We start from the raw sequence: 52,016 nt of genomic DNA, 5'->3' as shown, positions 1-52,016 counted from the left end.
TAACGCCTCATAAATCCTGAATTAAGTTTTCAGAAAAACGTACAGCTTTACAAATAATGAAAATTATACAACAGGTCGTTTCGAGGAAGCAATCCGATTGGTTGAAACAGCCTTCTAGCCGTGGTTCAAACGAGCACCACTCCACACCTAATCAAAACAAAGAATTCAGCTGCTCTGTTCTCCCAGAGAGCAACACTAGCTAGTTTCTTGGGACATTTGTGGTCGTAGTAACTACATCTGTCATTAAAAAAATATGTTTATTCAGAAACTTTTAGTTTTAAGGGTAACTGTTGTATCGTGCATTAATGACGTTAAACCACCCCCTCGTGTAATATTGCTTAATTATGTTGCTATGCTGTACATAACTACCCAAAAAGGGGTTCCCGGATTGAAAGGTATACAGTAGTTACGTTTAGGGGTTCCAGGTCTAAATGGGTCAGGGGCAACTACACCCTTTTGGCGTCTGTGATTTAATGCAGATGTACTGGACCTCAGAACATTTTAAGACTCAACATTAGATATATAACATTCTTACACACCAGACATTTCAGCCAAAACCATGTTTAATATTTGATATGAAATATAAAATGATGTGCAAGGAAGGAGTACAGTTTAAACAGAGGAGAACACGTCATACATTGCACATTCAAGTATACTGTACAGTTCATAATGGAGGAAATCAGACACCAACCGTAATCATTTGGCTTCGTATATAGCTCTATATTCTGTTAGTTATTGCCATAGAGTGTTTGTTCAGCAACAGGGGCAATTTAATGAGTAATCTGATTATAAAGCTTGAGCGCTTTTGCGCACGCACGTGCGTGACACACACACACACACACACACACACACACACACACACACACACACACACACACACACACACACACACACACACACACACACACACACACACACACACACACACACACACACACACACACACACACACACACACACCTTAAACAACCTTTAAATGATTGACCTCAGGTTAGTTTCAGTTTTAGACTTCCATATCTGACCGTTTTTGTACTGGTCAAAAAGCCTATTCAGGCAAATAACCGATGGATGCAGAATTAAGTGATGTTTAGCACACTGATCCTTTCAGTAAACTTCACATTTAGACTGCTTAATTAAATGTTGTTTTTTTTTGCGGCTTCCACCTTTATTTTATAGAGGGACAGACAGTAGGGGGAGAGAGATTGGGGAGTGACATGCAGTAAAGGCCGCCGGGATCGGGAGTCGAGCCTGCGGCACGCTGCCAGGCTGGGGCTGCCGGCCAAGGTGCCTGGACCGCTGAGCCACAGCCCAGGCCTAGATTGCTTAATTGAAGAATATATTAATCCTTTGTTATGATCCCGCAACAGTTTGCATTTATACAACCGTCATCCTGTCATATCTCAACTGAGTACAAATCCAATCAAAAGATGTGTTTAGAAGTGTCTAAAAATACAACTATCATGTGTAAAAAAATAACATCTGAGATATTTGCAGATGTAAACAGTTTTACAAAGAATTATATTATTACTTATTGTTTTCAATACAGCTTTATTTGCTAAATGGCCATCTTTCACATCTCTTCGGAGAAGACGTTTTCCACCTGCTCTGAAATCATTCTAAGAATTAAAGATGACTGGAAGAGGTGCTCTGAAGCTGTTGAAACCAGACAAACGTAATAAAGCTTCTTTACAACTCAGTAACTCTGCCACATTTAGAACCAGACAAACATAATAAAGCATGTTTCTTTTCAACTCAAAAACTCTAATGCCACATTTAAGCAAAAATGTCATTGTATTTTTAATCTAATGACAATAAATATATATCATGTCTTTTGTGCACTGCTGCTAAGATGCTTACTTGTACAATGCTCATGCCTGGTCGAATATAATAAGACCATAGCACCTCGTCTGTCGGATGGAAACCCCATATATTCATCACTTTTCAGGATTGACAAGCTCGAAACGTGTCAATTTGCGCCGCATTTCGAGCTTGTTGGATCTTGATACTTTTGTATGACGCTGTATGAGGTCTGATTTAACAGTTAAGGCCCTGACAGATCAACAACCACACACGTAAAACATCGACACTCGAGCCAGTGGCGTGTGTCAAGTTATGCCACATGATCAGGGCCACATGATATGAGCAGGGCCTGGCTGGAAACAAGTTCTTGAGCTTAGCCCAGATACCCTGGGTAAATATAGATTTCATTTCATTTCATTTCATTTCATCACATCGAAGGTGGGAGAATCTGAAGCGTCAAAAATCCTCTCTATATATTCGGTTGCACCGCAATTATTAATGACTTGAACTGCACTATACCGATCCGGATGAATAACACACACATACTGTACACGTAGGCTGAGACTGTTGTATGTTACGTTGTTATTGGCCTCGGGACCGCAGGCGTTTTGTTTTCAAAGGAGAAAAAAAAGCCTGGGTGAGCCCAGCAGGAAAGGTGGCATATAGTAAGAGAAATCTATGAAAATCTGGGAACTAAATCGTTACCAAGAAATTTCTTCACCAATGTGTTTCTAAAGGTGTCTAATAGCATGTACTAAAAGTTTGAAATTCAACTCCCGTGGGAAAATTGAGTTATTAGCATAATATGTGACCATACCCATAACATCCTATATATGGCAAAAAAGTCCAAATTTCATCATTCTTTAAGTAGCATGTGACATATGAAACTATAGGGTTTTCATGATTCTGAATCCATTCCAAGCATTAGTTTAGCACAAAAAACACTCCTTGGGAGGAAACGGCCACACAAACGTGATGAGGTCAGCACATTTGGTCAACTGGATATGGCCTAATTTAGCCCAAGGAGTGTTTTTTGTGCAAAACTAATGCTTGGAATGGATTCAGAATCATGACATCACCCTAGTTTCATATGTCACATGCTACTTAAAGAATGATGAAATTTGGACTTTTTTGCCTTATATAGGATGTTATGGGTATGGTCACATATTATGCTAATAACTCAATTTTCCCACGGGAGTTGAATTTCAAACTTTTAGTACATGTTATTAGACACCTTTAGAAACACATTGGTGAAGAAATTTCTTGGTAACGATATAGTTCCCAGATTGGTCAAATACCTGATAAAATGCCCTTACTAATAGGAGTTGGAGTGAACCTTGTATTTCGCTAACCAATAACAGCGCAGAGGGGCGACACTCCGAATTTGGTGACGGCAATGTTCTCCGCTGCGTTCTACTGGGGAGGGGAGGTGGAGGAGGTGGGGAGCGGGGGGAGTGGAGGCCGGCTTATAGGTTGGTGAACAAATAGGAAGTCGGCGTCGGTTTCCAGCGCTAGTTTGTCCCGCCCCTCTATGCCCAGAAAAGCATAGTTCTCTTTCAGGCTACGTTGTTATGTATCTCTGTCCTTCCTTCCATTCACTCTCTGTCTTTCTCTCTCCCTGTTCCACCACTGCACTGGCAAAGCTGAGCTCTTGAACTTGAACTTTTAACAGGGGTACTATTCTCCTCATCTCCTCATGTTTACCGTTTGAAGCACTGCCGTCACCAGTTCTTCCTTTGCATGTGTTCACATGCAATGTATTATGTGCAGACCTTGGTCTATTCCATTGCCTCTCAAAAGAGCCAAGGGTCAGACTTTACAAACAAACTGCAATAAAAGTATGAACATGTCAATCTATTGATGATATTGTGTTTTGGTGGTCATTGCAGTCAACACTCGAGAAAACTGAACAGAGCTCTGAAAGACAGGTTGTGGCGCGTCCATTTATGCCTCCGGTATGACTGTTGTAAACAAACAACATGGTGATGGGCCTTGACAAGCTTTCAGTGTCTAAGGGCACTCAGGGGACTGTGTTGAGAAATCACTGTTTTAAATCACTGTTTCTCAAGATGGGGTCCGGGGCCCACCAAATGGACCCTTAACCGGTCTGGAACTCAATGTAACTGAGGGTGTACAGAATATAATGGAGACTCTCCTACCTGATTTTTGGCTTAGTAATGCGACAAAAACGAAACAATCTCCACAAATTCACGGCTTCATGGGGTGTGCAATTGATAGAAAATAAGTCATTTTTGAGTGAACTAATTCTAAAAGTGTAAATCGGGGTCCTAGAGATAAAAATGTGTATCAAATGGGGGTCCGTGGCCCAATGTATATGTTGCTGTCTGGCAGTAGCTTTTGATAACTTGTAGCTTGATACGTTTTGAGCTTGTAAATCTGCTGCTTTTGCTATTTTCTATCTACAGTATTATTTGAATGCTGAAAAGTAACAGTTTTGGACTCGGGTGGAGGTTTCCACCCGACAGACGATATCAGACTTGAAGGCCTTGAAATTAAAAAGGTTGAGAATCAGCGTTTTAAATTCCCATGAGCTGAGTGAACCTCTACATTGACGGAACAGAGAAGTCGTTCCCTTGTGAACCTCGACTTAAAACAGTAACTTATTTGTGTATCTCTATACTGATTTATCACTGCTGACCGCCATGATGTAAACAATTATATTACGAAAAACAATGCCAGTGTAATACTAGCCACCATCCCATTATACATTTCAAGTAATTGGCAGACTGGCAGCGATAAGCCAAGCATGCGACACGAAAGGATATATCACACAAAAGGTTGAGATTAGTTTTTGGTTTACTCCTGCAGCGTGCTCTTGGAGATGAAGCGGAGGCCCTCCTCTTTCAGCCTCTTCAGAGCTGGTCCATAAATGTCCTTCGTCATCGGAACCACCAAGCCCTTCTTAGTGATTTCCCCTGCACAAGTGTGAATAGAAGAGTTTTGTTACAAACTAAAGATTAGAAGAAAAAAGATTTATTGGTCGTTCAGACCTTCATCAGGATGCCTGATACCTTCATCAGGCCTTCATCAGGTGATGAAGGCCTGATGAAGGTCCTTTTTTCTCTTTTTCTCTCTACATCTACAAACTAAAACACCTTATTTTTAAAATAGTGAAAATAGCCGATCTACAAGCTCATCGCAACGTGTTATGAGCACCTATCTGATTTACATATCATTGCTGTCAGGCAGAAACCTCTTATCATCACCATATTCTAACTTTAAAAAAGAAATTCACAACACTACAGTGTCACTGTCACACAAAAGTATCAAAATTAGCAGGTACACAAGCACAAAACGCAGCGCAAATAAACCATTTTTGAGCTTGTATATTTGCTACTTTTGCTATTTTTGACAATATAGTGCTTTGTGTTCGTTGATGGAGTGAATTTTTGGGTAGATTCTTTATACCACGTTGATGAATTGATTGATAATGATAATGATAAAGCATTTATATATTATATAGCACATTTCTAGACAAAGTCACAGTGCTTTACATCAAAGCAAAGAATGGAAACAATCCCCCAGGTCATTTTGGTGTGTTCTCCTTATATCCTTAATGTCTTACTGTACCAGGTGCCATGTACATTTATTGACATGATAAAGTACTCAATCCATGGAATCAACACATGCACGTGGCATTCTTCTCATTCCCCCGAGTGAGCACTGACCATCAAGCACCATGCGTGCAGCAATGGCTGCCGGGTATCCGACGGTCTTGGCCATGGCAGAGTATCCGTCGGGGTCTCCGTAGACCACCATGCTGATGTGTTTGGTCTCCAGCTCGCCGGTCGGGTGACGAAGGCCCACGTCGTTCCGCATCACGATCAGGTCTCTCTCACCTTTATCTGAACGAGGTGTCGGAGGACATGAAAGGCAAGGGGATGAATGGGGTCACATGCATTAAAAAAAACAAAAAAGGTGCAAAATATTGAAATCAAATTGAAAAAGATTTGATCAACATTTAATTCAAATACGACTTTGATAGATACAACATGTAATAGACTAAATGTTATTTTCATATATTGAAGTTTAATACATACACTATTACTAATAGTGTATGTATTAAACTTCAATATATGAAAATAACATTGAATAGAGGAAGGGAGCGCTGCCGTGGTCCTTTGTTTGTTGATCTGAATACAGGTGCTCGTTGGCGAGGTTTAATCATGAAGATGAAGAAGAGGATCCAAGGCACTGCGTTCCAGTGAAGTGAAAAAGCCTTTATTGTATGTTAACCCAGGGGGGTCCAGGAGGGAAAATAACAAATATCGGAGTTGGAACCTGAGACCTTGACCAGCCCCATTTACCCGCTGAGAGCGGTTCATGAGGTGGAGCCGCTGCCCCCGCCGGCAGGGGGATTGGGGCTTAAGAGGTATGGCAAAGACAAGTAAGACGCGCAAACGCGGGAAGCGAACGCAGCTCGTAAATTGCAATAACAACAATTAGAATAAATTACGTACTTTTTAAGGTTTTTTTTAAGTTAAGTTTTTTTAAATTAAATGTTTTCTCAAGTTATTTTTTTAGTGTGTGTATGTGTGCGTGCGTGCGTGTTTCTTTTTTAGGTTTTTTTTTTAAAAGTTTTTTCTTTAAGTTTTTTTTTAAGTTAATTTTTTTTAAGTTAATTTTTTTGTGTGTGTGCGTTTTTCCTTTCGAAGTTTTTTTTTTAAGTTAAGTCTTTTTTTAAGTTACGTTTTTTTTTAAGTTAAGTTTTTTGTGTGTGTGCGTTTTTCCTTTTTAAGTTTTTTTTTTAAGTTAAGTTTTTTTTTAAGTTAAGTTTTTTGTGTGCGTTTTTCCTTTGTAAGTTTTTTTTTTAAGTTAAGTTTTTTTTTAAGTTAAGTTTTTTGTGTGTGCGTTTTTCCTTTTTAATTTTTTTTTTAAGTTAAGTTTTTTTTTAAGTTAAGTTTTTTTTTAAGTTAAGTTTTTTGTGTGTGTGTGCGTGCGTGCGTGCGTGCGTGCGTGCGTGCGTGTGTGTGTGTGCGTGCGTGCATGTGTGTGTGTGTTTTTGTGTGTGATACAGCTGCGCCCTCTGGTGGTGGGCGGGTGGTGTTACAGCGTGACACACACACACACAGACACACACACACACACACACACACAGACGTGATCTGCTGGGTCTCATAGTAAATGCTCACTGCGTTCGCAATCATTACACAAAAGGGAGGGCCAACGCGTTTCGGCAATCAGCCTTCGTCAGGGTCCCATGAAAATATGAAAATAGCATTTAACTTTAATGAACAGGCAAACGACGACAATATACCGGTACTTGTTTGAAACAAGTACTCATATGTCCAAAACTGTTACTTTTCAGGATTCAAATAAAAACAAAAATCACACCCGTGTGAACCGAGTGGTGCAACTCCCCCCCCCCCCCCCCCCTCTCTCACTCTGTCTCTCATTAGCAGGCAGCAGTGCAGCAATATCTTTCTCTGTTTCTGGCACAACAGCGCCACTCTTGGTACTGATTGGTACTCGTGCTCATAGTGGTCACATAGGTGAACATGCACATAGGTGAACATGCACATAGGTGAACGTCACGGACATTGCTGTTTGTTGGAGTGGTTGCACCACTCAAAAACAGCAAAAGTAGCAGATCGTTCGACAGTACTTTTGTGTGACGCCGTAGTATGAACGCGTTAATTTACAAAAACAAAACACAAAAAGTTTGAATATGGAGATCAGAGGTTTCCTCCCGACATTATACATACATTAGATATACAGTGCATTACAGCAGTGGTTCCTAAACCACTTGTAACCCGTTTTTAACCCCCCAAAAGTAGTGAAAATAGCAGATCTAAAAGGTAACAATGTGCCTGTATGTGCTGTGTTGTGTGCTTGTAGATCTCCTATTTTCACTAGATACTAATTTATGGAATTTCTTCGATTTTTCTTTTTTTTATTCATGAAATTATCTTTGATTTGGTTTTTAATTCATCAAAAGCTTTTATTTTTTGGCAATGTTTTTTGAAAATGTTTTGAAATAATAATAATTAAAAGCTAAATATTAGGAAACAAAAAATAAGGGGACCCACAAATGGGTCCCGACCTAGTGTTTGGGAAATGATGCATTAAAGTATACTGCAACACCGACATATCGGACATTGTTCAACAGACTGTGTAAAACGTACCAAAGGAGAGCCTGGCTTCCAGGTGTTTTGCCAGAGCAGCGAGGATGGTCTCTGCGTGTGGTACAGTTTCATCTCCCAACATCCCAAGCCTGACAGAAACAAGTACAAACCAAGAAGGTCAATTTTCCTTCCAAAAGTACAGAAACCTTCACAAATCTTAAAAAAAAATATATATATATATATATATATTCAAAATAAATCTTTATCATCATCACCGCTGAGTTGACAGCACCTCAACACATCCTTGGGTATTTCTAAAGAGATGGGCAGTTGCCTTTAATCACTGTTTTATGACAGGTTGAATAGACGAACAATGACTTATTGAAATTAGGTTCAAATCGTGCGCCTTTTTTTTTAACGTGGGGAAAATGGAACGTCTCCATTTGCTTTCACAGCTTCGGTAATTCAACATTTCAAGGCCGGCAGCAAATGCTGCCTTCCTTTTCAATGCTGACAGCTCAAAAAGAATCATTCGACAGAGCCTTGACCTAGAAGACACTTTTTTAAAACCAAAATTTGATTGAAAAATGAACGCGTACTTCAGATATGCCATTTCACACATATTCATAATCACATTTAAAGTGTAAACACAAAGCACACTCCATCCATCCATCCTTGACAGTGGTTCTCAACCAGTGGTCCGTGGACCACCAGTGGTCCTTGAAGGGGTTCCAGGTGGTCCCCCAGCTAAATTATGGAGATTTGGTAACCAAATAGACCCTTAGATCTTTAACTCTTGAGAGTGTAACTCGTCATTTTACGCTCTCAAGTTAAATTATTGTTAAACATCTGCATTCATTTACAAGAAATCTACACAATCAGATGTGGAATAATTGATATTTTGTTCAACGTTTGCCTGTTGTCTCTCCTATGGTAAAACATCAATACAGCATGGCATTGTGGACAAAATCGTATCCAGCGACACCAAATTATTCTTGTGTCTGAGAGACTAAATCTCATCAACTGGTGGTATGTGGCTCAAATGTAGTATAAATAATAGACCTTTACATGAACATGGTTGAAAAACTACTGATCTAGGAGAAAAGTATTGTTTAGATCCATCATCCCGTTGGCCAGCGTCGTTACCCGTTCGTATCACCAGCTGCGCTCACTGTCTTTGCTTTATAGTTTCGTAAAAGTAGTGTTGAATGGTTTGACTTCATGACGTTCAGCTAGCATCCCACGGCTGAGAGGTCGGCTGAGAGGCAAAAAGTGGTTGGCAGCCAATGAGAATGATAGCTTGCTATTACGGGCACTACGGCAGCCAATGAGAGAGATAGCTTGCTAGTCCATAAAGGTAAATCGTATGATTGTCACCATACTGTCATTTGGAGACCGCACGCAGGCACACACACACACACACACACACACACACACACACACACACACACACACACACACACACACACACACACACACACACACACACACACACACACACACACACACACACACACACACACACACACACACACACACACACACACACACACACACACACACACACACACACACACAGTGTTGTTAACCCATTGAGATTAAATTTATATTAAGATCCCCAGAATAGTGGTTAAATGCTCCAGAGCATCTTGGGTGCGCACAAGGAAAGGTGATACGGAGACTTTACCATCTCAGGGTGTCCATCCTGAAGTCGTCTCTTCCAATGTGTTCATAGACGGCTTCCTCAAAGGCCTCGGTGGAGGTGGACGTGGACACACCCATCTGCTTGCACAGCAGGCCTTTCTGTAGCATAGGGAGGAGCACAGTGGGGGTCAGTGGATTATGGCAGTAGTTCTCGTGCCAAGGACATCCCAGATAAAGTGTTTTGTGCCATGGACCCCCAGAAGGTAAGATTTATGTAAAGATATTTTCATTGGAGCCGTACAGCACTCCAATGCACAGCTTTGTGTGTACAGTATGTCCCTTGTTTGTTCTAAATTTGAGTGGTGCCTGATCGTGGTCGCTCCCTCTAGTGTTGTGGCTGTGGGTGTCTGCTGTAGCACTCTTTGGACAATTAGCTAGTCATGTATGAGCGTATTGAAGGCACTGCCCCTTTGACTACCTTAAATACCAATCCCAGTGATGTTTGCTTAACCTGTCTTGGTTCTACCCTGAGTCTTCCAAAACTAGCAAAGTGTGTTTTGAGGTCTGAAGCTTTTATTTAGTGACACTAGGTGCGTTTCCATAAAGCCGTTTTTTGCGCATTAAGGCTCTTGCGCAAAATCTCCTGGATGGAAACACATCAAAGTGCGAATAAGTCTCCATTTTTCGCAAAAACACTTTTTCGCTTGGAGGTTGCGGATTTAGGCTTTTTTGAAAAAAGGTAAATGCGCAAATAGTGTATGGAAACACTTGCGGAAAAGGTTTTTAATTAGAAAGCATTGAACTCGCATTATATCGCTTTTGAACAGTTGGAAAATAAAATAAAAACCGATGGGGAGGCAGTGGAGTGAACGGTGCATGGGAGGGTGGCTAGAGGGAGAGGGAGTGATGTTGTGGATACATATAAGGTCCCAATTTACTACTACCCGACCCGTCCGATTAATAATTGTGTAGTGTGTTCAAAGATCCCCAACCCGACTCCATATGAAGTCTGAATCCTCCCGAGTTGATCGGGGCGCTCCGATCATTTTGATATCTGGATCGCTAGGCCTACTGTATGGATGCACACACACACACACACACACACACACACACACACACGGTGTAGTAGACTAAACTTTTATATAACCTAGCTGCCTGGGTCCCTGCAGGCTATTCGATTTCGATCCATGCATATGCTTCATCTATTCTTATATATTCATTGCATAAGATAAGCAACCTAAACGTGTAGGCTAAGTTATTTACAACTGTTTGCAGCTGCAATCAATCAATTTACAGTATAAACGACCAGTATGCTCCAATCGAGTCCCGCGACATGGCTACATGTGCCCCGAATATATTAAGACAAGCATTACACAACAAATCGTTCTTTGTACGTTCTTTGACTGTATAGGTGTCAATACTGTGAAAGCAGCAGATGCCCGCTGGCTTGCTGTAGACTTGCTGACGGTCGGTCAGCCGCTGACCAGGGATCAGATTACAGCGCAGTATATCTGTATATGGGGTCCCGTCCGAAAATTGAGAGCACGCACAAGCGCATCAAATCCCTAAATCAATGGTGTGAACATGGATTAGGACTACTTTACATGAGCCTCACTTTACTGGCAAACAGTGCCAACTACTGCATATTTAATGAACTTATTTCATATGCGCATTTTATCAGTTTAATGGAAACACCGACAATTCGCTTTTCTTTTTTCGCCTTAATGAACATACGCTTCCTTTTTTCGCAAAGGCTTAATGGAACCGCACCTAGTGAGATGTTGGGAGAACCAGGAGGTGCAAGCATAGTCAAAATTGCATGAGGGCTCCGGCAACAGTCCTGACAAAGACAAAAGAGGATTCTGTCCAAATATCTTGTTCTTTGATTGACTTTCTTCACTTTTGATGCACTTTTTTTTCCACCTGTCAGTTTGTTGTTAAGAATGCAGCCCAGATAGGGCTGCATCTTCTTTGCTTGAGATTACTATATCATCAACTCTGTCTCTGCCCTTGAAAGAGTATTTACATTACTATGGGATTGTTTGAACCCAAAAAGAATGGATTCTGTTTTACCAAGGTGTAGTGACAGACAGTTTGTTATCGGAAAGCCAAGTAAGGATTTTGCCGAGTTCAGAACTGAGGGCACAGTCAACCATGGACGGTCTCTGGAGGCTTGCAAGTCCTGTATGCTGTTGTTACAGTATGGGCAACTGTTATTGTTTTATATTCTACTGTGAGGAGGAAAACCAAATTAAACTGAGTAGAGTCAATTGGAGTAGAGGCAGGGCTACAGCATGTATGGGGAAAGCGATATAAAACACTGGATGTTGGATCCTCACCCAGGTGACAGGAGCTGAGGTGTGTCCCAGCATGGGGCTGGGATCCGTGTTGATCAGGCCCAGCTTGACAAACCCAGTGACGGCGCTGGTGTAGCCCTGTGGAAGAAACACAATAATGGCCCAAATGATCATGATCAGTGGTTTTCAAAGGGGTCCTGGGGGGGTACTAGGGGGGTTAATATTGCATCACGATAATGCAAACCACTTCATACGTTGGCTATCCAACGCCCTGTTGAAGACCCCTTCTGCACTTCTCCACTATCGATTATTTTCTTTATTCCTTATTTCTTTATTATATTGATTATTTCCCTGATTAATCAATTTAAAATGTATACAAATTCAAGCATACCCACGATTTTGTAACCCATTTTTTCACCCGGTGTCAATTATCTAATGTAATCCTGGGCGCTACACTTCCTCTGCCAACCTGGGGAGGGCAGCGGACTGACCTCATGCTTCCTTCTATGCATGAGGAGTCCAAGCTGCTTCTTTTCACCTGACAGGGAGGAGTTTCCCCGGCCGGACGTAGCGCGTGGAAGGAACACGTTATTCCGACCAGTTCCTTTCCCCTCCATCAGGCGCCCCGGCTGTCGAGGGGGAGGTCAAGCACTGTATTCATATAAGTTTATAATTCCTCCAGTCCGCCACTCTGACAGAACTCAATTTGAGTCTCTCGAGTACTCGATCATTCTGATAGATTAGTCCTCTGTATACTTTTTCCTCCTTTTTTATTTTTTATTTTTTTTTACAGTTCCTGATTTTATTTTTTACAGTTCCTATAAGAAAACAAAACAAGAAATCACCCTGTTTTATACTTTCGTACAATAGTGTTGAACAAATCTAGTGAAAACAAGCAATCTACAAGCAATGTGATGCGTTGTGAGCTTGTGCATCTGCTTTTTTCCCCTATTCTTTGACATACCCAACATAGGGATGCCAGCTTGAAAGTGGTTAACTGTTGCAGGCTTGCAGCCCCTTTGGACAACTTCACGGTCCATTTATGGCATTGTATTTTTAAAACAAAATACATAAATAAATAGATCTATCCCCCACCTCAAAATAAAGTATTTTATTCAAATCGATCCATGAGTTAAATTAACTGTTGCCCCCATAAAAGTCTCTTCACCCATTGAAACCGGGAAATCATGTGTCATTTTAGATTAGATTTTAGATTTTCAGGATTCAAATCGCCATCGCTCGAAACGCATCGCTTCACGCCACGTTTTGAGCTTGTATATCTGCTACTTTTGATGCGTTTGTGTGAGGCTGTAGTGTGATGAAGTAGGGCATTCATTTACAAAAAAACCCACAAAAAGTTAAAATATGGAGATAAGGTTTCCACCCAACAGCAACGATATATAGCAACATAGGTTTCTCAGAAAACTGTTAGGATTTCGAAGGCCCTTGTAGAATGGGCCTCAGTATTAATGGGTTATATAGAGCGTCGCAGTCCCGCCCCCTCGAGAGATCCGGAAAAGAATTCCCCGTTCATTTTCCTCATAGACTTTTCAAAAAGTATTTATTTAAAGACGTTTACGCTGCGGACAAAGCCAACTGTTGTCGTGACAAATCATGACAATAAACACAATGTTTTGGGCCGAACAAATAATTAGAAAGAAGAAAAAAACGGCAGGTTACAAATTTTTTGTTTTGTTTTTCTTATTCAAAATATTGTGTTTGTTGTCATGATTTGTCACGACAAGAGTTGGCTTCGTACGACGCTTAAAAGGTCTTTAAATAAATACTTGTTGAAATGTCTATGGGGAAAATGCATTGGGAATTATTTCCTGGGCCTGGCGTCGTCATGAAAGGGGGCGGGACTGTGCCGCTCTATAATGCGCACCTTAAAGCGGAGTGTCCCTCGGATCAGGGTGTGCGCTGACTCGATGCCGTACTGCTCTGCATACTTGGTGCTGTCCCGGTTGGGGTAACCCTCCAGGTTGAAACCAGGCAGGAAGTCCATGGCTACTGAGGAGTCCATTAGAGCGCCCCCTGCTGGGATGCTCACCACCTGTAGAACAGCGGGACACAGGGAGGTAAAGCTGCGTTCACACTGGCACAAAGATACAGGCAACCATTATTTTTCAACTGAAGCCAGCGACATGAAGATACAAAGAAACAGGCTGCCATTCTTTTTCAACTGAAGCCAGCGACATGAAGATACAAAGAAACGGGCTGCCATTCTTTTTCAACTGAAGCCAGTGACATGAAGATACAAAGAAACAGGCTGCCATTCTTTTTCAACTGAAGCGAGCGACATGAAGATAGTTTGTAGCTGCTACAAAAGCTACGACAGCTACAAAGAAAGGTTGAGCTGGTTTCAGCTTCAGCTACAATGACACAAAGCTACATTGATGCTGTGTAGCTTTGTGTCTTGTGTATCTGCCAGTGTGACCTGCAAATGACAAGACGTTCGCGCACAGTAGTAACGGTTGATACGTCCAAACCAGGGGTGCCCAAAAGGTAGATCGCGATCTACCAGTAGATCACAAAGGCTGTGCAGGTAGATCACATGACATGCCCCTAAAGAGTATTTCATTTAAATATATTGAAGAAAAAAAACGATAAAAAAAACAAAAAAACATTTCTCCCCCTCTATTTCCCATTCCAAGTGCATTTGTCTTATACTGTACAGAATGTAACACGAACTCTACTATTCCGAAACCCCCTCAGGTACATATTTAAACTATTTTCAGCAATGGTATAATAATTGATTTGGTGGGTAGATCTTGCCGAGCTGGTCATTTTGAAAGTAGCTCTCAAGTCAAAAAGTGTGGGCACCCCTGGTCCAAACGTTGTGCGGGTGTCCGTGCTCTCTGGACACGACACCCAAAACCCAAAGTCTCTATGTACAGTATGGTATGGTTATGGTACCTCGTTGTCCTTGAGGAAGATGGCAGGGCTGACGGTGTTCAGAAGCACTCCGTATGGACTCCAGCTGAACTTGTAGCGCAGGGGGTTGTCGGAACACTCGGGGGCAGGAAGACCACCACAGAACGAGCTGTAGGACTCCACCTGTTCACACACACACACACACATGAGGCGTAAACATTTAACCACCAAATGAACACCAAATGTGTGGATTTTATGTGTACATGTGTGTGTGTGTGGGTGTGTGCATGTGCGTGTGCGTATAGATTGGCAGCTTTTGTTGAATGTTCCCCCCAGAATAGGCATGCTGCCGGGATCTTCATTCAATCTTTCGTCATCCACTGCAGTGCTTTTCAAACACCTGTATTCGGTTATCCGTACAAAATAACCCCCCCAAAAAAAGGTTCAACTACTTAAAGGTATATTCAGTGATTTGACTTAATTCAAATATCACTTGTTTTTTCTTTTTTTCTGGATAATCCTCGCTACTATAGAGTGTGCTGACCATATAAGGAGTTCCTCCCTGTCCCCAGTGAGCCCCTGGGGTCAAAAAACCCTAGTTTCAGTTTTGGTGGCGGGTGGCAAAGCCTTCATCCAATCAGGATGAGAGGGGCCTTCCTCCAATCATGATCGAGTGGGGGCGGGCCTTGGTGCACATGCTGTTGGCCTGTTGCACTTCCCCCCACTGTAGAGCGTGCATGTGCACATTTTGTTACCGGGGCGGACTGGGTGGTTTTCCAAATCACCCAAATCACTGAATGCTCCTTTAAAGGTGGAACGTCACTTTAGTTTAAAACACTACTCTGGATTCTTGTGCATCCAGTTTCTGCATTTCTCTTCCTGCTTTAAAATGCACCTTGTAGTGCGCTTCAGTTGTCTGAATTGTGCTATTTAAATAAAGATTGATTGATTGATTGATCAACAATGAAGATAAATGCACATCAAGGGAGTGGGTGTTTCCCATATAGTTCTTTAGGGATGAGCCGGTGAGCTGTTCTGTTCCTGACGTCAGCATGAGGAGAGAAATGAACAACGTGGCACACATAGCATAGCAGGCTGTTTGCTTTGCAATCAATATGGCGACACACTGCTCACTATGTCAACATATGTTCAAACAATCCTTATCAACACTTGCACACAGTAACTGACCACCCCATGTCTCACGGATGCACGCACGCACACACGCATGCACACGCACGCACGCACGTGAGCGTGCGCACACACACACACACACACACACATACGCGCTTGTATACAGTACGATGACACATCAGTGCATTCACTCACAGTGCAGCCGTCAGCCTTGGCTTGGTCGATGCACTCCATAGCCAACATGTGGTCGATGCCAGGGTCCAAGCCCATCTCGTTCACAATGGTGATGCCCGCCTCCTCAGCGCTGGAAGGCAGAGAAAAGCAGCAGCACGTTTTTTATAGAATGCACAATGACACATCATAGTTGATGATGAGTGCTTCCCAGACACTGGGTCAGGACTTATTTGTGGGTTGCAGACTCATTTTTTTGTGGGTCGTGAGTAAATATATTTTTTTCCCGTTTCCTATACGTTTTTTTTTAATTATTATTATTTTTTAAAATCTTTCAAAAAAATCTAACATTTTCAGAAGTAAAATAAAGATTCATATGTACAAAACTAAATCAAAGAAATTCCATAAATAAATGAACTTACAAGAAGTAGTGAAAATAGCAGATCTGCAAGCTCACAATGTGTCACGATTGTGTCCCAGTTTCTGGAATACTTTGAATTGATTTGGCTTTTATTGATGCAATAAATCTCTATCTCTGTTCCTGGTTTATATTTTTCCTGTTCCAAAATGTTTCTCAATAGAGTGACAGAGTGACAGCTGACACGGGTCAGAAATATCAGTAGAATAGTGACTAAAGACATGTTCAGTCTAGGGGTGCAACAGCTTTTTTTAAATGAATAAAATGTAATATGTAAATAATTGTCAAATCTGTATGGTAGAGTATGTATTTGAAATACAATATAACTTATACAATTTTGTCTCCCTGCTCTTCTATGAATACATTTGGATCATGCCATGTCTCACCTAGACACAGGATCTGATACAAATTGTGACCTGATGGTTGAGCAAGTAGGCAGGCTCAATTTGCTCAATGGTACAAACTCCAGCACTTGTGCAGGAAACCAGGTTCAAATCCAGGGCAGAAGAGTGTACTTTATATTTCCAAATAGTAGCCCGGGGCGTAAAGTCTGTTTGGCCGGGTGTTTAAATGGAACCAGGCGGCTATTTCCAGTAGGGCTACTATTTGGAAATATACGGTAGCTTTAATTGAACGATTCCATTTAATCGAGTATTTTGATTTAGAAAATGAAATGCAATTTTGGGTTAGAAATGCAACAGTTGCAGGCAGCCCCCATTTCAATACATGATTCAACACATTCACAGTCATAAGGACTCTCCTGTCCTGATGTCGGATCATATTGATTTTCTCTTTGCAGTGTTGATTTCGTCGACTAAAACTAAGGCGGAAAATGTTCGTCGACTACCTTTTTCCACTGACGAAAACTAAATGAAAACTAAGCTATGATGACTAAAATTAAGTTAGTCAACAAATCAAAACTAGACTAAAATGTTAGGAAGGGACTAGTGGACAAGAGATGCAGTATAAGTCATTTTACACTTGGTTGCATGCTGAAAATAGCAGCTCTACAAGCTCACAACGTGTGAGCTTGTAGATCGGCTATTTTCAGCAAGTGTAAAAACAGTCATTACGACGTCATCAAAGCCCACCAAAATACATTTTAGTCGACTAAATCAACTGTAGATTTAGTAGACTAAAATCTTATGATATTTAGTCGACTAAAACTAGACTAACACTAAAACATGCCAGGTAAAATGTGACGGAAACTAAATTAAATGAATGACTAAAACTAAATCTGCCAACCTGTGTTCCAGCTCCTTGAGGCCAGGGGTCAGGTAGCTGGCGGTCACCATGTTGACCTGGGCCTTGATGCAGTGCTTGGCGATCTGTGAATGAAAGGAGTACGGCAGCAGGCTGGAAGGGAAGAGGGAGAGGACAAAGTTAGAACCACTGGAAAGTAAACCAAAGAAATATGCTTGAAACTAGTGAAACTAGCCAATCTCCACACTGGCATGGCACTGTGTTTGTTATGTGATGATGAGGCATATTGTTGCAGAAACCTCTTATCTCCAGATTTAAACTTTGTGTTTTTTCGTAAATAAACGCCCTACTTGATCGATGTGCATACCTCCACGTCAGTTATAAAAACACAAGACTTATATGTCACATAATGGCACCTACAGTATGTATGTCGGCTATGTATGTATAGACAAATTCAGAAACGGGTCTCATGGTCGCAGCGAACGCATTTCCTGTAGGCGGAGACGACATATCTGCAGTGTAAACTCGCAGGTCTTCTACTACATTGAATGGTAGAGTGACTGATGTTAGTCTGCTCAAACGTTACTCTTTTACCTGCTTTTTACTAACACTAACTTTACAAAGATGCCCAGAACATCGGGATGAACCTGTGTTCATCTTTTTCACCTTTGGAGAGAAACAGAATGTCAAAAGATACACCGCGGTGGCTGAGACCTTAGAGTATATATGAATAGAGACGGCACCCGGAGGAAACCCTGAGGAGAAATGGACATAGTGGCCGAATTTGGTATTGCAGCGTGGGCCCAAACACATGAACGCGCTGGTCTGTTGACTATCATTGTGCACGTTCACGATGACACGTGAACGCTGTTTCATACGTGAACGCACGTGAACACGTGTAATGATAGTCAACGGCAGCGCGTGCATGTGTTTGGGGAAAATCCATCCTAGAATGCACTCCGGAAGGAGGAGAGAAATCGCCTCATGCGCTTACGATGGACACCACCAGGCAAAAGAAAACGTTAAAGGTTACTTTAGTAACCACGGTTGTATATATAAATTGAACGAAATACCTTTCGTTTATGGGTAGGTTTCCTTCAAAACCTAGCTGCAGAACATTATTTTATGTACTCCCAGGACAGAAAATTCTAGAATTTTCGCTGTCCTGGGCTCTAAGGGTGACGTAGGAAGCCACGCCTATCCCGTATAGATACCTGCGTGGCTACGTCAGCCCTCATTCGGAACTTTTCTTCTGCTTTAGAGAACAGAAGGGCGTTCCACGAAAGGTATTTCGTTCAATTTATATATACAACCGTGGTTACTAAAGTAACCTTTAACGTTGTATTATATAGAAATTTCACGAAATACCTTTCGTTTATGGGACTTTATGAACTCCCGTGACCTGAACTTCCAGTGGGTCCCAGGTAAACCTTTTGGGAGGGGCTCGGACCCTTTTGGGTCCAGAACCTAGTCCTTGTGGAGAGCAGGAGGCAGCGCTATGCTGCCCTGATGCCTTACTGAGCAGCGGCCCCCAAGACCGCGTGCGCTAGCGAAGGCGCTGCCACATCTAGGTTATAGTATGTGGCGAAAGTCGAGGGTGTAGACCAGCTTGCTGCTGTGCAGACTTCCTGAATGGAGACACCCTTGTAGAGTGCCCAGGAAGCTGCCACACCTCTTGTGGAGTGGGCCCTCAGGGCTTGAGGGGAATCCACGCCTTGGCTAGTGTAGGCCAGACGGATGGCTTCCACTATCCAGTTAGAGATAGTGACCTTCGTGACGGGCTTTCCTTTGGTCCTGGCACCCCAGGACACAAAGAGTTGGCTTCCTTGTCTGAAGGGAGCCAGTCTATCCGCGTATATGCGTAAAGCTCTGACTGGGCAGAGGCAATTAAGCCTGCTGTCTTCGTCAGAGGAGAACGGCGGGGGATGGAAAGCCTGTAGGTTCACTGGCACACACACTGAGAGAGCATTTTTGGGAATGAAGGCGGGGTTTGCCTTTAGGGTGACCTTGGTCGACCCCTCATCGAACCTCATGCAGTCTGGAGAGATCGAGAGCGCATGTAGGTCGCTGACCCTTTTTGCTGTCGTGAGTGCGATCAGGAGAGCCACCTTCAGGGTTAGGAGCTTGAGGCTCACGGTTTGTAGTGGTTCAAAGGGTGCTGTAGCCAGCGCCTTTAGAACCAGGGACAAATCCCACGAGGGAACGAGGGATCTGCATGTCCTATGTTCCCTGCGTACACCCTTCATGAATTGTTTTACCAGCGGGTGCTTCCACACCGTCTGGTTATCAAAGCCTGGGTGGCAGGCAGAGATTGCCGCCAAATGGACCTTGACTGAGGAGAGGCCTAGACCGTTGTCTAGGAGCTCCTGCAGGAATGACAGGACGTCGATCACTGAGGCCTGGTAGGGGACTGTTTGGTCTGGTCTTCGTGAGCACCAATGCTCGAAGACGCGCCAGGCTGTGTCGTAACGGTCCCTTGTTGACTGGGCTCTGCCTTTCTGAATCGTTTCGATTACGTTCGGAGGTAGACCCACGGCAGTCAACATCACCCTTTGACGGGCCAGACCCATAGGTCTAGGTCCTGGGGGTGAGGGTGGAAGATCTCCCCCCTCGCTTGAGAGAGGAGATCCGCTCGAAGGGGAATTCTCCACGGCTGGTCGTAGAGGAGAGGGGTTATTTCCGACCTCCAGACCCCCCACGACGGGGCTATTAGGAGCACCTTCAGACCCTGAGTCCTCACTCTGTCCAGAGTGGGGCTGATGAGGGATAGCGGGGGAAAGGCGTAGAGAAGGGTTTTGGGCCATTGGTGTGACAGAGCGTCTAGCCCCAACGTTGATGGTCCCCTGATTGCGAAGAAGAGGGGACACTTCGTGTTCTCCTCTGTGGCAAAGAGATCCACCTTGGATTTCCCAAACCTGCTCCAGACCTGGGCCACTGCATGAGGGTGTAGTGACCAGTCTGAGTAGCGGAGAGGTCCTCTGGACAGCAGGTCTGCCCCTGTGTTCAGAAGACCTGGGACGTGACACGCTACTATTGAGAGGACGCGTGTGTTGCACCACAGGATCAGTTTCTGAGCCAGTTGATGAAGACGAGGGGACCTGAGTCCACCTTGTCTGTTGATGTAGCACATGGCCGTGGTGTTGTCTGTCCTGACTAGGACATGGCAACCCAGGATGCGCTGCTCGAAGTGTTTCAGGGCGAGGAAGACTGCCATGAGCTCTAAGTAATTTATGTGAAGGGCACGTAGTGGCCCCAACCATAAACCTCTGGCTGTGAGTCCTTCCATCGTGGCTCCCCAGCCTGTCATGCTGGCGTCTGTAGTGATGACTTTCCTGATCAGAGGCTTTCCCATGGGGACGCCCTCTGAGAGGGTTTTCCTGTCTGACCACCATTGAAGGGCTAGTATGCATTGTGATGTTACTGTTACCTTCTGGTGCCGACGGTGCATTGGTACATGTAGAGAGCCTATCCATCGTTGGAAAGGTCTCATATGTAGCCTTGCTAGGCGGATTAAATAGACCGCAGAGGCCATTAACCCCGCCATCCGGAGGCATGCATGAAAAGGAATCGAGCGTCCCCTTTTGAATGACGCCACGCACTGCAGTGTTGCGTCTATTCTCTCTTGGCTCAGGCGGGCCGTGTAAGAGATTGAGTTCAGTGTTATGCCTATAAAGTCTATTGACTGTGTTGGCATAAGCATGCTCTTCTCGTGGTTTATTATAAACCCAAGCGAGTCGAGGTGGCTGAGCACACGATGTGTGTGCGACAGTGCTTCTCGTGGAGAGTCTGCAAGTAGGATCCAGTCGTCTACGTATGTAGCGAGACGGATCCCTTGCTGTCGGAGCGGAGCGATAGCTGCCGCGGTGCACTTTATGAAGACTCTGGGACTCAGTGACATTCCGAAGGGAAGGACTGTGTACTCGTACACTTTTCCTCTGAACCCGAAGCGCAGAAATTTTCTGTGCGGCGGGTAAATCGGAATGTGGAAATATGCGTCTTGCAGGTCTATTGACGTAAACCAGTCCCCTTCGCGAATTAGGCGTAGGAGGACTGGTGGAGTAAGCATTTTGAATCGCAGCTTTTTTAAGTGACGATTCAATGCCCTCAGGTCTAGAATGGGACGGAGTCCGCCCCCCTTTTTCTTTACCAAGAAATAGCGGGAGTAAAAACCGTTCATTGATTGGTCGAGGGCCACCTCTGTGATGGCGCCTTTCTGCATTAATGAATTGATTTCCTCTTGCAGAATGGCGGCCTTTTGCCCGCTCGCTTCTGAGAAAATAATTTTCCTGGAAGTGGGCGGTTTCGAGGCGAACTGTAGCCTGTATCCTGTCTGAATTGTACGGATTATCCACGGGGAAGCCCCGGATATCCGCCATTGTGACAGATGACGTGACAAAGGGTTCCCTGTGCTTGTCAGCGTGGTGCATGGCCTGCCTAGGGGAAGACTTACTTTGTGTGAAATGTCTCCCTCTAGTGAATTTTTTCGGTATTGAGTTTGGAAAAAATTGGCGTGGAGTTTTTGGCCTGTGACAGCTAAAGCTGTCACAGTGTGGGTTATCTTTCCCACTGGGCCTATGCCCTTCAGAGTTGGTTTTATTGTTTTTTGTGTTTTTTGTTTTTTTGTTTTCTTTATTGAACAACGTGGAAAAACATACACCTGTGAATTGCACATAACAATTTTCGGGGTCTGTACAACGGTGCTCACAGCACTGTGTACAGGCCCCCTTAAGCGCTTCAGCGCAGGCTCTGAGGTGAGATCTGTGATCCCCACCTCTGGCCTTGAACTCTGAGTGTGGTGGGGAAGATGACCCGGCCCGGGCAGGTCATTTGCGCTTCCCCTGGCCTCGGCCTCTGGGAGCGCTCCTGGCCTTGTAGGGCGGCGGAGAGGTGCGGCGGTCTGCTCTGCCTCGGCCTGCAGGCTGTCGCTGTCTATCTCCGCTCCGGTCCTGGGACCTGGGTTTGTCATCGGTCTTGGCCTTCCAGGGTGCCTTCTTAGCCTTGGGGCGGCCTACCGGGGCGGCCTGGTTGGCCAGCGGTTCGAGCGCCTTCATCGTCTTGGTGGAGGACTCGAGCTGTTGGATGGTCTCTGACATCTTGGCCAGAGCGTCCTTAAACATACTGTCTGGGTGGATATTTCCAGCCACAAACTCTTTCTTTGTCTCCAGGGAGATGGCGCTGGTCTGATCGACCCAACGCCATCTCTCCTGGAGGATGGAACATGCCATTGCCTTGGCGTTGTGGAGAGTGGAGTCCCTCTGGAGGGTGGCCATCTCGTGATTCAGGCGGCGTAACTCGGCCAGGTCTTCTGGCAGTTCCGCTAGCTGGACTTTAATGGACTTCTGTCCCATCTCAATGAGGAGGCTCTTCATGGAACCCTGGAGAAGTGCTCCTGCATTGAGGGCCTTCGCCACGAATGACATGTGTGCATACTGCCACTTGTTCAGTTTTGAGGCTTCCCTCACGCTGCTGGACAGGAGCTGCGGTTCCTTTACGTGGTGATCCACTCTAGGAGCTGCAGGGTTGGCCAGGTAGGCCGCTATAGCCTTGTCCATAGCTGGCATGAAGTCTATGGCGAGGGTTTGTTTATCTGGTATGTAGTTGGGCCCCTTGGCGCTGGCCTTGGGAAAATCCACCTTCAGGAGGGGTTCGTCCCAGGCGTGCATCATGGCCTCCTCGAAGCCCTGTGCCATAGGGAGCTTCTGTCTTCTAGGTGCAGGGGGGGGGGGCGGACTCATCAGTCCTGCCTTCCCATGGTAGTACCTTGACAGTTGACTTAGGCCATGTGTGGTTACAACGTGCACTAGCCTTCCTGTATATCTCGTAAATATTGGAGTCATCCATGGGGGGTACAGGAGGCGGGGGGACAGGAGCCCTGGCTTGCTGGTGCTCCTGTATGTCCATGGCATCCAGGTCGTCGAAGGGGCGACGAGTGGTGCTGACGTAGTCCCCGGGGGAGAGGTCATCATGGCCATCTCGCTCGTCCGCGTAGGCCTCGTCCAGGACGTGGTAGTCCTGGAGTTGCTCCTGGAAGGAAGGGAGCTCGTCATCACGAAGCTCCCCTTCCTCCCTGGTAGTCCAATGCTCCCCACCGGGAGACATTGCGCGGTCTGGGGAAGGGTCCAGGCGGTCCACCATATAGCTGGGTGCAACGGCAGGCTGTCTGCGTCTAGCTGTATGTCTGGGCGGGCACTCAATGGTGGCCTGCACGACGTGTTGTCGAGCACGTGGAGCTGGGGAAGAGCGGCGCGGTGCGAAGGTATCCCTTGGCCTCGCGCCATGAGCCTCGTAATCAGTGGCCTCGTGAGCCCTGGTTGCAGAGGCTGAAGTAGCGTACCTGTCTCGGCTAGCGCCGGCAGGTGCTGCTCTTGAAGAAGAGGCTCCGGTTGGGGCTCTGTTGCCCGAGTAGTCGAGCCTCTGTCTCGGGGTAGCTCGTTGTCCCTCTCCGGTGGTGACGCGGGGCCAAAGCCCCTTTGGCGGGACTTGTATGCGAGCTCGTCGCGGGGGAGGAGTGGGGCTCCTCTCTCGGAGTCCGTGGGCGGCAAAGTTGTCATAATACCTTTGGACACGTCCGAGCCTGTTGTTTAGGACGTCGTCGTCCATTTTCTCACAATGGAGGCAAACGGGACCGATTTCCTCCATGGACTCACGGGTGTGGGTGAGGCCGAGACAATACATGCACTCGTCATGCCCGTCTTTGCCCGACATCGTGTTCCCGCATCCCCAGGTGGAGCACGTCTTTTGTTTGGGGCCTTCTTGACAGTCGGCGGGCACCGGCTGTCCTCGATGGCGTCTTTCCCCGGGCTGGGTCTCCCTCGTCAGCGACATGGTTGCTTGTAGAGAGAGGAGTCCGAGTGCTTAACAGCCACAGGTTTATCTTCCTCGTGGCGTGTAATAGTAGACCACAGGCGTATCTGCCTAGTAGCGCTAAGCTAACTATGGATAGCTTTAAGCTAACAAACGCTAGCTTTAGCGAGAGAGAAAAAGAGGCGCGAGCTGTTTTTTCGACAAGCTAGCGTAGCAACAAGTTGCCTAGAACTCACTTGTGTCGAAGTTCGGCTTTTTTTCTCGAGAAGTATCCTTCTGTTTGCTTCGAGAGTGTGCCAGAGATCTCACGGTCCTAAAGAATTAATCTCTCGGCCGAGTTTGCGAGATATATTACCCTGCACACACTGGAATGTTAAAGTTCGTTCTCGCAGCTTAGCAGAAGAAAAGTTGAATGAGGGCTGACGTAGCCACGCAGGTATCTATACGGGATAGGCGTGGCTTCCTACGTCACCCTTAGAGCCCAGGACAGCGAAAATTCTAGAATTTTCTGTCCTGGGAGTACATAAAATAATGTTCTGCAGCTAGGTTTTGAAGGAAACCTACCCATAAACGAAAGGTATTTCGTGAAATTTCTATATAATACAACCTGGGAGGCCCAAGACCACCTGGCGCAGAACTGTGACGCAGGAGCTGGAACAGATGAACCTGTCCTGGGGAGAGGCGCAACATGCTGCCAGGGATCGGATGCAATGGAGAGCGCTCATTGAAGCCTTATGTCCCATAGGGGACGAAGAGGAGTAAGTAAGTAAGTAAGCTTTAGAGCAACTTAATGCAAGTGGATGGGAGGAGAACTCGGGTGCCGTCTCTATTCATATATACTCTAAGACTGAGACCAGAGCCATAGAGTAATGGTTGAGACGAAGCAGTGAAAGGTCCTGAAAGATACATAACGTCAGTCTTACCCAATACCCAATCTTTCTGTTGTATAAACACAAGGCTGCTGTACGTTATACCTCATACTTTAAATGCTTAGTATGAGGTATAGTACAGCAGCCTTGTGCGATGTTCTGGGCATCTTTGTAAAGTTAGTGTGTAGGTAAAAGAGTAACGTTTGAGCAGACTAACATCAGTCACTCTACCATTCAATGTAGTAGAACAGTGGTTCTCAACGTTTTTGGCTGGGGACCCCCGGAAATGCTTTGGCCATGTCTCGCAACCCCCGCCCCCCTCCCCACCCCCAATACAAACTGACTGCAAAAATAACCTTAATAATAGAGAAGATATAATCATAAATGAATACTGAAACCAGATATAATCATTAAGGAACGTTTATGCATGTACTATGTGTACTATGTAAACTCTTCATTTCCATTTTTCCAGCCATTCAGTTGCACAAAAAATAATAATTTGGGGACCCCCCAAAATAATTTGGCGACCCCCCGAGGGGTCACGAACCACAGGTTGAGAACCCCTGTAGTAGAAGACCTGCGAGTTTACACCGCAGATATGTCGTCTCCGCCTTTATTGATAGGATATAGTGAATATAGACAGGAAACAGGGAGAGAGACTGGGAATGACACGCAGCAGAGGTCCTTGGGATTGGCACTCGAGCTCGCGACACGCTGTCAGGCATGCGCCTAGCTATGTGGTATGCGCCTGGACCGCTAGGACATCGGGCGCCCCAACTCCTACAGTATATTTAAGCAATATTACACGAGAGGGGGTGGTTTAACGTCATTAATGCACGCCTGCGATGCTGCATGAACGAGCCCGCAGGGCGAGTTCCGAAAGCAACGCAGAAGTGCATTAATGACGTTAAACCACCCCCTCTCGTGTAATATTGCAATTATACAACAGTTACCCTTAAAACTAAGAAAATCGCTGAAAAAACATATTTCTTTAATGACAGATGTAGTCACTAGCCTAGCCACCGAGTTTGCTGCGCTCTGGGAAAACAGAGCAGCTGAATTCTTTGTTTTGATTAGGTGTGGAGTGGTGCTCGTTTGAACCACGACTAGAAGGCTGTTTCAACCAATCAGATCGCTTCCTCGAAACGACCTGTTGTATATTACCTGATGACCAGGTCATGGTCTTTGATCAGAGAGTACAGGTGTTTCTCCTGGCTGGTGACGTCACACATTACAGGGATGGTGTTGGGGTATTTGGCCGCCAGCTCCTCCGCCTGGTTCAACAACATCGACGCTGTAAAACACACAGATAGAATAGAATATTTAATTGGCAGTTTAAAAAAAAAGAATCCGAACAATGTCACCATTTTTTATAAAACACCAAAGCCGAAACATGTTTCACCTTGAGAAGGAGAAGAGGAGTGGGCTATCCGGGATAGGGATCTAACTATGACCAGTTACAATGTTTGTTGAGATGAAGCCTTGACTTAAAATCATTTGAACCCATTTAGACCTGATGCAACCTATATGTTGTTTAAGCTTTGAATCCGGATGCTACCTCTGTGTCTCATTAGTTATTGCTATACCAACAAAAAATAACAATAATTTTTGAATAATAATTTCAAGGTTTTCAGAAACCTTAGGTTAGGTTTTAGAAAGCGTTTTTAGAATCGGCCTCAGGTCTAAATGAGGTAAGAAAAAATCTAGGGAATGTATGGGTTTCCGGACTGCAGGGAGGGCATTCCACTTTGTAATGGCTGTGTAATAAAACAATGTTTCCTCTTCGGACCATTCTGAACCTGGGGGGGGACAAGATCATATGAACTTCCCCTGGTTGAGTACCTGTGAGCACCCCTCACTCTGGGCAGGCAATTAAACAAGAATTTGGGAACTGAACAGACTAGAATACTAAAGAATGAGTTGGAAACACAATCCATCAACTCACATTATTCACTTACATTCCAAATGTACTGTAGTACAGTATGGATTAAAGAAAATAAATAAAATCTCACAACTTAAAAATGTTGTTAGTCCTAACAGTATGTTTTAACAGCGGGCGAGCATCGGCCGACACATCGCCCAAACGCCCATTATCGCTTGAGCCCCTGCCCTTTTGACCCTGCCCTTACTGTCACAGCAAGATTCATCCACCATTCAAGCCACCATCCCAAGGGCTGTTAAGAGTTCCATGTTGTAGCAAGTACTATACAGTAAGTACATATTAGTGTATTAGTACATATTAGTATATTACGGGTGGAAAATAGCAGATCTACAATCTACATACAAGCTCGCAATGCATTGTGAGATTGTAGAGCGGCTATTTTCACTCATTAGCTTGACGAGAAAACATGTTGAGAATTTGGAGGTAAAAAGGTTTCTTCCCGACAACAACGATTGTGGTATATTACAGAACAATAATAAGCCTTAAATCAACCATTTACCATTCACCAACAACATTACGTGAATCCAACAGTAAGAACTCACCAACAGTGACCTGAGTCCCTTCATCTCGAGTCAGGTACTCGATGACGGGGCCAGACACGTATCCTGAACCAAGGAGGAGGACTCGCTTCATCCCAGCTTTCTTCAGGATCTGATCTTTTTCCCTGGGAGGACAAGTACACGATGTAAACAGTGTTGGAACCACTCCTGAATTGTTGTTGTTTTTTTCCCCGTTTTTTTTAACCCCACGATTTTTGTAACCCATTTTTCCACCCAGTGTCAATTATCTAATGTAATCCTGGGTTCTACACTCCCTCCGCCAACCTGGGGAGAGCAACGGACTGGCCTCATGCTTCCTTCAATGCATGAGTGTCCAAGCCGCTTCTTTTCACCTGACAAGTAGTAGGATGTAGCGCGTGGAAGGAACACGTTATTCCAACCAGTTATTTTCCCCTCCATCAGGCGACCCGGCTGGCCAGGGGGAGGCAGTTTAGAGACCAGGATTACTCTATGTTTTTTGTGAGGGTAGTCAGGGGGACACGGGGAGAACATTCCACACAGAGAGGCCCTTTCGCCAACCCCACCTAGGGTATGGGCACTGATGACGTGGAGGAGAGAACACGCCCCCAGCGCCCACAGCCACCCCAGAGAGAATCGAACCCAGGACCTTCTAGCTGTGAGGCGACATCGCCACCGACTGCACCACTGTGCCCCCATTAAAATCGTAATCAACCCATTAAAACCGGGAGTACTCGTTTTTTTTTTCGTACTGCGACATATCAAATTATCGTTTTTTTTAGGATTTAGAACAGTGGTTCTCACAAATAGCAGATACACAATCTGTTCGTACATCTGCTATTTGTGAACATATTTGAAAAAGTGTTTGAATAATTTAGTTTTTCTTTGACAACTACTGGTATTTGTAGAATTGGCCTCAGGTAATAATGGGTAAAAAAAAAAAAAAAAAGTTCACCAGTATACAGATAACATTTTGCACATTTATGTTTAGAATTGTCAACCATTTTGATAATTCTATTAATAAATAAAAGGTTGAAGAAAAGACAATACAATTAAAAAAACAATGAGTGATATTATATGATCATGAACAAACACAGGAGACTGGTTTTACAAGCAGGAAGTGGAGGGGAGGATGCCATGGAAATAATGAATCAATTCACGTCATTTGAATTAGAGGTGCAACAGTTAAACTAATTTGAAATTTTCAAAAATAGCCAAAATATCAGATCTACAAACAACATTGCATTGTTCATTACGTTGTGAGCTTGCGCAGGGCGCAAGTGGTTCAGACTAATTGATTTCCTCAAAAGAAAATCTAAAATATTTAGAATAATTGCTGGGGAAATAATCAATTGTTGCAGAACTTGCAGCCCTAATTTGAATATTCTCAATAATAGTGATGATTTACTCTGAGACATACCATCATGCAAGATCATAATGATAGGGAAATGGATATACAAATGAATTCATTAAAATTAGAGCTACACTGAAGCTGTTGGATTCGTAAGAAAAAGTAAATAAATGTTGCATTCTAGGGAGAGTATCCCAACTTAAGACTGTAAGAGCCCCTAATATAAATAAATCCCACCTCTAAAGTCAGGCCACTTGCTTGGTCATATTTAATATGCCCCAGTACACCCCCCTCCCTCACAAATCCCCAAGGAGTCATTCATTTGGGTGTAATCATTAACCTCGTCCTAATTGGATGCGACACTACACGTGCGTAAGCCACAACAGGACTGGCATGAGGTCCGTTTATCCACCGCAGAAGGCTTGCTTCCTTAATTAAAAACAATGGTGACAGGGGCCACTGTGCAAGGTTTTTACCCCAAGTTTTCATATCTTAAGGAACCAAACTCAAACAAAGGGATTAAGATTGTGAGGCATCATGGCTTGTCTGGAGAAATGATACTCATTCTTACAAGTGGCCTAAATAACAGCAAATAGAAAGCGTGGCCGGAGCGACATTTTCAAACGCGAGGGATTATAAGCCACTTCCAGTTCAACTGCACCCTTGTTTCCAAATTGATCCTTCTTAGTAACAACTGTGATATTGGGTAGGTCGGTCCAGTTTGCAGTCAAAAGGATAAGGATTAGAAACCGTTCAAGTGAATCTATTTCAGCAGTGAGTGTTCAGAATGACTTAAGCCATAATTATTTACATGCAATGTATCGAAAGCAAAGCCTAAATATTATTATAATTATATTGTATACATTATAATATTTGACGTAAACAGGAATGAATCAAATCCTTTTTATATGCCATATTATTACTACTGCTTCGAAAGGATTAGAAAGAAACATTTTCCTAGCAATATATTGTACTCAAATCAACATAATTTCAGGAAAGAATGGTACAAAATGAATCACTGAAGGGGAAACGAAAAATCTGGCAAATGAATATTGATGGATAAAATAGTAACAAAAAGCTCAACAGATGGCGTTGTCATTTGAGGACAAAAACTAAATGCAGAGGAGGCGTGAAAAGGAAGGGCTGATTTCATTGACATGGTGATAATAAAAGATGTACCCCTTATAGTAATAGGGTAAAGTCCTTCGTCTGCTAGGGTGGAGGTGGCACGCTAGCCATGCAAGGTGTTAGGGCAGAGGAAGGTTGGCACACCCAGCACACCACGAAAACACTGTGCAGGAACAATGACAAAGTGTTAGAATTATACCCGGGAAATCCTGGCACCTGGAAAAATGTTGTACACTGCCTTTTACGCACGTTACACCTGGCATCCCTAGTTTGGGCCTTTTTCTTCCTTTTGTTAAATTGTCAGAAATATTAGAAAGAAATTGTGGAACTTTCAAAAACTTTTCGTTATTCATTCGTTTTACATTCCCTGGACATGAAAACCGTATCATGATTGGTCACAAAAGGAAGACAGCTTCCGGTGGAAGTTCCTAATAAAGTCCCGCCCGGAAGCCATAATTCTTTACCAGGCTTTCCCCCTCTTGACACGAGAAAAGGATGGGAACGAAGTTAGGGCTTAAGCACTTAAACCTGTGTCGTCATTTGTGGGGAAGGCTTTCACAGAAAATAGCAGATCGAAAATAGCAGATCAACAAGCTGTAGATTGGCTATTTTCAAATAGTCAATGTTTAAATAGGGCTGAAATGGTTACTGTATGTTTTGTAATAATAATCAACATCTACAAAGTTAACTAGAAACAAAAGTTTTCAAATAATTGTAGTGGGGTACAATATTTGCCTCTCGGGCACTGGCAACTAGTACGGCTTGGTGCAGCAAGTCCTGCGGGAAGGGAAGTACTGGGAGCTGATGGTAGGTGTGGCGCTCCACCTCAGCAATCCATCTTCCAGAGGTCTAACGCATTGTAACAGGGATAGACTCCATCTCCCAGGGGTCTAGCGCATTGTAACAGGGATAGACTCCATCTCCCAGGGGTCTAGCGCATTGTAACAGGGATAGACTCCGTCTCCCAGGGGTCTAGCACATTGTAACAGGGATAGACTCCATCTCCCAGGGGTCTAGCGCATTGTAACAGGGATAGACTCCATCTCCCAGGGGTCTAGCGCATTGTAACAGGGATAGACTCCATCTCCCAGGGGTCTAGCGCATTGTAACAGGGATAGACTCCATCTCCAAGGGGTCTAACGCATTGTAACAGGGATAGACTCCATCTCCCAGGGGTCTAGTGCATTGTAACAGGGATAGACTCCATCTCCCAGGGGTCTAGCGCATTGTAACAGGGATAGACTCCCACGTGTTATCGGCTGATACCGACAATAAGCCACTCCCGACCTACTTCTTCTTTATCCGAGGTCAGATATCTGTATTGTTGTTTTCTGTTGGGTATTAAGCATATCACTAGTCTTTGATTAGGAGTTAAAAACCTAGTGAAATGAAAAATACGTTTTCTTTTAGACCATATCCGTGATCATCGTATGGGCATGCCTAACAATGGATGCCAAAACAATGGGGAAATGTAATTTTTTGTGTATCTTGTGTATCTCAAAATTCCATAAAAAGGACAATTTAAATTACTTCCTTTGAGCGAAAACGTGCTGCGTGATGACATGTAGAGGCTCGCATGCATAAAAATTAATCTTGATTTAATTCAATGCTCAATGTTAAACGCCAGCTGCATCGGGTTTCCTCGTGCTAAAATGCAGGGGCCCGCCTGCAGTTCCAGCTATGACCACTACGTCTCGCGGCTTCAGCGTTGGCCAGCCTTTCTGGGGGCTTGGTGCGTGCATGGGTTGTGCATGAGACGGAGCTACGCCCCATAGCCTGGAGGGATGAGACGTTCTGATTGGTTCAAACACACAGCTTTCCTTTTCAGAGTGACACTTCAAAATAAAATGCCTGTATTTTTCATTTCACTAGGTCTTTAAGGGTCCAACCTGAGGTATACGTGTGTGCTCTGGATTAAGAGCGTCTGCTAAATGCCTAAATTGTAAATTGTAAATTGTGTGTGTGTGTGTGTGTGTGTGTGTGTGTGTGTGTGTGTGTGTGTGTGTGTGTGTGTGTGTGTGTGTGTGTGTGTGTGTGTGTGTGTGTGTGTGTGTGTCTCAACTAGTCAATAAATGACTGACATTTTGGCCTTTTAAACTGTTATTGACTGGTTGTTTGGGGACTGGAAAAGGAGAGAGTCCTGTTGCACCTTAGGTTCCCCCTAGGCCAGGGCACACTAGTATAGAACCCTGAGGGACTCCAGGTTTAAGTGGTTTAAGTGTCTAACCTAGAGTGGAATAGTGCTGCTCTGGCTAGTTGGAGGACACGACAACACTTAGAGATTGAAATGCATCAGCGTTATTTGCTTAGAGAGTCTACTCTCTACAAATAATGCTGACGTGGCTAGTGGAACGGGGGGATAAAGGTGCAAATACAGCCAGTAAAATATTGCTATGCAGTGTGATTCGCTAGAAGCAGCCATATTAACAGTAGCTACAAAATGGCTATACAAACTATAACAAAAATGTTACCTTTCACGTATTCTTTAGAAATGTGTCATCTTTAGATTGGTTGCATAACCTCGTTGGTGGAGCAGGCACACACACACACATGGCCAAGTAATTTTTGTAACATTATTCTTAAAGATTAGTTACAAAGATATAAATAAAGCACATCATCCAAATTCGGCACAGAGGCAAAATCATAGAGAGAAGAATGGCTAGCAACTCACATTTGACGCTACAAAGACTTTATTCAAAACAGCAGCAGGTTTCTGTTTTGAATAGTCTTTAGAGAGTTCAAAGTGAGTGGTGACTGTGAGCCATTCTTCTCTCTGAATCACAAGTATTACCTTCTTTCCCGAAGCTTCTCAATGTATTCAAACTTTGGTGTGAGCTTTCCGTTCGAAGTGATGACAGCCTATTGACAAAAAATATATATATGTTTATTTTTTTCTTCTTTTTTAAAAATTACTTGCATTTAAAGGACAACTTTGGTTCATGTTTTAGGTTAGAGAAAGTAAAAGATAAGTGTTACATTTGTTTTCATTTGCTGCTTTCTTTTGTTTTAGCGATTTTAGCTATTTTTGACAGGGGGGGGGGCGGGGGCATTTGAACAGGTGGCTAAATATGTCATTTTGTTTTACAAAATTTGACTGGGATTTATTTATTGTTATTTACTACTTGTCCTACTAAACCCCAGGAAATTATATTTGGCCACAAAAGATCACAGGATCTACTGAATGTGAAGGAGGATATTAGGGGATGCCATACTCTGTGTCGTAGGCTCAATATGTCCATTTGTCACCTCCCCCTTCACATTCAGTAGATCCCGTGATCTTTTGTTGCCAGATGTAATTTCCTGGGGTATAGTAGGACTATAGTAAATAATAATAAAGAAATCGCCGTAAAAGTTTGTAAAGAACCGCAAAACCCCCCAAAAAAAAGACTTATTTAGCCACTTGTTCGAATGCCCCTTGGTTGGAAAAAAAAGTCCTTTAAAAACGTACTTACGTCTCTGACTTGGGGACTGAAATCCTCTTCTTCTAGGGGCCTGGTAGCATCAGAGGGCAGCTGTTGAATACAGTCAGAATTATATATGAACTAGAGTTGTATTTTACCGTTTAAGCAGGGGGGCCTATCTTTCGGTGGTTTTGGCAAACAATCGTGTTCACATTCACAAGTCGTTGTAAGACTCTCCCTTAGCAAACAGTAAACATACACAGACTCATTACAATAGTTTTGCATTGATTCGCCAGATCGTTGGTTACTGTTCAGATCTTCTCTCTTCTCAGTGTAGTTTTTTGTCAAACTGAAACTCAAATGTAAAAAAAAAAAAGGAAATATCAAAGTGTTACATCATAACATTGTTCTCAAAGACTCAAATCATGTACAGCATTGTATATAGGTAAATATGTAAACATGGACTGTATACATACGCAATATGAACTGAGATATGTCTTGAGTTAGAATTACCCCAGAATACAGGTACGTTAAACTAGGAGAACAAATTACCAAATTAACATTCTTACACAAACTTTAAACATCAAAACGGGGAAATACTGTACGGTATCTGTCATTTCAGATCTTAGCATTGGCTATTCAAAAATAATAATTTTTTAATCTTGAAAGTGTTTGAAAAATCTTGAATAATTTTCAATTACATAAAAGTTCAAAACCCACTGATTTTAGAAAGCATTTGTAGAATCGGCCTCAGGTATATATTCAAAGATTTCCGCCACATTTTCACGATTTTTCAAAAATAGCAGACCTACATGCTCGTAGCGCGCCACTCGGTGGCGCGCTATGAGCTTACAGTGTAGACACGATGAAATTCTAATCATGAGGCCAGGTTGAGCTGAAGAAGAAACCTTTCACTGAGCTCACACTGATACTAAATAGAACTGCTGACCGGCTGTCACACCACTATAATGTCATGTGATTATACTGTATCAGCCAAAAGAATGAACGCTTGGCATCTACAGGTATATAGGGGGGGGGGGGGAAACACCATATCACAATATTACCATACCCGACCTGTATATATGCGGTTTTGCAAAGTCCATTTAACCCATTTAGGCCTGACGTCGAAATAAAAAAAAGGTCTTCTGAAAGAATATATATTCAAAGATTTGTGCTGCATTTTCACGATTTTTCAAAAATAGCAGACCTACAAGCTCGTAGCGCGCCACTCGGTGGCGCGCTATGAGCTTGTAGATCTGCTAATTTTCAATAGCTAAAGTATAACATAATGCTTAGTTAAAACACCAAAAGGGGTTCCCGTTCAGTTAACCCATGTTAATGTATTTAACTTCTAATCTATCTATAAATGCACCACATCTGTGTTTACGTACAGTATGAATGTCTGTAATCCACATAACTCGAGAACCGTTCGCCCCACCGACTTTTTAATACCCCTTTACAAGGTGTTTTTTTATTTTAATATTCTATTGTAGTTTGTGTGTTTTACATTCTAGTCTTGCTTTTGTGGACTATGGACTGCGGATTATGGATATCTTGTGTTTTGTTTTGTTTTATTTTGTCAATCTCCATTGGAGAGCACTTTGGGTCAACTCAGGTTGTTTTTTAATTGTGCAATTGTCAGGTGAGGTGACTCATTGCTTTGGTGAATCTGGATGTGCATTACGCTGAAGCACGAATCAAAGTGCATTTGGCTGTAGTAAGCCTTGCCGAGTGATGTGGCCCATCTCCTGTTTCTGTAGCGTGAGGCAGCATGATGTACAAAGTGCATTACCTGGATATGGTATGACACTAGCACGTCACAGGGACCCCCTGACCTCCCAATCTCAAGGCGGACACTAACTACAAGGCCACTGAGCAAGCATTTTGCTGTATGTAGCGGGAAATGCAGGCAATGTCCGTCTTCTTGTTAAATAAACAGGACATCTGCTAACTAATTTACTGTTGCGACATAAAGTCGCTGTAAAACATTGAACTGTGTGGAAATATTTCCAACAGAGAGCTGTAATCCCAAAACACAGCACTATCAAAACACCTTACCTCCCGACCTGTGTCTTACCATCTCCCATATGTACGGGAACAGGCGATCTCCAAAGTACTCTGTGGCTTCGATGGGAAGCTGTGCAGGTAAGTTATCAATAGAGCACATGAGGATTCCATTGCCCTCCACGCTGCCACGGGGGGGAGAAACAGGAACATGTTGAAGGAACAGCCATGGTTTGTTATGCGTATCCATTATGTACAGGAAATAAAGACATTGTTTTGTGCTCAGATTGCAGTAGTACTGTAGATTCTTTAGGAGTGGTGCAACCACTCCCTTACGGAGCTATGTGTGTGGGTGGCTGGCTGGGTGGGTGGGTGTCTGAGCACGAAAACAGCATGGTTGTTTTTCACCACCTGTGCGCAACCTAACACACACGCACATATTAACTATATATATGGTGATTTCGGGTGTGCCAGCACAGTACAGTACAGTACAGTAGAGGGTACAGTAGAGAGACCCCCACACGGTAACTCTGTCATTTCTCAACCGTTTCGGACGCGGGGTGGCTCGCCGGAAACGGGCCGGCACCCTGGGTGCCCCTCGGGGACCCCCACACGAAGTTGCACCACTCACTTCACACGGGTGTGATTTTTTGTCTTGAGAATTTGAGAAACACTGCTGTACAGTAGATCATGAAACGTAGTTGAGCAAAAAACAAATAAAAAGAGTATAGAGCAGAGTAGTCTAACTCACTGTGTGTGTGTGTGTGTGTGTGTGTGTGTGTGTGTGTGTGTGTGTGTGTGTGTGTGTGTGTGTGTGTGTGTGTGTGTGCCTACCTGTCGTGGTCGATGTGCTGGTCGGCGTCATATATACAGAAAGGCCTGTCTATGGTGGTGCACTCGGTCATGAACTCGATAGAGCCCCCCATATCTGCAGAGATGTCACAAATGGCCACCAGTCTGGGAAGAGACAGAGGTGGGGAGAGGAGGAGGGTGGTCGGCAAGGTTATCTTATCCGCTCTGGAGGTCAAAGCTATAGTCGACTGAGCCATCATACATAGAGACAGTACACACAGTTGAAGATAAGACCTGACACCTGACCTGTGGTCACCGTCATATGCCTTCAGGCCCCAGCGATGCTTTTGGGCAACAAAATATATTTTTCCTGTTCTTTTTTCACCTAAACATCATCATTGATGTACATTGTTTAGTCTTACAATGCCATTGGTCATATTTGCATATAAAAAAAGGCAGAAATTCACACAACTTCAAAATCTCTGGACTGACCTTTAACCTTTAACACTGAAAAAAGTAAGTAAAATGCCTGTAATATTATATTTTTGTGTGATCATTAGAATGTCTAGAACATGTTTTATTTATTATTGTGAAAGATATCCCACAAATGTAAAGTTTTAATTTATTATTATTATTTTAATAATTATTATAAACGTGCATAAACTTTTTTTTTTAAACATATTTTCCTCTGCTAAGTACTTGTAGTACAAAGTAGTAGTAAGGTTGAAATCTCTTTTTTGCAAGTAGAAATATATCCGGGCTTTGAAGGGCTGTAAAGGCTCATTCATAGTATGGATTTTCGGTGGTGAGGTGACCACCGAACTACAACATGACGTCACGAGCCACGGTGAAGAGCAAACCACCGCCACCGCCCCAGCCCTTCTCTCTGTTTTTACTCAACTCCGGTGGTCAGCTCACCACCGGAGTGGTGGTCACCTCACCACCGAAAATCCAGACTATGAATGAGCCTACTACATTGAGTTGAGAACCAATTTAGGCCTGACATCGAAATTTAAAAAATATCTTCTAAATCATTACAGTATTCTGAAATACCTATGTTTCTATATCAGTGGTGCTCAATATTTCATGTCAAGGATTATATGTAATAGGCCGCCGACCCCCATATGTTGTTCCAGGGACACCCCCAGAAGCAAAGATTTGAGTTAAAAACGTTGACTCTGTAACAATATATCTTCAAAGATTTGCGCCACAATTTCACGATTTTTCAAAAATAGCAGATCTACAAGCTCGTAGCGCGGCACCGAGTGCCGCGCTATGAGCTTGTAGATCTGCCATTTTGTTTAGTTTAACATAAACACCAAAAGGTGTTCCCGCCCAGAATGGGTTATGGTTAATGGAGGAGGGGTCTTACTTGTGTGGTAGCCCGGGGCAACCGTCGTCACGACCATCCCATGAGGATTTCCGGATCAGTTTCTGTGCGTCCAGGCGGCGGAGGAGTCGAGGCGTGTGAGGATCCCAATAGATGCCATTGATGAGGCATGTTGTATATGGTGCCACCTAGAAGAAGAATAAGTTAACATTAGTAACAATATACACTTTATATTTGAATATTCCTTTTTGAAACCTTACATGCTCTGTCTGTTTGCTTCATGGTTACATGTCGAAATGGCTCTTTCTTTAAAATTGTGGATATTCTTTTCTCTCTCTGTTTTTCTTCCCTCCCATTTTGACTCAGGACAGTGTAATTTCATCTCATGTCACGTGCAATGACAGTAAATTAATTGAGTTGAACTGAATTGACGAAGCCAATGATTTCATTAAAAGGCTCTTTTTCACAGGAGGGTGTATATTCTAGCTTTAGTGATGATTGATTGATTCATTGACTAATATAAAGTATTAGTATTATTGTATTATAAAAAAGTAGAGATGTGAACAGCACGTGGTCGTAGTACAGGTAAGGTTACAGGTTATGTTAAAGGATAACACAAACAAAATCCCGGGGACGTGTTGTTTCCATTGTGGTCCTATGTATTCAATTCATCAACATAGCATACAAAATGTACCTCCCTCTGATATATGATTTTTCAGGCTAAAGAAACCAGTGTTACACATGCTTTAAAGGTATATTCAGTGATTTTACTTAATTCAAATATCACTTATTTTTTATTTTTTTCTGGATAATCCTCCCTACTATAGAGTGTGCTGACCATATAAGGAGTTCCTCCCTGTCCCCCGTGAGCCCCTGGGGTCAAAAAACCCTAGTTTCAGTTTTGGTGGCGGGTGGCAAAACCGTCATCCAATCAGGATGAGTGGGGCCTTCCTCCAATCATGATCGAGTGGGGGCGGGCCTTGGTGCACGTGCTGTTGGTCTGTTGCACTTCCCCCCCACTGTAGAGCGTGCATGTGCACATTTTGTTACCAGGGCGGACTGGGTGGTTTTCCAAATCACCCAAATCACTGAATGCTCCTTTAATGGATTGTGTCAGGGGCAGCAGGGCATTCCACATTTTCCCATGTTTGTTCAAAATGTGGATAGTACCAGATCACGGCCACTTCCTCTAGTGTTGTGGCTGTCACTCACCTTGTTTGATGATTTAGATTAACACATCATTTTTGGCTCGGGTGGGTCATGCATTGTTTTACAACGCAAGCCACATAGCAACCACATTCCCCCCCTCCTCCAACTGGGGAGGACAGAGCTATGATGCAGCCACTTAGTCCGATGATGGGTACCGAGGGGTAGGAAGGTTGGGAGGGAAACACTCACGGTGGTCCTGAAGTTGGAGGTGTACAGCTCCGGGTGGTATTCATACTCTAGCGGGTCATAGAAGCCGTCGCTCTTCCTCACGAGGTGATGATGACGACTCAGGACTGTGGCGTACACTTTAGTCATGTCTGGCAGAAGTTAACAAACAGAATATTCATAATATCAGCCGTTTGACTCAGCATGTGTGTGTGTGTGTGTGTGTGTGTGTGTGTGTGTGTGTGTGTGTGTGTGTGTGTGTGTGTGTGTGTGTGTGTGTGTGTGCACTATATATTGGAACATAATCATTCTGTATATGGCTTATATAATAAGCGAAAGGAATTGAATACCTCCAGTTTCAGAGACATCTTTCAACTCGTGAGGTTCGACATATTCCACGGGGAGCTCGTTGATGATGTCTTGAGCGCCCTGTGCCGCAGAGGAGACTCACATGAAGTTATGGATCATGGGCTTGATTTCCAAGCTATGTCTTAACTTTAACTCTCAATATTTTACCAATTCTTATCATAGCCCGAAGAACACTTCCACAAATGTGAAAATGCACTGTTTACGTGCCATTCATGTGGTTTAACTCCTAAATGGTTAATGACAAGAACCGACAAGATAATCTGATGAGCCAAACGATGTGATGGGTGTATGAACTGAGATTACTGTGTGGATATTTTCAGGTTGTGTTTTGCACTTTGCAACACTTACTTTGGAGACGTTGCCTGTACCAGTGAAACAAAACGTGACTGGGCCAATGGATTTGGGCACGAGTCCCATGGAGATCTCGTACCCACAGTCCCTCACTGCTTGGATGGCCTGGTAGACATTCCTGTAGTTATGAGCCATGCCAATATGCTGCGGACATTAACCAAAGATTTTTAAAAAATTAACCGTTTGTTGCAGAAATGTTTTTTTTGGGGGGGGATAAATCCCCTCCGAATTACTTACACATGATCGCAGGGGTGACGCGACATTGTAATTGGCTAGCAAAGTTTGTGGGAGGGGCCTATATATTGCGGCAACCACACTTTGCAATTTTTCAAAATTGCGACTTTTTTAGTTTAGGATTAGTTTCCTTTGGTAACATTACGGCAAAATAGGTTTCGATCAGGGGTCTTCAACAGGAGGTCCGGGACCCCTAGGCGGGTCCTCAAAATTACTAATCTAATCCTATCACAAATATTTGCGTGATAGGGTTGATTATTTTTATTTTTTTACATTAACTGCTTGAACCGTAGAATCCCTATTCTGAGGAGAACTTTAGCCAAAAATAACCGATCTACAAGCTCACAACCCCTTGTGTTGTGAGCTTGTAGATCTGCTATTTTTGACAAAGTGGTTTTGTGTATGTGGTAAAAAACAGACTAAGGTGGCTTTTAGACGAGGATGGTGTTCATAAGAAACGGAAAAATAAAGTATCGTTTGCTGGGGTCCTTTTAGACGAGAAGGGTGTTCTCAGGAGGTGAAAACGCATCAAAGTGAAACCACCTCCCAGAGTGGAAATCTTTGAGAACGCCGTTTTATCCCTTCTCCGTGTAAACAGGCAAAACGGTGAATCCGCAAAACGTATGACATCATGGCTCACGTTGGCTCGCAGCGCATATATTATTACATTGATGCATAATTATGATATAATGGAGTTCCTGAACAAGCCTCCCTCCTCGCCTACAAAGCGCTGCTCATCAGCGATGGTGAATGTAAAACCATGATGTAAATAAAATGCCTTAATTGTGATAGGTGGCAGCCGCGGCAGCAGCGTTTATGTAGCCTAATGTATTATAAAATATATAACCATCCCGTGGCGCGCTCTGCCTGCATGCTCTGGGCTGTCTGTCACCACCATCATCCTCCCTACTCCCCAGGTGATTAAACAAAAAGGAATCACCCTCCCCTATTAACCTATTAATTAACATTTACCTCAGTATTATTTATTCCTAACTTTAATCTGGTAGCGTTTTTAATATGTGAGAAAATAAAGTGACCGCAAAAATCGCGAAAAACTGTCCGCTGTGAGCCTTGAACTCACGGCCAATGGGGACAATGGTCTCGTAGTCTAACACCTAACACAGCAAGCTATGTAAGTCATTGAAAAGTGGGGGTTGAAGTGTGTACTTGTAGTGTGTGTTGTAGTGTGATTGACACAGGGAACAATGAAACTGTTGCGTGAAGGGGGAGCCGGCTCTTCTTCTTGTACATAACGTGGGTGACTGGTCTATTTGGCAGCCCGTTACCGCCACCTAGCGATATTATAGCGTTTTCATAAAGTGTGCGTTCTCGTGTAAAGGGTCAATAAAAACTGAGAACGCAACGGGACTTTGCCGTTTTATCTGGAGACCATCGTCGTCTGAAAGGGGCCTAAGTACACAGTGAAAGGTCAAGTTTACTAAGCATTGACGAGTCTCTGAAACTATCTACGAATCTGCAACGCAATTGTATTCAATAGGCATGTAGTGGGAGGGTCCCTCCCTGCTTTCTCTCTCTCTGGTGGCCTGAAGATGCATGGTTTAGATGTTAAGAAGATGATATAATTAATAGTGGTTGTGGGACCAGCATTATTTAAATCAATCAATTGAATCTCACCATAAAAGGGGTGTGGTGCCCGAGCACAAGCAGGCGCAATCCTAAACCGTGCAGGATATTAATCATTCCTGCAAATGAACAAACACACAATTATTTCAGGATTTCCCGTTAAGAAGAAGCGCCACCTTAGGACAAGTCACTGATGTTGTTCAAACTACCCAAATACAACCCCAAATTGAAATTACCCACAAGTACCACAAATTACCCATACCAAAGAGTATCCCAAATTACACAAAACAACCCAAAACTACCAAAAACATGCCAGTACACACAAATACATTTTAATTTAATTGAATGAAGGGTGGAACCCTCTTATGTCCAAAACGTACTTTTCAGGATTTAAATTCAAAAACATAAAAAATAGCAAATCCGACGAATCTGGGAACCCATCGGGAAAATAATAATAAAAAAATAAAACAGACGGGATGTCGGCCTCCGGTGGTTCTCCTTTGTTTTCATTCCTAATAACAACAACTCTACACGTTGTAATAGGAGTTACCGACTGTCTTGCGAGATTACAGATGTGCACTGACTGCAGCATGATCAAGAAGGGCGTACATTTACGAAAAACACGTTAGAATTCATATTCATTCAGATCCCCGATAGCAGCCGCTACTCCTCCTGGAATATTCCTCCAGAATATGGAGATACGAGGTTTATGCCCGACAGCACCTCAACTCAGTTCATCTTACGTGTTCACTGTAATGTCCAAGTATGTATTACCTGCAACACCGGCCCACTGTCCAAAAGCCACAATACGGTATCCATTAGGATCGACCATCTTCTCATAGTCGATAAGACGCACTTCCTAGGTGGACGAGATAAGGAAAACTGTGAGACAAGCAGTTTGTCTACAGCTCCAACAGACCTTGGCTTTCAGCCATAACATCAGCTCCAGTTGATGTCACCAGCTAAATACACACAAATCTAATCAAGTTTATCTGGTGTGGGCATGGCTCCATGTGACCACACACACTGACCAGCCTGTGATGTCATCTTTGAGGTCAGTCATTATCAGGACGTTACTGTAACACCTTTATTTTCAGCAGTAACTCGTGCTGTAAACGCATTATAGACTTACCTTTTTCAGAATGTCGTCCAGGAGTCCCATGTTTGCTTCCTGTGCTTTGATGGTGTGGGAGAAGAACGCGTAGGTTTTGCTGGAGTAGACCTTTTCTTCTGGGGGTCTTTTCACACCGATGATCAATGTGGCCTCTGAAATGTCCTCCTGAATGCTGGCACCAGCCTTCTCATAATACTGAAATACAACAAAAACATCATATAACCTTACATTAACATGTCATCAAATGCACTAATGATGCATTTGTAACGTCTTCATTCCGCATGGCAAACCATGCTAAAAGTCCACAATCTGATCAACTTTATAATAATAATGCACCTACACCAGCTCTGTGAGCCTGTTGAGATTGGTGAGCAGTATATTTCCATTTGGACCTACTTACACTGGCTCCCTAAGTAAAATAATTGATTAAAACAATTCTACTGTCGGTATATACAGCTTTAATTGGTTTTAGGGACAAAATACATTTCTGATCTTCTACGATATCATGAACCATCCAGACCTCTCAGGTAATCTGGGAAAGGCCTGCTTTCTTTCTTTCTATTTTTTAATAATTTTCATCCCATGTTTTGTAACCAATTTTTTTCACCCAGTGTTAATTATCTAATGTAATCATGGGAGCTACACTCCCTCTGCCAACCTGGGGAGAGCAATGGACTGACATCATGCTTCCTTCTATGCATGAGGAGTCCAAGATGCTTCTTTTCACCTGACAGGGGGAGTTTCCCCAGTTGGACGTGGCGTGTGAAAGGAACACGTTATTCCAACCAGTTCCTTTCCCCTCCATCAGGCGCCCCGGCTGGAAAGGCCTGATTTCTGTCCCTATAACAAAAATGTTAAAATGCTAAAATGCCGCTTCCCCACATTTGTGTTATACCTGTAGGGACAGGCCTGCTTTCTGTCCCTATAACAAAAATGTGGGGAAGCAGCATTTAGTTTTTATGCACCACATATCTGGAACAAACTCCCAGAAAACTGTTCTGCTGCCACTCTTATTTATTTTAAAAGTTTAAAACACATCTAAAGACATTTCTGTTTGCCCGTGATTGAGTTACTCTTTTCTCTTCTGCACTGTATGTTAATTTTTACTTATTTTGTTTCATGCATCCCAATGTAATTTGTGTTTCCTTTGCTTGATGCTCTATGTAAAGCACATTGAATTTCATGAAATATGATGCCTCGCCTCCTGTCTTGCGGTCATACTCTTGCCAGTGCCCTTGACAAAGGCACTGTTCTGAAGTGTTGAACCACAAACACCAAAGAGTAGCTGCCCCCAGACAACTTACTTATGGCTTACTTAATGACTTACCGGCATATGCATATCCATTTAAAGAAAACATTGTGGCCACCCACACAGGGTTCTTTCTGCTTTTACCTTCTCGTGTATGGCCCTCCGGTTGGACGGCTGGACCAGGACCTTGTGCCCGGCGTGGGTCAGCTCCTTGACGTGTCGTGGTGCCAGCGGGGCCCTCCGCTCCCACGGGTTGATGTCCTCGCGGCGGATGGCGAGGACACTCTTGTGATGCTCATAGCGTCGCTGGCTACTGAGGCAGGCCCTCGTGGTTCCCCTGCTCTGGTGACTTAGGAGTCTGAACATGACTGCTCATAGGACACAAGAGCGTGTGGGCACGCACTGCAGTTTAGCAACAGGCCGCCTCACACACATACAGTGATATTCAGGTGAACTGTACAATCACTGAGTCATTCACAGTATGTATGTGCATAATGTACGTACATGCATCACCATACAGGGAGATTGGCAGCTTGCTGCCATGTCCAGTTTGCTGAGGGAGAGTTTTACAAAGGCACCTACTCTAGGTATTGATTTGACAGGGACACTGAACTCTGTGGCGTTGGGCGGTGGGCCACTTTGTTCAGACATCAGGATTCAATGCTCTGCTGATCAATAGGTTTCAGCATCTTGCTCAAGGACACTTCGACAATCGACAAATCGACTTTGTTAATTGTGTTATCCTTTTAGCAGTGCACCATTGTATAATCATACCACATTTGCAAACTAACAATAAAGTATTCAATATTAATCAATAAATCAATACCAATCAAAAATTATAGTCTTGACTTGATCCTATAGCTAGGCTATAGTGCATAATTATGTCGTGTTATAAGTTTAGTCAACAGCACGTGCACGTACTGTGCACTGTACTGAACACGTGTTGTTTAGTAAACAACACGTGTCCCCCACAGTGCCACCCCTAAAGGACATGACAGGGGACAGACAGAGGAAAGGGGAGAGTAGGCTAGCAGAGTCCGCCACTACTAGCCTACTCTCTCCCCTATGTTTAGAAAGTTCCTGGAACTTCCTAAACATAGTGGTCAAGAAACGCGTCCAGGCAGCCGCTGAACTAGTTCGCTAATGTGACACACGGCCAGTATCATTACCGCAATACCATAGCAACCCACCTTCAACAATGCACTGCGTCCCGGTTCGGCACTCAAGACCCGGCGAAACGCACCCAAAAACACAGCTTATTGACCAGAGAGGAGTCAGTCACAGAGGTGAGAGGAGCATGGGGAAGGGGACATGGAGAGCCGAGGAGGACACACATACACACACGAACACACCTACACACACACCAGCTATTAATACCTTGCGCAGCGCACTGCGCTTTGGGTAGATCTACAGCTCATGTGCGTCAGGACAAGGCTGTCAGCTGTGTGTTTGTAAGTCGGTCAAAGGAGCGCAGCGACGTGTCGGGAGGGCCTGGGGAAAAGAGGATTTAAACCAATCCTGTTTTAGTCTGAAGGATCGGCCTCCTCCCTGCCTCCTCCTCAGTGACGTGTTGTCGCAGTATGATGATGACACGTTGGGGGACTTCCCCTTTTCTACTGTATATCTATGGACTTCACATGAATGTTTTCAATCTACAATCAAGAAATGTAATCAAAGAGATCTCTTTGATGTAATTTCGCTCCTCTGCTTCTCTCAGCTGAACAACATTACAACAAACTTGACCTTTCCAGTTTATAGGCTTACTCTATGTAGGCCTATTTATGTTTGGTTTGGGCCCATGGCTTATTCATTTATCCATCCATCCATCCAAGATCCATCCATCCATCCATCCCTTAATTCATTCACTTATTCATTGATGTATCATGTAGCCTATTAATTTTTATTAGGCCTGCCCTATCTGTGTCATTCATGTAGCCTAACTTTTTATTGTCTCCCCCAGGCCAAAGGCATGGAGAGAGAGTATATGTTCAGGGCTGGTAATATAATTTTTTTAAATGTATCCCCTACACGGGCTAGTGGCGGCCGGGTGGCCCCCACCTTCAAGTATGTGGCCGGCAGGTTAATATCGGAATAGTGATATATTATTGATTTCAGCTGTTACAATTCCAAATGGGCTACTGGTGGACTGGGGGCAACATGTGGCCCCCACCTTCACTTAATGTGTGGTTAATATCGGAATACTGATTGTTGTGATCTCTAAGTACTGGACCCTTCACAAAGTTTATTACACAAACAGGAACATATATAGTGCTGGATCATAATGACGTGACAACAAGATATGAGACATAATAACGTGCCTACTGCAGCAAGGCTGACCTTGCTGGCGCTGGGATGTCTCTCGTAGCCTATCTATAAAGTATGCTACAGTTCAGGCAGTACACAATACATATCAAGTACACTGTATCTCAAGTTCAAGTACATAGACTAAGATGTACTGTGCATGGACTAATTATTATAACACTGATGTATTATTGATTTCAGCTGTTACAATTCCAAACATGCAAACATGACCCGCTTTAATTACTTCAGTCTATATTAGTAGCTTAATTAATGACTAGTAGGCCTACTAGTCTTTTTTATGTCCAATGTATTTGCATTTAAGTTCGTAAAGTTAACATAAGAACATATAAATGTATTTGGAAAAGAAAATCAGGATTCCAATTCAGAAATAGCTAAAAATAATTCAGGATTCCAATTAAAAAATAGCAACAATTGCAGATCTGAGCTCAAAATGTCACAGTTTGAGCTGTAGATCAGCTAATTTTTACTATATGCATTGTGGCCCTCTCAAAGTTGCCCAATCCTGCCTTAGCCAAAAACGAGTTATTTTAATATGCAATAAAATTAGATCTCACACAAGACACAACAGAATAATTTGATAATATGCCTCAGTTGAATGCAAGTTCACCCCCTCGACGTGGTAGTGCATGGTTTGTTGGTTTTGTTTCTACTCTGTCTGTGTTTCATGGGAGGGCTGTGAGCAGTTCAGAAACCTGTCCACCAGTGACATCATTGATGGGGAATACAAGCTAATAGAAACTGCAGGCTTTATATTCCTGAAAAGTTGCAATGCGATAATGGAAGCCATTGTTCTCATGATAATAAAAATGAGGGGGGGAGAGAGTACAGTACAGTACAGTACAGTACAGTACAGTACAGTACAGTACAGTACAGTACAGTACAGTACAGTACAGTACAGTACAGTACAGTACAGTACAGTACAGTAGTGTATGCCCCGCCTAAGTGAATTCATTAAACAACTAGAAAAAGTGCCCTTCTGGGCACAGGTCTCCACCAGGAGGATAGGATGTTGTGTGATGTTTGGCAAAATGTTTAGGAGTAATATAATCATGTTTTGTGTGTGTGTGTGTGTGTGTGTGTGTGTGTGTGTGTGTGTGTGTGTGTGTGTGTGTGTGTGTGTGTGTGTGTGTGTGTGTGTGTGTGTGTGTGTGTGTGTGTGAGACACAGCTTGGCCTGTTGTAGCGCCACCATGAGGCTGATTTGAAAACTGTCAAGTGGCATTTTTTCCTCAGCCTAGTGGGAATATGCATGCACAGTTTGTACAAAACGGGTACAAAGCGGGCTACTCCTGAAAAGTGTAGAAGCCAATCGTAGGCAATAAAGGTGGATTATGAGAAATCAAACAAACCCGTCTTGATCACATGACTATGGAGAGCACGTGTACCGATTTGCGTGAAATCTGGATAACATTTGAAGGAGTAATATTAGAAAATGTGTTTTACATATGTCGGCCTCCTGGTGGTGCTATAAAGAGCAAATGTGAAAAATTCCAGGCAAAGGTTTTTCCTTGGCCTCTAAGGAGTTGCCATACAAAGTTATCCACAAATCCGTGCAGTTGGAGGTAAAAACACTTTTCGGCCAGTTATAGCGCCACCATGAGGCTGAGTTAAAATGTTCACGTGGCATTTCTTCCTCGGCCTAGTGGGAATGTGCGTGCGCAATTTCACGGAAATCACACAATGTGTTCATGATTTGCAGCATTTTGTTTGAAACTGAGCACTCCTTCGAACTTTGGAAGCCAATCTTAGCCAATCAGGATGGAGTCTGAGAAATCTGAAAGACCCGTTTCGTTGAATGGCTCTAGAGAGACTGTGTACCAATTTGCGTGATGTTTGGACAAAATATGTAGGTGTACTGTCCAAAAACTTGTTTTGCACAAAGCGGCCTCCTGGTGGCGCTATAACAGGCCGTTCTGGAAATTTTGGGGCAGAGGTTAATCGTTGGCATCCAGGGAGTGTGTGTGCAAAATGTGGCATCGACCGGGTTAACAGTGCCGGAGATTAGCTGTTCACAGACGGACACACGGACGGACGGACGGAGTGCAAAACATACTCTCTCCCCATGCCTTCGGCCTGGTGGAGACAAAAAGCCCGATAGGGGATAGGGGAATCAGCCCGATAGGGGAATCAGTACCAGAGCAACCACTCGAGGAGACTGTGAAGTGCCGCACCGGCAAACAACATTCGGCCAAAATGTCCTCTCAGTACAGGGTTGTGTAGCATGGAATGGCCTTCCTCTGCGTATAAGGGATTGTGCTACATTTCCCTCTTTTAAATACAATCTGAAAAAAATGGTTGCTTGAAAACCAAAGCTGCAACCATTCATGATTATTTTAGGTGTATTTTCTTTTTTATGCTGTGTTCCCTATGTAATGTTATGTAAATGTATTCCACTGTTTGACTGTCTGTTTTTCCGTTTTGTGTTTCTTGTGAGGACTGCGGATGAAAATTAGCAACTGTGCTATATCCGGTGTATTTACGTCCATGTGACGTCCATTAATATGCATTGTCCTGTCCAAATAAACAAATAAAGTAAAAGTATGTGGGGGAGGAGGGTGATATTGCCAGGACTGCCACTTAGTCCTACACTGGCTGGGGGTGCATCTGTGAGCAGCTGGAGTGTTTGGCGGGAGGAGTAGGACGACGGCTCTATCCTGCCGGTGTGGGAGTGGGGCCAGGCTCCTCACTAACAGGCGAGCCAGTAGGATACAACAGCAGAGACAAGTGTGGAGAAATCAGTTGTATCTCCTCACGTGCCTTCATGTTATACGGTACCCGCACGGGTATGGTATGGACTATCTGTCCTGTGGTACCTACATCAATACAGCATGGAATTGTGGATAAGATCTTATCCAACGACAACAAAATATTCAAAGTGTTGGGTTTGAGAGGCAAAAATGTGGCTCAAATGTTGAATACATAATCGACCTTGATATGAAATGGGTTGAAAACCCATTTCATATTTCATGATGACAGTTTTCAAACGTTTCAGCTAGGGCTATAGGCCTACACCTTAGCCAGGTAACACATTTTGCTGGGGGGACCCCTGAAACCCCTCCAAGGACCACTGGGGGTCCCTGGGCCCCATTTTGAGAACCATGTCGGGGCTATGATGACATCCATATAGGCTATGATATAGACATCGACTATAAAAGTAGCCTATGATAGAAGAAATAGAGGCCCATTCAGCAGTCGCACGCTGATAATGAGCAAGAATGTCATTGGCCAGGTTTCCCAAAGAAAATTTGGGTCGCACGTAGCTTGCACAGGTGTGCAGCACATGCGCACATGCCCTCTAGGCAGCACACATAAGCCTGTTTGCTGCCTATAATTGGCTGCATGGCAGCAAATCAGGCGCTATGTCAATTCAATATTATCTGGTTGTGTTTGTTGGCTATGAGCTGACCACCCACGCTTCTCCAGTCAAAGAGAGGTTTTGTGACATCGCAGGTACATTCAACAAGTTGACGCTTGACAGTTTTATTTCTTCATTAAGCCATGGTTTCTAGTTTCTACAAACAAAAGAAATGGAATACATATTAACAACTAGGCTATAGCATTCAGACAATAAAGGACCATATGAATGACATGCAATGCCAAGTAAATCAAGTATGTACGGTAACTCAGATCAACAGCATACACATAATACATTCAAGTCAATACAGATACAAAGGAACAAAGGCTTCCATTTGTCATGGACGCATATGGCTGCAGATACGTGAGTGGTGTTGACTGAGTGACTGCTTTAAAACAATTTAGGGCTGTGGAGTGAGTTGCTGCTTATATTGGGCAGACCCGGACTGTCATTGGCTAATGAGTTAAGTGGTGTTAAACATTAGGGATGCAAAGAATGGAAACTGTCCACCAGAGGCTGCCATTCGGACAGCATGGAGAAAATTCACAACAAAATCCTTTTTGGGAAACGAGACAACATAGATTCCCTATATGCTAGACTAGAGCACAGCCGTGTCCTCATTGCGCACATAAGGCCTTTTTAGCCTACATACACTCATACTTTAAATGCTTAGTATGAGGTATAAAGTACAGCAGCCTTGTGTTCATAAAACAGAAAGATTGGGCATTGGGTAAGACTGACGTTATGTATCTTTCAGGACCTTTCACTGCTTTGTCTCAACCATTACTCAATGGCTCTGGTCTCAGCCACTTTTGACATTTCGTTTTTTTTTTTTTGGAATGTTGCCACTACTGTTGGAGCAGCCATAAACTACACAGGTTCATCTCGATGTTCTGGGCATCTTTGTAATGTTAGTGTTAGTAAAAAGCAGGTAAAAGAGTAACGTTTGAGGCAGACTAACATCAGTCACTCTACCGTTCACTGTAGTAGAAGAGGTGCACCTGGTGCGGGTTTAAACCCTGCAGCTATGTCGAGTCCGCCTACATGAAATACGTAATGCTACCATGAGACCCATTCCTGAATTCGTATATAGCTAGAGAGAGAGAGAGAGAGAGAGAGAGAGAGAGAGAGAGAGAGAGGGAGAGAGAGAGAGAGAGAGAGAGAGAGAGAGAAAAGAACAGATTTCTTCCCCCAAAGTAGAGGAGTAATGCAGGGCAACAATCCTGTTCAACATTTATATAAATTAATTGGCAAAATCACTGGAGGACTCATCAGCACCTGGCCTTACCCTCTGCAACACAGAGATTAAATGCTTGCTGTTTGCATATGATCTGGTGCTGCTGTCCAACTGTAAAGAAGGACTACAGCAGCTCCTAGATCATCTGCAACACTTCTGTCAGACCTGGGCCTTGAAAGTCAATATGAAAAAGACAAAAGTCATGGTTTTCCAAACGGTCCAGATGTCAGGGAAGCAGATACCCATTTGTACTTGGCTGCACCAACATAGAACACACACACACACACACACACACATACGCATACCTGGGATTAAAAATTAGTTCCACAGGGAATTTTAACATGGCTGTGAATGACCTGAGGAAAAGGCAAGAAGGGCTTTCTATATCATTAGAAAATCTGTCAAAATTAACATTCCAATTCGAATTTGGCTGAACATTTTCAAATCAATTATTGAGCCAATTGCCCTGTATGGTAGTGAAGTGTGGGGTCCCCTGGCAAAACTTGGCCAATTCCCTCTCCTAATTAACATCCAGAGCAACGAGCAAAGAGCATTCAAATTCCATAAGCACCTTCAAAATAGTGACCCCATACCATCACCAGGCCTTAAAATGCCAAGAGGAGAACATGAGCAGGAGTCCCCTCAGTCAGCTGGTCCTGAGTCTTACCCCCACCACCCCTCCCCTGACTAAAACAACCTCCACTAACCAAATTATCAAAATACAACAAGAACATTATATCACATATTGGAAAAACACAACAAAAACCCAAAGTAAATTAGAATGCTATTTGGCCCTCAGCCGAGAATACACAGTGGCAAATTACCTGACCACTGTTACTGATCCAAAACTGAGGAAGATGTTGACTATGTACAGACTCAGCGACCACCGCCTGGCAAATTTGGCAATAGAAACAAGCAGACACATGACAGAACTGGCTGCCTAGAGAAGACAGACTGTGTTCACTCTGCTCTCAAGGGGAGGTGGAGACAGAGCTACACTTTCTCTTACAAATACAATGTGACATTATATAAAGACATCAGAGAATCATTCTTCCCTAAATTTCA

At 43.6% G+C, this 52,016-nt stretch overlaps 1 protein-coding gene across 2 annotated transcripts; it reads right to left on the bottom strand.

The window, feature by feature from the left end:
- Positions 1-2,995: 2,995 nt before the first annotated feature.
- Positions 2,996-45,523, bottom strand: aass (aminoadipate-semialdehyde synthase). 2 transcript variants are annotated; one of them, XM_079501509.1, is made up of 24 exons: positions 45,416-45,523; positions 44,183-44,406; positions 42,808-42,984; positions 42,450-42,534; positions 41,727-41,794; positions 39,855-40,001; positions 39,488-39,566; positions 39,162-39,289; positions 37,806-37,951; positions 36,476-36,598; positions 35,715-35,826; positions 33,689-33,748; positions 33,028-33,095; positions 27,782-27,903; positions 26,462-26,591; positions 17,667-17,777; positions 16,028-16,136; positions 14,744-14,884; positions 13,713-13,880; positions 11,870-11,965; positions 9,574-9,689; positions 7,947-8,035; positions 5,490-5,666; positions 2,996-4,736 (listed from the first exon to the last, which is right to left on the bottom strand). In XM_079501509.1, exons 2-24 carry the CDS (start codon positions 44,402-44,404, stop codon positions 4,618-4,620), a joined length of 2,793 nt encoding a protein of 930 aa, XP_079357635.1. In that variant the 5' UTR covers positions 44,405-44,406; positions 45,416-45,523; the 3' UTR covers positions 2,996-4,617. The 2 variants fall into 2 exon arrangements, with proteins under 2 accessions (XP_079357635.1, XP_079357634.1); XM_079501508.1 differs by lacking the exon at positions 45,416-45,523 and adding an exon at positions 45,229-45,387.
- Between the last annotated feature and the right edge of the window lie 6,493 nt (positions 45,524-52,016).

The sequence above is a fragment of the Electrona antarctica genome (genome assembly GCF_951216825.1).
Source record: "Electrona antarctica genome assembly, chromosome: 5".
Lineage (NCBI taxonomy): Eukaryota > Metazoa > Chordata > Actinopteri > Myctophiformes > Myctophidae > Electrona > Electrona antarctica.
This window is presented reverse-complemented; position numbering and strand designations above follow the sequence as displayed.

Bases quoted from the DNA above. Each gene is read 5' to 3' on its own strand.
- aass (XM_079501509.1), bottom strand. From the start codon at position 44,404: ATGTTCAGACTCCTAAGTCACCAGAGCAGGGGAACCACGAGGGCCTGC. The intron at 42,985-44,182 runs GTAAAAGCAGAA...GTTGTATTTCAG, and splicing joins GGAGGGCCATACACGAGAAG to TATTATGAGAAGGCTGGTGC. The intron at 8,036-9,573 runs GTAAAGTCTCCG...TGTTTCTGTCAG, and splicing joins AGGATGGACACCCTGAGATG to GCTTGGGATGTTGGGAGATG.